Source organism: Microtus oregoni, unplaced genomic scaffold, assembly GCF_018167655.1.
Source record: "Microtus oregoni isolate MIOR12 unplaced genomic scaffold, Mior012 000007F_ref0000211, whole genome shotgun sequence".
Lineage (NCBI taxonomy): Eukaryota > Metazoa > Chordata > Mammalia > Rodentia > Cricetidae > Microtus > Microtus oregoni.
The window spans coordinates 58,687,585-58,754,939 of NW_024543066.1; the positions used below are offsets into that span (position 1 = coordinate 58,687,585).

At 47.4% G+C, this 67,355-nt stretch overlaps 5 protein-coding genes and 1 non-coding gene across 16 annotated transcripts; 2 read left to right on the forward strand and 4 right to left on the reverse strand.

The window, feature by feature from the left end:
* Positions 1 to 6,021: 6,021 nt before the first annotated feature.
* On the reverse strand, positions 6,022 to 14,764 carry LOC121451003 (28S ribosomal protein S21, mitochondrial). Of its 2 annotated transcripts, none has more exons than XM_041656437.1 (3): positions 14,615 to 14,764; positions 13,528 to 13,649; positions 6,022 to 6,377 (listed from the first exon to the last, which is right to left on the reverse strand). In XM_041656437.1, the coding sequence occupies exons 2-3, from the start codon at positions 13,608 to 13,610 to the stop codon at positions 6,197 to 6,199; spliced, it is 264 nt and encodes an 87-aa protein (XP_041512371.1). In that variant the 5' UTR covers positions 13,611 to 13,649; positions 14,615 to 14,764; the 3' UTR covers positions 6,022 to 6,196. The 2 variants fall into 2 exon arrangements, with proteins under 2 accessions (XP_041512371.1, XP_041512372.1); XM_041656438.1 differs by lacking the exon at positions 14,615 to 14,764 and adding an exon at positions 14,510 to 14,600.
* On the forward strand, positions 6,848 to 6,953 carry LOC121451187. The gene has a single exon (XR_005974710.1). It is a non-coding gene; the product is annotated as a U6 spliceosomal RNA (small nuclear RNA).
* Positions 14,765 to 20,277: 5,513 nt separating the features above from the next.
* Positions 20,278 to 24,230, reverse strand: LOC121451119 (circadian-associated transcriptional repressor-like). Of its 4 annotated transcripts, none has more exons than XM_041656639.1 (6): positions 23,872 to 24,230; positions 22,775 to 23,207; positions 22,565 to 22,640; positions 22,184 to 22,262; positions 21,963 to 22,074; positions 20,278 to 20,928 (listed from the first exon to the last, which is right to left on the reverse strand). In XM_041656639.1, exons 1-6 carry the CDS (start codon positions 23,934 to 23,936, stop codon positions 20,419 to 20,421), a joined length of 1,275 nt encoding a protein of 424 aa, XP_041512573.1. In that variant the 5' UTR covers positions 23,937 to 24,230; the 3' UTR covers positions 20,278 to 20,418. The 4 variants fall into 4 exon arrangements, with proteins under 4 accessions (XP_041512573.1, XP_041512575.1, XP_041512574.1 ...); XM_041656641.1 differs by lacking the exon at positions 23,872 to 24,230 and adding an exon at positions 23,709 to 23,813 and having other exon boundaries at positions 22,775 to 23,185; XM_041656640.1 differs by lacking the exon at positions 23,872 to 24,230 and adding an exon at positions 23,709 to 23,813.
* Positions 24,231 to 24,723: 493 nt separating this feature from the next.
* Positions 24,724 to 33,510, reverse strand: LOC121451120 (uncharacterized protein C1orf54 homolog). Of its 5 annotated transcripts, none has more exons than XM_041656646.1 (6): positions 33,374 to 33,510; positions 31,660 to 31,746; positions 30,378 to 30,436; positions 29,690 to 29,818; positions 26,496 to 26,594; positions 24,724 to 25,155 (listed from the first exon to the last, which is right to left on the reverse strand). In XM_041656646.1, the coding sequence occupies exons 1-5, from the start codon at positions 33,492 to 33,494 to the stop codon at positions 26,499 to 26,501; spliced, it is 492 nt and encodes a 163-aa protein (XP_041512580.1). In that variant the 5' UTR covers positions 33,495 to 33,510; the 3' UTR covers positions 24,724 to 25,155; positions 26,496 to 26,498. The 5 variants fall into 5 exon arrangements, with proteins under 5 accessions (XP_041512580.1, XP_041512578.1, XP_041512582.1 ...); XM_041656644.1 differs by having other exon boundaries at positions 26,496 to 26,597; XM_041656648.1 differs by lacking the exon at positions 24,724 to 25,155 and adding an exon at positions 25,432 to 25,636 and having other exon boundaries at positions 26,496 to 26,597; positions 33,449 to 33,502.
* Positions 33,511 to 37,483: 3,973 nt separating this feature from the next.
* On the forward strand, positions 37,484 to 41,323 carry LOC121450680 (gamma-secretase subunit APH-1A). Its single transcript, XM_041655899.1, has 7 exons — positions 37,484 to 37,839; positions 38,379 to 38,549; positions 38,712 to 38,785; positions 39,004 to 39,126; positions 39,271 to 39,398; positions 39,766 to 39,889; positions 40,220 to 41,323. Exons 1-7 carry the CDS (start codon positions 37,727 to 37,729, stop codon positions 40,282 to 40,284), a joined length of 798 nt encoding a protein of 265 aa, XP_041511833.1. The 5' UTR covers positions 37,484 to 37,726; the 3' UTR covers positions 40,285 to 41,323.
* Positions 41,299 to 48,746, reverse strand: LOC121450679 (carbonic anhydrase 14). 3 transcript variants are annotated; one of them, XM_041655897.1, is made up of 12 exons: positions 48,545 to 48,746; positions 48,224 to 48,394; positions 45,774 to 45,794; positions 44,663 to 44,842; positions 44,023 to 44,165; positions 43,731 to 43,826; positions 43,546 to 43,612; positions 42,966 to 43,123; positions 42,764 to 42,884; positions 42,521 to 42,541; positions 42,351 to 42,435; positions 41,299 to 41,705 (listed from the first exon to the last, which is right to left on the reverse strand). In XM_041655897.1, exons 2-12 carry the CDS (start codon positions 48,276 to 48,278, stop codon positions 41,639 to 41,641), a joined length of 1,014 nt encoding a protein of 337 aa, XP_041511831.1. In that variant the 5' UTR covers positions 48,279 to 48,394; positions 48,545 to 48,746; the 3' UTR covers positions 41,299 to 41,638. The 3 variants fall into 3 exon arrangements, with proteins under 3 accessions (XP_041511831.1, XP_041511830.1, XP_041511832.1); XM_041655896.1 differs by lacking the exon at positions 48,545 to 48,746 and having other exon boundaries at positions 48,224 to 48,488; XM_041655898.1 differs by lacking the exons at positions 43,731 to 43,826; positions 48,545 to 48,746 and having other exon boundaries at positions 43,546 to 43,684; positions 48,224 to 48,494.
* Between the last annotated feature and the right edge of the window lie 18,609 nt (positions 48,747 to 67,355).

Genomic DNA, 67,355 nt, shown 5'->3' on the forward strand with positions numbered 1-67,355 from the left:
CATGCCCAGCTTCAAGTTCAGTTTTATTCCTATGAATACCCAGTTTTCCAAATACTATTATTTGTCTTGTTTTGAGATGGTCTCCTGTCACCCAGGCTGACTCCAAACTCCACCTCCAGTGGAGGATGACCTTGAACTCCTTATGTTCTTACCTCCATTTCTTTTCTCGTTGTTTGTTTCTTTCTTTCTTTGAAACAGGGTTTCTCTGTGTCGCCCTGACTGTCCTGGAACACACTATGTAGATCAGGCTGGCCTCAAACTCAGATCTATTTGCCTTTGCCTCCTAAGTGCTGGAACTAAAAGTGTATACCACCACCACCTGGGCCATCTTCATTTCTTAAAAACTGAGATTACAGGCCTGAACCACCAAACCCAGCTCTCAGGCTGTCCTTTCCCCCTTGGAATAGCTTTGGTAGCCTTGTCAAAAATCAGATGAGGGCAGAGAGGGACAGAAAGAGGTGGGGTTTTTTTTTTGCATACACACATGCACATATGTTCAAGCACGCACATAAATAAAAATAAAATTTTAAAAATATCAGCTGAGGGCCAGCTCTGTGAGCAGCGGTATCTGATAATGGCCTGACTTTCATTCCAGGATCCCAGGAGGCAGGAGAAAACAGACTCCTAGGAGTTGTCTTCACACCGCCACATGCACACATACACAGATTTTATTTTTCTTTCTTTTTTAATATTTATTTATTATTATACAATGTTCTGTCTGTGTGTATGCCTGCAGGCCAGAAGAGGGCACCAGACCTCTTTACAGATGGTTGTGAGCCACCATGTGGTTGCTGGGAATTGAACTCAGGACCTTTGGAAGAGCAGGCAATGCTCTTAACCGCTGAGCCATCTCTCCAGGCCCCCATACACAGATTTTAAAGGAAACATTTAAGTCAGCAAACCAGAACTTGGGGTGCAGCTCAGTGGTCATTACACTTGCCTAGCTTGGCTCAGACCCTGGGTGTGATGCCCACACTACAATGATATCAACAATCTGACCGTGTATGAGCTTATTCTGTACTCCGTTCGACTCATCCACACCTGTTCCTTATACCAGGCCCCAGGCTAATGTGTGTTAATACATTATTTAACCCGCCTGGTACCCTATTGAAGAAGGGATTCCTGTTTCCCCCTTCTCCATTTAAGGGCTGTTTTCTCCAGACTGGTGAGTTCCTGGGTGTAAGTGGTCCTCGTTCTTCAGTTTGAGTAGTTGGGACTATCTGTGTGTGTCACGGCGCCTGACTCCTTTTGTCGTTTCCTAACGGAGGAAACGATTCATAAAAATTATATGGAGGCATCACAGCCCGTAACTGAGAGACAAATATTTATTTTAAACTCATCTGATTAAATACAGAAGATAAAATCAGTTCTACTAAAAACATTCCCCATAGAAAATTGAACCCAGTTTGTTAAAAAGCATTGAAAGAAGGCAGGGCGTGTTGGCTCAGGCTTTTAATCCCAGGCCCTGAGTGGCAGAGGCAGTCAGATCTCTGTGAGGTGAAGACCACACAGTGAGACCTTGTTTCAAAACACTGCAAGAAATTTACAAATAACTGAAAAATTGGAATACATTAATCAGAACACATTTTGGCCGGAAAATCCACTTTATTCTTGAGAAATTTCCAGCACTGTTACCAAGCACTTTTTTTTTTCTTTTTTTGGTTTTTCGAGACAGGGTTTCTCTGTTGCTTTGGAGCCTATCCTGGAACTAGCTCTGTAGAGCAGGCTGGTCTCGAACTCACAGAGATCCGCCTGCCTCTGCCTCCCGAGTGCTGGGATTAAAGGCGTGCGCCACCATTGCCCAGCCCCAAGTACTTTTTTTTTTTTAACTTAAATTAACCCATTTATTTAGTTGGCTGTTGAATAGGCTTGGGTCTCAAATGGTAGCACTTCTGCTGGGCTTTCAGTTCCTTCAGTCTTCTGATGGCAGGCTTCACTGTGACGGCAGAGTGTTGAGGTCCAGGCCCCGCCAGCCACTGTTTTCATGCAGGAACCACAGCGCCAGATGCCGACAGTTGTCTCTTCATTTTGGTCTTGCCACAGAAGGAGCACGTGTAGTTGGAGTGCTGGCTGATTTCAATTTTCTTCACCATTTTCTGGAGGGAGGCACCATAGTGGGTCCCATATTTCCCGACAATCCCGACCTTCTGGATGCGTTTAGCTAGGTCACCGGAACCTCCCAAGGACTTTTTTTTTGTCTGATTCTTGTGAAAACTAAGATTGGAAGCTAGCCAAGAACAGGTGTATTGTCTGAAAACTGCACACTGCAGGCAGCAGCCTCACACTTGAGAACTTGCGCTCGGTCTCCAACTTTACTCACGTGCAGTGAACAACGGGCACAGATGCTGAGCTGAGGCCGAAGTGAGAAGGACCTCACCCACATAGTAAGCGGCTACTTTGGGTTGGGCCGGGTAGGGAGTAGTCTATACAGCTAACCCGTGCCGATCAGCGTTCCCGAATGAAGTTGCTCTATCAACAGCCTGTGTTTTGTGATGTGCTGGAACTAGGAGCTGTAGATGGCAGGCTGTGTGAGCTGTGCGGTGTGATCCTGCTCCCCCCACCATGTCACTCAAACGACAGGTTTCCTTCTGTTCTGTCATGTTACCCTGGCAGGGAAAGTGTGTTTAAGTTTGTATTTTTCAAATGATTGCACCTAGCTTTTAGCTGGGCACGGTGCCCCGTGCCTGTACTAAGGGCTGGGATCTACTACACAGGAGACTGAGGTCGGCATATTACTTGAGCCCAGGAGTCTAGGCCAGCCTGAACAATACAGCAAGAACCTCCCTCTTTAAAGTAAGTCAACAAACTTTCCTTTAAATTTTATTTATATGCATTGGTGTTTTGACTGCATGAGTGTATAGGGTCCCCTGGAACTGGACTTACAGATAGGTGTGGGCTGTTATATGGGTTCTGGGAATTGAACCTGGGTTCTCTGGAAGAGCAGCTCATGCTCTAATTGCTGAACCAACTCTCCGGCCCCTAATAAACTTTTATATCGCGGAGGGGGTAGGAACTCCAAAAACACCTCATGCTACTAGAAAATTCTAATTCCCATCTTTCTAGGAAATCACTGCATTTTCTGATGAGTTTACCACCAAGAAGATAACTTGTAATTTTAGTTCATGTTGGAGTTGGTAGGATCACCACCAATTCTGGCAACCTGCATTTGATCCTCAGGACCCATAAGGTGGAAGGAGAGAACCAAGTCCTGAACCCTGTCCTTCCGACTGTATGCTGTACCATGATCACACAGAGTAAATAAATAAATGTCATTTTTAAGTTAATTTTGGGGCAGGCGGTGGTGATATATGCCTTCAGTCTCAGCACTTACAGAAGCAGGCAGATTTCCAGGTTCCAGGCCAGTATGTTCTACAAAGTATGTTCCAGGGACAGCCAAGGCTGTACAGTGAGGCCCTGTCTCAATTTTTTTTTTTAAGTTTTTGTTTGCAAACATGGAATTAGATGCAGGAAGATTAGGTATGTAAAACCAATCTCAATTACATATTGGGATTGAGGTCAGTCTGGGCTACAAGGGATATTGAAACCCAACACCCCACTAACGTAGTTAAATTCTCATTCATTTGAATGGCTCAAGGACCTACATTTTAAAAACTACACTAAAATTAAGAGCAGAAATTTATAAAACTCTTAGAAGACAGCAGAGTTAATCTTCATTACACTGGACTTGGCAATGAATTCTTGGCTATGACATCAAAGGCAATGAAGCAAACTGTACTTCATGGATATGGAAAACTGTGCATTTGTCTGGGCATGGTAGCAGATGCCAGTAATCCCTGTCCTTGGGAGGCTGGGACAGGAGGATGGCAAGTTCCAAGCCAGTGGAGGCCATGTCACAACAAACATACAAACATCAAAGGAAATGATCAACAGAATAAAAAGGCAGCCCACAGAGTGGGTGGCAACATCCGCATGCCAGGCATCTGATGAGAGACCTTGTCAAGAGAATGAAAGAAACTCCAACTCGGAGGCCAAAAATTACTTTTAGAGGTGGCTAAGGATTTGAACGCTTCAAGGGAGGAATAAACTCATGAAAGGGCTCAGCAGCATCAGCCACTAGAGAAGGGACAAACCTGTAGCATCAGCTGGAGAGGAAAAGGCAGGTAGACTGCAAGTCTGGGGCCAGCTTGGGTTACCCTAAAACCCTAACTCAAAAATAAAGTGAAGGCTAGAAGTCTGAAACAATGACTTTCACCACAAGGGAGCAATGTCTACACACTAGTCCTGAATTCTATCCCTTAAGTCCATGCCGAGAAGGCAGTGTCCCGGGGGAGAGGCAGCTAGACTTCCCGCCTCTTCTTTGCCTTCTTCCAGAGGCTGGGGTCAACTCCCAGACCACTGAAGGTGCTCCAGTCAGGAGACAGCAGCAGAGAAGGAACAGAAGGCTTGCTGTGGGAAGGTGCTGACAGTGGGACCCTCCAACCAGAGGCCCAGTGCACACAGGACAAAGGTTTAGCTCAAGCAGGAATTAGAATTATCCACAAGCCCAGTAACAGTTTGCTGGACTTGACCTTCCAGTTCGGCCCTACATGCACCGCACACTCCGGTCCTGCCGCTGCACCTCTCACTGAGCACGTCTACTCTTTCCTTACTGTGCATTACTTTACTGTCACCCACTAGTGTGCGCGCACACACGCGCCTGCGCGCGCGCACGCACACGCGCACACACACTCACACTTCAGGAAAGCTCAAGGACAGAATCAGGAGTTAGCCTTCTTAGGTTTGTTCTTGGGATTCCTTCGCACTAGTTTAGTAGTTCTGTATTCTAGAATTTAGTGAGAATATCTACATACTTCTCTACTCAAAGGTGAAGGGTAGCTTACTAGGTAGTCTCTTCTGCATTCCCAGTGAGACTTGCTTTGGGCTCTTAAAAATTGGGTAGGAAATGCAGTATATATATATATATATATATATATATATATATATATTTTTTTTTTTTTTGGTTTTTTGAGACAGGGTTTCTCTGTGGTTTTGGAGCCTGTCCTGGAACTAGCTCTTGTAGACCAGGCTGGTCTCGAACTCACAGAGATCCGCCTGCCTCTGCCTCCCAAGTGCTGGGATTAAAGGCGTGCGCCACCACCGCCCGGCCTGCAGTATATTTTTTATAGCTGGAACTTTTCCTTGCCTCCTCTAGATGCTGAAAAGGGGCTTTAAAATTCTAAAAGCATACAAATGTAGCTGGGTGTGGTGATGCACATCATCAATCCCAGCACTGAAGAGGCAGAGGCAGATGGATCTGTGAGTCTGAGGTCACTCTGGTCTACACAGTAAAATTCTGTGTCAAAAAGTCAAAAAACAACCAAACCAAAACCACAATTTAACCAAGTGTACCACTCAGTAATATTAAGTACATTCACTTACTTAATCTGAAGAGTATTTGGCTTATGTATCTATCTATGTACTGTGGGGGTCAGAAAAGAAACTCCCCAGACTTTGTTGACTCCCCATGGGAGCCCTATGGTGGGTGGGAGGAGAGATGGGAGGGATAACTGTGGTTGGAATGTAAAATGAAATTTAAAAGAAAAAGAAACTCCCTTGGAACTGGCGTTACAGTTGTGAGCCATTAGGCAGGTGTCAGGCACTGAAGCCAGGGCCTCTGAAAGAGCAGCCAGTACTCTTAAAGAGCCAAGCCAGCTCTCCAGCCCCACAGTCACTAAAATTTTATTTATATTCCCTGTGTATAAAGTCTTTTACACACAGAGAAACCCCTGCCTTGAAAGACCAAAAAAAAAAAAAAAAAAGGTTCCAAGTATGTGTACTACATCCACATGGCCAGAACGTGGCGAGAGAGCCCCTGGAACTGGAGGTGCAGTGAGAAGCACCCAGGTGTTGGAACCAAAACAAGGTCCTCTTTGAAAAAACGCAGCAAACTCTAAACTGCTGAGTCATCTTTCCAACCCTAATATACATTTTTTAAAACAAATCTTTATAAACAGAAACTGTACCCATTACCTTTAACTCCTGATCGGCCCCTCTCCTAGACTAGCAACCAACATTACTGCACCTATTCCATTTTTTTATTAGCTTTTTTTCCTTTCAATAAAAGGGTCCATTGTGGACTAGTGAGATAGCTTCTATATGTTCGCCTTCTTGTTCACCTGTGATTGAGTTTATTGTAGAGAAAGGTAACAGAGATTGTGGTTGTGTAAGAACAGTCAGACACAGAACTAACGTGGGCTTAGCAGCCCAGCCATGGGTCTGCCCGGTTCTTCCGCATCAAGAAGTTAATCTTTCGAGCCATTTCCATGTTGTAGATCCTCCGGCATGTTTCATAGCTCTCCCGCTGGCGGCGGCGGCAGGGCTTCTCATAGAAACGCCGCTGCTTTATGACCTCAGTAAGCCCATCGGTAGTGAGGATTCTGTACAAAGACAGCAATGAAGTTAGTTACATCTGAGGCTCATCACTGTCCTTTGCCAGTACACAGCCCAACAGAAGTCAACAGACAAGAAAAACTTGTGTGTGAAAAATTACAGTGGGAAGTGGTAACAACATAGTCCCGACGTCTTGCCAGAGGCTACAGTAAGCACATGCGAGATCAATTTAAAAAGTTCTTCCTCTTGGGAGCTTATAGTCCGTCATGCTCTCGAACTTTTGACTAGCACAACACACCTGAGCTACCTGGCAGCTTCCCACGGGAACAGTGGCCCCCTATGCACTGCTTTTTAACCACAGGGCCTTTCAGAAACTACACACAAAGCCGTGTATATGGAAGCAGAAGCAGGCAGATCTCTGTGAGCTGGAGGCCAACTAGGGCTACACAGGAAGGCCTGTCTCAAAAACCAAAACCAAAACATACCACAAATAGGTAAGTCATTCGTAATTAAAAAAGTATTTGCTTTGGCAGGACATATACTATAACTGGAATGATACAGAGAAGATCAGCATGGCCCGGCGCAAGGATGACCCACAAAGTCGTGAGGCGTTCTAGATTAAAACAAAACAACAAAGTAACTCCTATCCATTATGTGAGAAATGCGGCTCCTTCCTCTCTGTATTAAGAATGTGGTGGTGGTGCATCTGTCAGCCCAGGACTTGGGAAGCTCATGCAAGAGGACCTCAAGTTTCATCAGCCTGGTCTACTTAGATCCTGCTTTAAAGTAAAAATCAGTAAATAAATAAAAGGCACATAGCTCAGTAGTTTAGAGCACTTGCTAAACAAGTATGAAATAAACCCAGGCAAAAAAAATTTTTTTTTTGGTTTTTCGAGACAGGGTTTCTCTGTGGCTTTGGAGCCTGTCCTGGAACTAGCTCTGTAGACCAGGCTGGTCTCGAACTCACAGAGATCCGCCTGCCTCTGCCTCCCGAGTGCTGGGATTAAAGGCGTGCGCCACCACCGCCCGGCTCAGGCAAAAATTTTTTGACACAACTGAAGTCTGAGGGTCTCCCTAAATATAGGCCCTCACCGTATTAGTGATACAAAGGGGAGCCCCACTTGCCATCTCCCCGTGTAGCAGGTGCTCCAGTCACATGACTTTGTGTGGACACGAGTGTGAAAGTGCTTGCGGAAGCTAGGGATCAACCCAGTTCTTTCTCAGGTCCATCCACCTTACTTCTGTGGAGTGTGTGTGTCCGAGTCCTAAATGTGCTTTGGAGACAGGATCTCTCATTGGCCTGGCGGGGGCCTAATGATTGGGCCAGATTTACTTAGACAATTGGGGGAGGGGGATGGATCTGGGTGAGGCTTCTTAACCAGGGGAAAGAGAAAATGGAAGCCAAGAAGATGAGGTGCACAGAAGAAAGGAATCATCTCAGTATCCAGGCATTTCTCTTTGCCTTAGTGCTGGAGTCGAAACCAAGAGTATGGTAGAATGGTGGCGCACACCTTAATCCTGCACAGCACTGGGAGGCAAAGCAAGTGGATCGCTCTGAGTTCAAGGCCAGGCTGACTTATGTAGTGAGCTGAAAAGTAGCCAGGACTACACAGTGAGACCTTGTCTCAAACAACCAAACAAAAAAGAAAAAAATTTAAAAGCACAGATTAGGCAGGGAAGATAGCTGAGTTGACACAGGACCTGAGTTCCATTCCCAGAATCCATGTAAAAAGAATGGGCACGGTGGTAACCACTTATAGGTACCCACTTGTAATCCCCGCACTGAAGGAGGCAGACAGCTCAGCCTACTGAGACAGACCCAATTTCAAACGAGCAACAAGAGGTGAATGGGGCTGGAGGAAGGTCTCCGATCTGTCTTCTAGCCTCCAAACACACCTGCATGAGACTCACGGGAACACACACATACACATGCACGCACGCTATAGAAGCACTTATTCAACTTTTCTAATAGGCAAGGACGTAGGCCAAGCTTTGTAGTAGAACTCAAGAAGTATGGGGCTTGCGATGTAGCTAGGTGGGTAGAATGCCTGCCTAGTGTGAAAGGAGCCCTGGGTTTGATCCCCAGTACCATGTAGCCCAGAGTGGTGTTGCACACCTGAAGGGCAGGTGTTCAAAGATACACACAGCCAGCCTAGGATACATGAGACCTTGTCTCAAAAAACCCTAAAACCAACCACATAAAACAAAAACCCAAAGAATTCAAGTAATAGCAATAGGGCTGTTGGTGTAGTTTAGTGGTAGAGGGCCCCTGGCTCTAGTTCCCAGTTCAGAGGGCGAGGATGTAGCTCCATGGTAGCACTCTGGGGAAGGTGTTACTAGTGCCGTTTCTGTTTGCAAAGGTAGTTCAAGGGCTACCACACCAAGAGCTTAGTGTAAACAGATCAGCTTGGAGTTCTGGTGCCTGGCAACCTTACATGAAAGGGAAACCAGCTGCCAGTTTTAGTAAAATTCAACTGATTATGTAAAGGAGCTGTGCTGCTCACAAGGGGAAGCTGGGGGTGGCGGATTCACATGTCAGTGTAGCCAGCCTACGTCAACTGGCGTGTAGACAGGAGCCCAGAAGCGGGCCCATCAGGAGGAAAAGGGGTCAACCGGGCACGCTTCCAGTGTGCTTGTCTTTCCTGGATTGGGGGCCAGCCAATCACACAAGGCTTCCTAGCAACCCCCACTCTCCATAGCCTCATCTCAGGGCTCTGATGAGCCCATTATATAACAGGCATTTTGCAGCAGTCTCCCAGGCCAGCCACGCTTTTCCTTTGTAAGGCTGGCTCCCTGTGCTCCCAACACAGCCTCTCTCCTCACTGGCGACTACTGTAATCAGATCACAAAATGAGTGACTTATTTTTAAACCACAACCGTCAGAAAGCTGAGGAGAAGACTGGAGTGAGACAGGTGTACAGAACGGTGACCCAAAGGGAAGACAGCAGAGAAGAGCCGAGGAGAGGTAAAGAAGCGTGAAGGTAGCTGAGTCAGGAAACTGCACTGGGCTGGCAGGGAGGACCGGGCCCTCCAGGACTCCACTCGCACGTGTGAGCTCACAAGTTCTTGCCTAGAAAAGTTCACTAAGACCAAAGTATTTGCCCACTTTGCCCCCCAGACTAAAATACAACTTATAAGACATTTCTGTAACATTCCAAGACTTTAAAAAAAAAAGATAGAAACGCAGCTTTCTTCCACTTTGAAAATATATTTTTATACTGAAAGTGCAGCTTTTTTGTTGTTTTTGAGACAGCGTCTTAAATACCTCAGGCTGGCCTCTGAGGTAACACACAGCCAAGGACAACCTTGAACTCCTTACCGTCCTGCCTGGCTCTCTAGTGCTGGCTGGGATTACAAACAAGCACCACCCTAACCAGTCTTCAAACAGTCCCGGCTGGCCGAGAGCTCACTCTGTAGACCAAGCTGGCCTGAAACTCTGCCTCCCGAGTGCTGGGATTAAAGTCCTGTGTCACTTTGCCGGGCACCAGTGCAGCTTTCTGAAGTGACGGTGAACTGCCAATCCGTCCCTGCACTGTTTCCCAAGTCACAGTTTCAAGTTTGTAAGGAAGCCTAAAGAGCTCAAACCGCAGGTTCTGAGTCCAGGGCCTGTATCTATTCTTCTGAACACCTCTAACTCAAGTCTTCCTCCTTCCCTCAACTCTCTCCTTCTCTCCCTCCTTCCTTGGAGCCCAGCTTGGCCTCAGGCTTGCTGTGTCACCAAGGATAACCTGATCCTCCTGTTTCCACTCTGAATGCCAGGGTCACAGACACAGGCCACCATGCGGCATTTTCTACGTTATTGCTAGCCAAATGCCTTCGTACCAAGTAAGCTATATCCCTAGATACTTTATTTCTCTTCTTAGGTAATATAAATTGTCCCCCACCAACTTATAACTTCCTTTGGTTTTTAATAATTGAAGCAAAAAAACAGTATTTCATGTCCTTTTTATTTTATGAGACAGGGTTTGTGCAGCTCTCGCTTAAGATCCTCCTGCCTCCCGCTCTTCAGAGCTGGAACTGAGAGTATAAGTCCCACTCCCAACTGCTCTGTACTTACTTATTTTCTAAAGGAAACAGGTTTTTAGGCTGGGAAAGTGGCTTAAAACTGGCAGCATGCTTTCCTGGCATGTATGGATGGAGCCCCGGGTTCCATTCCCAGAGCTGTAGAGAAGGGAGTTGTGCAGAAGGGGGAGAGCACACAGCTGTAATCCCAGACTTAGGAGACGGTGGCAAGAGGATCAGGAACTTAAGGTTATTCTTGGTTAAATGATAAATTTGGAAGCCAACCTGGGCTACATAAGAGTGCCCCCCAAAAAGAAAGAAAACAGAGTTCTCAGAACAAGATCTGAAATAACACCAGGCCAGATGGTAGAAGGTATCTACACATATATTTTATGTATGAGGGCTTTGCATGTACACCTGCAGGCCAGTGCTCTTAACCACTGAGCCATCTCTCCAGCCCCCACAGCATCTACTTTAAGATTTTTATTTTATTATTTTATGTGTGTAAGGGTTTGCCTTCATTTATGTGTATGCAAGTGGTGTGTGCCCGGCACTGACAGAGGCAAGATGGTGTCAGATCCCTAGGAGCCAGAGTCACAGTTGTGAACCAGTAGATGGGTGCTGAGAATTGAACCTGGGTTCTCTAGGAGAGTACCCAGAACCAGGAAGGATGGCATTTTATCATATTTATTTAGTGTGTGTTATGCACATGCTAGAGGATTAGTGGAGATCAGAAGGTAATTTCCAAGATTCAGTTCTCCCGTTCCATTATCCACATAGTGGGGATCAAATTCAGGTTCAGGTCATCCCAGGAAGGCCTCAAATTTGCAATACAGTAAGGCCAACCTTGAACTTCTGAGCCTTTCTAACTGCTGGAATTCTAAGGGTGTGTCAACACACCCAGTTTAGAGAGTACCGAGGAGGAAACCTGGAGCCGCCAGCGTGCCAGGCAAGCGTCGTGCCAACTCAGTAGTCCCAAGATTATAATCCAGCTCCCGGGGAGTCCACACCTCCTCTGGGGGCACCCGAACACACATGGCATAGGTATACATACACCTGAATAAAAATAAAATAAAATTGGTTTTTGTTTTATTTTTTGAGACACAGCCCTGGTTGTCCTGGAACTCACCACGCTGGTCTTGAACTCAGAGATCAAGTGCCGGGATTAAAGAAAAATCTTAAACAAGCAACCCCCTAGTAATGATTAAATAAGACTGTGACCTGACGCCAATGAAGAGATCATCACCTTCAGGCAGGGGATGATAAGAATTTTATTTCTCATGTTTGCTTTATAATTTGAAAGTAGAAACGAGGAACACACTCCATTACACAGAATGGACAGAGGCAGCAAATGCTGCTGGAAATGAGCAGCAGGTGAAACGGAGCAGGACTTGGTCGCAGGGTACTGCCAGCTACACCAAACTCTCTTCAAAGCCATCTTCATGTTAAAACGAAGACAAGCACGGCGGCACCCACCCAGCACTGGAGGCAGAGTGGGTGGGTCTCGGGGAGCTCAAGGCCAGCCTGATCTACTTGGCAGTTCCAGACCAGGCAGAGACACAAAAAAAACCCCAACATTCCATTCACCCCCCCAAAATCAAACTATAACACAACAAAGAAACAGCTGGAAAGATGGCTCACTGGCACTTTTGTCAGTGCTCACAACTTCCTGATCTCTAGCTTCAGGGGGCACTAATGCTTCTGGCCTCCAACAGTGCTGCACTCAAGTGCACATACCCACACACATACACATAATTAAAAATAAATAAAAACTGTAAATAAGGCATGCAGATGAGGGAAGCCTAAAAGAATAGAGCAGTATGGCACCATTAGGTGGCACATGACTTAATCCCAGCATCAGGGAGGCAGAGGCAGGTAGATCTCTGTTTGAGGCTAGCCTGGTCTACAGAGTAAGTTCCAGGACAGTCAGAGATACATAGAGAAACCCTGTCTCAAAAAACCAAAACAACGAAACTATCTATCCAACAGTCTAGTGTTCAAATACATTTCCAGGGAGCCCTTCCTCTCCAGGTATGACTTTTTTTTTTTTTTAAAAAGATTGATTTATTTATTATATATAGTGTTGTCTGCATGTACGCCCGCGGGCCAGAAGAGGGCACCAGATCTTGTTATAGATGGTTATGTGCCACCATGTGGTTGCTGGGAGTTGAACTCAGGACTTCTGGAAGAGTAGTCAATGCTCTTAACCTCTGAGTCATCTCTCCAGTCCCAGGAATGACATTTTTTTAGTAAAGGTATGTATATATTTTTGTTTATGTAATCTGTGTGGGTACCTGCAGAAGGCAGAAGAGAGTATCAGATCTCTGACATCAGTTGTGGGTGCTAGGAACTGAACTTGGGCCCTCTCAAAGAACAACAAACACTCTCTGCCATGAGGCCATCTCCCAGCCCCTAGCAAGCACTCTCCGCCATGGAACCATCTCCCCAACCCCTAGCAAGCACTCCCTGCCATGGGGCCATCTCCCCAGCCCCTACCTATGGATTTTCGCTTATGCTGTAACTCTCCCTTGAACCTGTGATGCCTTCTCATCTTGACTGGTTTCTCCAAGAACAAAACCAGAATTCACCTTTTCTAGCCGGGTACATAAGTGGTATGGACAAGTCTCAGGACTTGGAAGATAAAGGCAGGAGGATCAGGAGTCAAGGTTTTCCTTAGCTATACTGCCTATTCTAGGCCAGCCTGAGCTACATGAGATGAACAAAATCACAAAGGAATTTATCTTTCCCAATAGCCATATTCCACAGAAACTGTCTCAGCTAGTTTTCATGCACTCTGCCTCTTCTTGTTCTTCATGTTCCTTCTAGGCTTCTTTTTTTGAGATGGGGAGAGGTCAGCTAAGACAGAGTCTAGTCGATGTAGCCAAAATTCTTCCTGCCTTCATCTCCCAGGGGCTAAGATTACAGATGTGCACAAGCAGGCATAGACTTAGGGGCTCTTTCCAAAACCTCGGAGAGAATTCAGGTTCATCAAGGGATGATGACTGCTTGCTGGAAAAGCTCCACCAAGTTTGATTTGGGGAAGATTTTCATTTTTACAATAAGAAATTGCAGAGCTAACAAGCGTCCAAAGCCTCAACACTGGGCTGGGACCAGCCTGGGAACAGTTTATGAGAGGGTAAGCTGGGAAAAGGATAATCCTACATTTCCACAAGCAAAACTCTGATTCTTTTTTACCTGTTCAGGGTCCTGTATGCACCTTCCACATTCCCCTCCTGAACCATCACAGTCCTGGCAATGAACTTCAGGTGTTTAGCCATGGCCTCGCTTTCAAATCTTCATTCTTCAGGACCTACAGGCTGGACAAGGAGCACGGAAACAGGAAAACAGGAAAATCAGTAAGAAAATGAAGCCCAACAGAGTCACATACTGCCATGCCATAGGCAGTTTTATTAGCTCTAGAGATAGAACCTTCGCAGGTACCCATTGGGGAAACAGGTAGGAGGAATTTTTCTCATCTTAGAAATCTGGTGTCCTATTTTGACGCATAGGCATACATGCAGACAGAATACTGTATACATAATAAATAAATAAATCTTAAAAAAAAAACCCAACAACTAAGTATAAGTAGGTCTGGAGAGATGGCTCAGTGGTTAATAAGACCCAGGTTTGATTCCTAGCACCCACATGGTAGCTCACAAACATCTGTAACTCCAGGCCAGAGGATCAAATGTCCTCTTCTGGCTTCTGTGGTGCACACACATACATTCGAGCAAAACATGCATACGCAAAAAGTATTTTTTTTTTAAAAAAAAAGCTTTTTAAAAAAGAAAAAGTACAAGCGAATTGTTATCAATGTCCGTCTTCTCACTGAGCAGCGATACGGCTCAGCAAGTAAAGGCATTTGCAGCCAAGATTGACGATCTGAGTTCGAGCCCTGGACCTATATGGTGGAAGGAAAAGACCAGCTCCTGCAAGTTGTTCTGACTTTCTCACCACCCCCCCCCCGCCCCGCAGCACAAACAAATAAGTAAACAAATAAAGGTAATTTTAAAAGCGGGGAGGGGGTGAGGGTGGAGGTGCACACCTTTAATCCCAGCCTTCGGGAGGCAGAGGCAGGCGGATCTCCGTGAGTTAGAGGACAGTCTTGTCTACATAGTATATGCCAGGACTACATAATGACTTTCTCAAAACTTGAAAAACGAGGTTTTCGCTGCACCTTGGAAAGGAGTCTTGGTCCGTGTCTAGTGACCAGGCCGCCACGCGAAATCCTGCCCTCCCGCCACACCCGCTTTGCTCACAGTCCCCGCCGCGAGCTCCTTACCTGTGGCTGTAGCACTTGGACTCCAGGACGCTCCGAAGCGGAAGCGGAAGCTACGGCATCCTCGCGGCGGGAGGAAGCGGCGCCGAAGAACGCAGTCGGTTGCGGAAACCGTGCTTACGACCTGTCCTTGCAAAGGTTCGCGGCTTCTGAGCGCACGCGCAGGACTCGATATCTGGCAAAGTCAAAAACTGCGTCCTCGCTCTCCTGCGGAGCTGCGGTCCTCGGGTCTGCGAGAAGGTCAGCCCGATCCGTAGCTCTAATCCCGCTAAACCTTTACTAGATCTGAGAGGTTTCGTTTTCCTGGATGGGAAAGGGGATGCGTCCTCAGAATGCTTTCTATTTTAAAAGGACAGATCTGCTCTCCCGGTGAAGAACAGATTCACACCCTTCATATGCCTAAAAGTTAAGACAGAGAAATTACGTACCGTGAGCTTCCAATTTCATCACCTACGTAAGCCACTTCACTAAATCAAGTGAAATCACGAAAGAAAGAAATGTGAAACGCCTGGAGGATTTAAAATCAAACTGTTTTGTTTGTTTGTTTTTTGTTTGCTTGTTTGTTTTTAAATGCCAATGTTGTCATTTGTTGCCTAATAAGACCTGGTAAAAATATCTCATTTCTTTCACACTGTCTTGACAACCTTGTGTGTATGCTCTCCCCACATATTCAGGTACGCTTATTTACATGAGTTCAGAAGTAATGAGTGCAGAAAAACTTCCCTGCAACACACACAGATGCATTCTCACCAGTGATTTGTTTAAAAGATTTGTTTTTATTTTATGTGTATATATGTGTACCTGAGTGTATGTACATGCACCATGTGCCTTAGGAACCTGAAAGATAGGAGCGGTGTTGGATCTCTGGAGCTGGAGTTGTGAGCTGCCATGCGGATGTTGGGAACTGAATTCAGGTCCGCTGCAGGAGAAATAAATTCTCTTAACCCCTGGGCCGTCTATTCAGAGCGTCATCAGTTAGCAGATACTCGCACCAATCTTCAGCCCAGTCCAGGGTACCAAAGCGAAGCTAGACTGGGATACTCTTGAGCTGGTCCACAAACTTCTACTGAAATATCTAGCCTCTGCCAGGCACTGTTGCTGCTATTCCAGTGTCTCTTGCACTACTGAAAGACAGTAAGTAGACACAAATTTAGACTGGGTAGCATATAATAAGGGCAAAATTAATTATATGGACAGCCACATAATACTGTGGACAGAGTTTTAGTTTCTGAGAGCCATCAGAACAAGTTACTCAACTAGGCGTCTGCACTTTTTTAAAAAATATTTATTTATTTATTATGTATACAATATTCTGTCTGTGTGTATGCCTGCAGGCCAGAGAAGGGCATCAGACCCCATTACAGATGGTTGTGAGCCACCATGTGGTTGCTGGAAATTGAACTCAGGACCTTTGGAAGAGCAGGCAATGCTCTTAACCTCTGAGCCATCTCTCCAGCCCTGAACTTTTTTGTATTAATAAAAATATTGGAATATTATCCTGTTTATTTGCTGATTGTGTATGACTAGTTTGGGCTACCGTGGTAGAGCTGGATAGACGAAATGGGGATATGTGACCTACAAATATTTACAATCTGGATCTGTGAGACACGAACTCTCAACCTGGTTCCTTATTTGTAAAACTCACAAAACTTGTCATCTGAATCAAATGGGATAAGATACAAAGGTACTTTGTGATTTTTTGTTTTAAGGTTTATTTTATTATTACATGTGTACAAGTGTTTTGCCTACATGTATGTCTGTGTACTGCGTATGTGTCTGGTGCTCATGGAGGTCAGAGCAGGGCATTGCATCCTTGGGTGTGAGTTACCATGTATGTGCAGGGAATTGAACTTGGATTCCACACAGTAGGAGAGAACCAACTCCCACAAGTTGTTCACTGGTCTCTGAATAAGCACATACCCACCCACGTAGGCACATATGTACACATTACAGGAATATTTTGTTGTTCTTTTTGAACTATTGAGGGCCAGAGCAATGGCTCAGCAATTAAGAGCACTCTTGCAGAAGACCAGTGTTTAGTTTCCAGCACCCACGTGGTGGCTCACAACCCTTTGTAATTCCAGTCGCAGGGCATCTGATGCTCTCTTCTGATCTCCTTTGGCACAAGGCATACCTACGAAGAACATACGTGCAGGCAAAACACAAAGTAAATCTAAAATTTTTTAATTAACTGAAAATTTGTAGCTGTGTGGTGGTAGCAGCAGTGGCACAGGCCTTTAATCCCAGCACTCAGGAGCTAGAGGCACAGGCAGCAGATCTCTGAATCTGAGGCCAGCCTGGTCTACATTATGAGTTTTAGGACAGCCAGGGCTACATAGAGAAACCCTGTCTTGAAAAAAACAAACAAAAGACTTGATTAAAATTTTAGCACTTTATGGCTGGGGAGGTAGCTCTATAAAGTGCTTGCTAAGTATGCACAAAGCCATGGGTACACTCCCTAGCACCCCATAAAACTGGGTATGGTGGCAATGTGAGCTCAGCTCTCGGGAAGATCAAAAGTTGAAGGTCATCCTTAGGTCCACAACTTCTCCCAGACCAGCTTAGACTGTTTTAAAAACAAGTGTGGAACCCTGGAGAGATGGCTAGGCTGCCAAGAGCAGTGGTACCTAACCATTGGTATCCCAGAAACCAGATGATAAGCCAGACACAGCCATCTCACAAATACCTCTACAGCTCTGAGAAATCTAAGGGCCTCCTCTGGAATCACACGCACAGGAACATGCGCCTGTACATACATCTGCACGTTCATTCACACACGGGCATGCAAGCACATGCACACCAGTCTTTAAAATAGAAGGCCTGGTCAGGAAGGGTCTTCTTTTTAGTTTGTTTGTTTATTATGTATACAGTGTTCTGTCTGCATCCAGAAGAGGGCACCAGATCCCACTATAGACAGTTGTGAACCACCATGTAGTTGCTGGAAATTAAACTCAGGACCTCTAGAAGAACAGTCAATGCCCTTAACCTCTGAGCCATCTCTCCAGCCCCTGCCTACAAGGGTCTTTAGATAAAGGCCATGAGCCATGTTACCGGTCCCTTCAGTAATTTTTGTATAAACAGTATATGAATAAAACTCCCCAGCAAAAACACATACCTTCAGTGTGCCTTCTTAGGACAAACATTAGAGCAGGAAATGAAGATTTAGCATTTGTGTGATTTGAGGAAACAATAAAAGCAATAAAAACCACAAAGTTCACATGTCTAGCTGTACGTAGAGAAAAGCCAAGACTGTCACCACAGAGAACACCCACACTCTGGGGTAGGTGGCACTGGAGCCGTTAAGAAACCTGGAAAGAGTGCCAGGTGGGTAAGAGGAGAGTGGGACTGTGTCTAAGATGGAAGGAGGAAGGGCTCAGAGCAGCTCTGTGTCAGGTGGCTGAGTGTGCAGTGTGCAGCCTTTGCCAAGGCGCCTGGGTTTCACTGCTGATCAGGGGAAGGTGAACGTAAAACCCCGGAGAGCTCATTTTGCGGGCTCCTTAGTTACTTTGGAAGTGCAGCAAAATGAAAGTAGCATAAGCTGGACTGCTGGCAGCTAACTGCTGTGGCGAGGAGGAATTGTGGAGTGTACTGGGGGGGGTGGTTCTGTGGTAGAGCACTTGCCTAGCGTGCACAGGGTCCAAAGTTCAGTCCCAAATGCTGACTGGAAGTGGGACTGGGGAAGGACTGGAGAGCAAAGAAGAGGAAGAGGATGGGTAGGCTCAAGCAATCTTTTCAGTAAGGCTAAGGACCCATGACACCAGGAAGTAATTATTATGAATAGCAAATATAAATTACAAAAGTTTCACAAACAAGAGAAAATCCAAGGGGCTGGAAAGAGAGATGGCTCCACAGTAAGAACACTTGCAGAGAACCTGCGATCAGTCCTTAGCAACTGCATGGTGACCCACAAACATCTAATTCCAGTTCTAGGGGATCCAATGCCTTCTTCTGACCTTCTTGGGCACCAGGCATGCACATGTATACATCATACATGCAGGCAAATAATCATACACATTAAATAAAAATAAATCTTAAAAAAATCAAGCAAGGAGCCGTAATGCTGGCTCAACATTGAGAACACTGACTGCTCTTCCAGAGGACCCGAGTTCAATTCCCACACCCTCTTGACAGCTCAAAACTGTCTGTGGCTCTAGTTCTGGGGATCCAACACCCTCACATAAATATACATGCAGGAAAAACACCAATGCACATAAAATAAAAATAAGTAAATTTAAAATAAATAAAATGAGTCAGGCATGGTGGCTCATGCCTCCTTTTACCCCAGCACTCAGGAGGCAGAGGGAGAGGCAGGCCTGGTCTATGTAGCAAGTTTTAGGCCAATCAGGGCTACATAGTAAGACCCTGTCTCAAAATATATATATATATAAAGCTAGGCAGTGGTGGCACATACCTTTAATCCCAGCACTCAGGAGGCAGAGGCAGGCGGATCTCTGTGAGTTCGAGGCCAGCCTGCTCTACAAGAGCTAATTCTAGGACAGGCTCCAAAGCCACAGAGAAACCCTGTCTCGAAAAACATATATATTTCTCATATATATAATATATATTTTTAATATATAATATAAGCATATATATATAATGGCTCCATCAAAGTCACAAATGGAGCTAAGAGTGGTATTTCACATCTCTACTTCCTGGGACACCAGGGTAACTTTGATTTCTAGGCCAACCTGAGCTACACAAATAAGGTTTTGCTTAGAAGGAGGTCATATTTTCTGAAATAAAGGGAGGCGATTTATTTACCAGCAATGGGAAAAGCTGTGTGACTAGTGAGAAGCATGCTGAACAGCTGAGAAGCAGTGACTAAGATGACAGAATTATCCGATGCACTGGAAAGGCTGAGGATGAGCGAGGAAATGGTTTTGGTAGAAACTGGGACAAATCAGAACGAAAGAAAGACACGAGAAGGCTACCGCACCATCCATACATGGGCTTCACTCAGCAACACTGAGTAGCTTTCCTCGGCCTAGCATGCCTTTGGCAGATACAACTGTTTGAGTCTGCTATGTCTGACCCAGTCTGAGTTCCCCTATCCTGACCTCAACAATTCTAGGGCACTATGCCCTCTTCAAAATCGCAGTGGCTGGGGGGCTGAAGAGATGGCTCAGTGGTTAAGAGCACTGACTGCTCCTCCAGAGAACCCGGGTTCAATTCCCAGCACCCACATGGCAGCTCACAGCTGTCAATGTGCATGAAATGAAGTTAAATAAAGTTTTTTTTTTTTAAAAAAAATCCTAGTGGCTGTTTTGCAGGCAGCAGGTTATATACATGCATTTACCCCCAAGCATCAACAGCTCCCATCAAAGCAGAGCTGCCCCAAAGCAGAAGAACCTGCTTGTCTAGCCAGCTGGAAGGTTCCACAGGGAGAGACAAAGAGAAAGGTACTAGCTCCTGAGTGTGAACAGAAAAAAATAACAACAAACCCACCTCAGCTCTGAACCTCTAAGTGTGCCAAGGGTGTTCCCGAGGGAAGCAGCAGCCACAGTGTCCCTCACAGGTTTGGTATTATCCCACCCAGACTCTACCTTTGGAGCTTGTATTCACAAACACTTCTATCTGCTTTTCAGAAGCCCAGTGGGTGAGATTTAAGGTATTCAAGGTTGAAAGTTTTCAATTTACCACAGTCAGCAAAGTGTTTAGGTAAAAAAATGTCTTTAATCAGAAAGGATTTATTTTTTTCCTCACCACAAATACATTAAAAGTAAAAAAAAAAAAAAAAAGAAATACACATAAACATAATATTTACACAAATGGGAACTCAGAGGACGTTGTAAAGCCTGAGCCAGGGGCTAAGGACCAGGGCCACCGGCAGGATGGCTGGTCAGCTGTGGCTCCAGGTGTCCTGCAGCCGTCTCTCTGACTGTGGCAGGGAGAGCAGGGGCAGAGAGGGTGCAGCTCCGGTCTGAAGGCAGCGTTACTGGCAAACTGTGGCAACAAGGCCCCTCTCCAGATGGTTTCTTCAGATCACCAGGGCTGACAGGAGACAGTGCAGCTGGTGGGATCGGAGTGCCGGGGGCAGAGTGGGTGAAGGGTGTTCCTGTCTTCTGGAGCACAAGGATGACACCAATGCTGGCTGCAGTGCCTTGGGAACTGTGGCTGGAGGTGGAGCCTTGGGGACTGAGGGGAGGGCTACAAATGGGAGGGCTGTGACTCCAGGTGAGGTTCATAGCTGGCCACTCTGCCAGATGCCAAGGCTGCTTTGGTTTCAACACTACATGTCCTAGCTGTGCTTGGCCCAGCTTCTCCATGAGAGGTGCAGGAGAGGAGGCAGCTGAGTCACTGTGGGGGCTTGGAAAGTCCTGGAGAGTAGGGACAGAAGAGAAACAACCAATGGTTAAGAAAGCTTACAGATTAGCTCCACTTAGCCTGGACCTTTGCTGTCCGTGAGAACGCATTGTGCAGTGCAAACACACATTGTTTTGTGCAACAGATGTGTTCTTGCCAGGTGATGATTAAGTAAAAATTTTAGCAATCACGTAATGCTTCCATTTCTCCAACCAACAGCTGATAGGCGACTGTGTAACACGAGAAACAGACAAGCTAAAACAATCCTACAGTTCTCACTATCTACACAGTGATTCCTGTTTAGTTTCTTTAAAGTCTTTTTTTCCCCCTGTGGTGTTAAGAGAATCAAACCCAGGCCTGTTATGGCTGGAGAACACTCTAATAAATCACACCCCAGCCAGAGAAGAGTAAGTGAATTAACGTCCTGATTTCTGAGTTGAAGATCCTCATTTTCCATGTTTTAGTTCTCCATGAGGCATATCCTGTTACTTTTCAGTCAATTATTTTCACATCATTAAAAATTATAGTTGACTTAGTTGAACATGTTGGCAATTGCTTTTAATCCAAGCACGAGGGAGGTAAAGGCAAGTGGATTTCTGTGAGATCCAGGACAGCCAGAGCTACACAGAGAAACCTTGTCTTGAAAAAAACAAAAGCAAATTAAAAAAAAAAAACCCACAATTATAGACGCCTAAGGTTTGACCTAGAATATTTTGACAGGAGTCAAAAGGTGGAGAGGGTAAGGGTTTGGAGAGCCGCAGGAAGGATTTGTAGAGGAAAACTGAGACGTCTTCCTGTGAGAGTCATCTGTATCTTCAGAAAGCAGATAAGCTGCAACAGGAGATCCCAACAAAATAGAAACAACATCTAAGCTAAATATAAAAAGTACAGGAATGCACAAAGTTGGGCATTCCTTTCCCTGAAAAAAACAAAAAAATACCACCACCAACAAAAACCTTAAGGGAAATGGGAAGAGGAACACATTTCTCCATACACAGTCCAGTTCTTGATTTTTCTCCCATCTCTTCCTTAGTTTTGAGGTTCTTACCTTGTTTATCTGATGCCTGCTCCCTCCTAACGATGACTTCTGGACAGCTATATGAGGAAACCAAGTCTTTAACATCCCTTCCACTTGCAGCAACGTTCCTAGGTAACGTTCTCTGTGGAAAAGGTAAAAGTCACTAAGTATGAAAAAAGAGACATGGAGAATTGTACAGGCCTCCCCCAATGAGATACTGAGGAGAGGAAGAGAGACACAGGGAGACTTACCCCATCTGAGGCTTCCGTAAAATACCCACTATCCGCTGGATCCGGTCCATGGCCACACTCTGCTGGAAGCTACTCAATCCTAAGGTGAAGGAGAAGGTGGTCAGAGGGGTGGAATGTAGCTCGGTGGCAGAGGGCTTGTCTAGTGCACACAGGGCAATTGGTTCATGCCCCAGCAGGAGAGAAAGCAGAGGTGAGGATTGAGGTAGGTGTAAAGACAGAGAAAGATGGGGGTTAAAATCGATTCACCCAAAGAAATCAAGTTGCAGATGCAAACAGGGAATAGCCCAGATCCCAAAGAAGAAGATTTAATAATCGTACATTTCACACAGAGAAGGGCATACTATCCCCCGAGCCCAGAAACATAATCAATCAGCTTATTACCTCTGTCGAAGCGGCCCATTTTCAGTCCGTTCAGTAGATCTGTGAGGGGCCGTATGAACCCTTGGAGTTCTTTACACTGTAGGAAAACAGCAAAAAGACAGCAGGGATTTTTCTGCTGTCACATATCTGGCAGCCAGTACCATCCATCCCCTCAGGGTCCTTACCAATTAGGTGCTTGACGCTGCACTACTGTCTCCTGCTTTCTCTTACCTTTTGAGCAAACAGCAGGTCTCCCTCTGTGATGATACATCCCTGGGTGTGTAGACTGGTCTCCAGTTCCCCGTCTCTTGATCTTTTGACCCTAGATCCTCGCTGTTCCAGATGAGATGCTGTATGCTGGTTACCAGAAACCCTGGGTCGATGTCTGCAGCGGATAGGACCTGGACTGGGCTGGGCACCTCCCCTTTGCCCAACAGCTTCTGGCCTGAGCCCATGGGCGCTCTTGCCTTCCCTCTCATTATCAGAGGAGAAGCTAAAGTCACTGTTCACAGGGGATGTGGAAAATGACGAGGAGAGTGAGGAGGAGGAACAAGAAGAAACGCTAGATGGAGATTCCATAGGTCCAGGAGCAGAGGCTGAAGAGCGAGCGGCTCCTGTAGTACCAGAGCTCAGAGCCCGCAACTGAAAAGCAAAGCGAGAGACTCTGAAATCAGAGTCAAAAGGATTAGGAAAGGGCCTGGGAGACTGGGGCGTTCTCAACAGAAACCTTAAAAAAAAAAAAAAAAAAAACTTGCTTTTTCACCCCCATTCAAAATCCAGACCGCCGGCCCACGGCTCTTGACCCCACACAGCCTTTCTTCCTTTGGGTTCAGAGTGAATACCTGACTTTACACCTTGCCCTCCGTCTGCTGTTCTGGGCTGTTCCCTTCCGGACCTCATAGTGAGCTTATCGACCTAAAAAGCCACCCGCTAGTGGCTCGTCTGCGCACCAAAACCCACCTAAGGTCCCTATGGGGGCCGTCCCCATGGACACCCGTCTCTGTAGCTTTCGCATCCCTCACCGTCAGGTGCCCTGCGGCCGGTCAGCCTATGGTCGCACCTTTCAGGTAATGCAATTCCTCCCAAAACCCAGATCTGTGGTCTCACAAGCCCATTCCCTCCGTCCGGGTCAGTCTTCCGGAGCGCTCCGCTCTGGTCCGCTCACCTGGGTCAGCCGGCTCAGCCCCGCTCGGGCTCAGTACCCCGCTCCTTCTTCCACCATCTGCGCCGGTCTAGCCGACCCACCTCCGCCTCACTCTGTGGGTCCCGCCCCTTCCCCCTCCCAGACACGTGCGGCTCTGCACGTGCCTCCCCCTGCGTACACAGACCTCGTGCTCCCATTGGACAGCTTGCCGGCAACATGTGACTCTAGATACAGACACTCACAGCCCATTTGCTACCGCACGCGGGGGCTCGGCCAATAGAGAAGCAGCCAAGTGGTGATTGGCTGGAAGGGAAGCAGTCGATGCTCCACCCGTACATGCGGCTCCTCCGGTGATAAAAAGGAGGATGGAAAAAAGTGAAAATGAAGCAAGGGGCGGAAAAGGGTGGAGCTCATAGCCTTAAATAGGACGGTGCTGCGCGGGAGACTGCGCGGCTGGAGTGTGCAGAGCGAGACCATGCTACGGAGGCGGTGCCTCGGGACGTGGGCCCCTCCGAGCGCCTCCGCGCACGGGCGCAGCACGTGGGAGCTCTCAGCAACTCGTGTCCGCAACGTGTGTGACAACGGACGTGTGACGCCGGGCATCCGTTCCCGTGTCGGCGGCTCGCCCTCGTGACTCCCCACTCTTTCATCCTCCCCTCCTCGGCTGATAGTTGGGTGCCTCCTGCCCTGCTGGGCGAGGAGGGTGGGGACTGCAGCCGGAACAGCGCGTTCTCTCCCGGGGCTCCCGCCGAGCGGCTTCTCCAGCCGGTTCTTACATAACCCGCCACGCACGTTACCATCTCAGATGCCAGCCCGCCAAGACTCTGGGGTCAAAGCCGAACTCGTCCCTGACTTTTCTGCCCCGGGCCCTTGGGACCCTTCAACTCAATTCTCTGATTCTCAGCACAGGGAACAGAGTAGAGTAGTAGGTCCTTGATCCTCAAGGTTATGGCTTTATTTGGCGCCAGCTTATTTGTTCCTTTGAGAAGACTGGAAAGACATTGAGGAAGGAAAAGAGCAAGTCCAGAGTCACCCATAGACGCTAACAGCCGTTTTATCAAGTCAGAGTTAAAGCAAACAATGAAGAACAAGACCCTGTAATTTGAAGACAACAGAGAGATCGCAAGGGGGCACTCTAGTTCTGACTAGGGTCGGGAGGACAGAGACTCTAATTTTTTTAAAATGCATATTCTTACCAAAAGAAAAAATTGAACAGGAATAAAGTCGGGGTTTGGAGAGTGCATTATTATTTTAAATATATTTGAATACTCTTTACTTATATTTAGCAATGTGGTTATTTTAGAAAAAGGAAAAGAGTTTCTAAATTAAACCTCAGCACTGTTTCCCCAAAGTTTCAAGACAATGTCATATAAAATATAATTAAGCTGGGTGTGATGTCTTATTCCTGCTGTAATCCTAGAGGTTGGATGTAGGAGATGGGTTCAAGACCAGCCTGAGCCACGGGAGACTGTTAGAAAAAAGAAAGATTAGAAGAAGAAAAAATTAGAATTACAGGCTCAGAATAAACCTGTTATCTGTGAGTATTCTCTTTTCTACCCCAAACTAGGTTTATTTATGGGGTATGATTCCTCCTAATTAATTGACATCTAATTCAAGGGTTTTTTGTTTGTTGTTTTGGTTTGTGTCCCCCCCCCCACACACACACACAGGGTTTCTCTGTGTAGTCCTGGCTACCCTGGAGGAACTCTCTTTGCAGACCAGGCTGGCTTCGAACTCAAGAGATGTGCCTGCCTCTGCCTCCTGAATTCTAGGCATGCACCACTACACTCGTTTCTAATTCTCTTTCTATTCTGCCCTTCATGCTCCCCCAAGTTTTGCTGTAATTGTTGACTTTAGAACCGTCATTAAGAAGTAGACAAAACTATTTTATTTTTCAACCAGCTTCTTGCCAAACTCTAGTCCAAAGAGTCATAGCAGCCTTCTCTCACCTGGAGGGAGGGGAATAAAAACAGAATCAGGTGGCTGACTTGATGTTTAAGAGGACACACTTGGTTTTGTTTTGTTTTTCAAGACAGGATTTTTCTGTGTAGTCTTGGCTGTCCTGGAACTCGCTCTGTAAACCAGGCTGGCTTTGGATTCTCAGAGATCTGCCCACCTCTGCCTCTCGAGTGCTGGGTTTAAAGCCTGTGCCACCACCGCCCATTATTGACAACTGGCTGACTAAGTTCAGTTCCCAACACAAATGCCCGGCGGTTCCCAAGCCCCAGCAAACTCCCATTCCTAGAACTCTGGGGGCTCCGGCCTCCTAAGCTCCACACTCTCTATACATACACAGGAAAGCAGTAGATCCAAGAAACCAGAACAGGAGGCCAAGGGAGTCTCCCCTTGCTCCCATTGCTTATGCAGACCCCACAGATTTCATGTTCTAAGATGGATTCTCCATTCGTTGTTGAGAAAGATGTGTCCCTTTCATGCCTCCTTCCTCCTGCTGAACTTTGCCTCTTGGCTCTACAGGGTTGTAGGACACACCCATTTTGACCTCTGGCACCTGCCATAACTTCAAACCTGGGCAGACTCAGCCCTGATTTTCCCAGGCTTGTTGAAAGCTTGGAAAAAGGCTTCTCCATTCAGCCTGCCTATCTTCTAGGAGGTCTTGAAAGTCCTCCCAGACCAGAATAAACGAATGGCATTACAAGTCTTTGTTTCAACTCATTCCAAATTTTAAGATTAGATAATTAGATATTTTCTAAATGGGATCCTGCTTCTTTCCTTAAGCATAGGAGAACTGAGCAGGTTGGTAAGAATTGTTTCATAGCACCCCACCAAAGCCTGTGGCTGCCCTCTTACCTTCTACATAAAGTGCAGCGCTCCTTGAAGGAGGGTCCATAAGAGAAGACAGGACACAGAACTCTGCAGACTGGACATGGCATCATTCTGATCTGGAATCTGCTAAAACATCCCCCCCCACACACACACACAAGAGGTCATTGTCACCCTTCCTAACAATTCCCATTCCCCCTCCAGGAAGATAGCCACCTCCTTACACTAACCCCCTTTTCCCTTACCTCTGATCTCAAAGGAGATTCAGCCCTCCTCCCCATCGCTGTAAAGAATTCTTCCTACTTAGGAGGCCATGACTCTCAATGACATTCGATGTTTTATCTTTTGTGTGCATGACTTTGTGCTAGACACTGTGGTAGGCGCTTTGGGGGTTATAAATGAGACATTATTACGTTCGTGCATGTACGAGGGGCTTACCACCTACAGAGAACCTACTGTGCATTTAAAACCTTTGGGAGATTTAGTGTCAGGCTTTGCTGTCAGTCCTGCAGGTTCCTCTCATTTGTATTCAACTGCTTGTTTTCAGTCCTGTTGCGTTGCCCTTAATAGTCATTGGTGTTTTGTTTTATGTTTTTATTTTTTTTTGTTTTTTTTTACGTTTATTTTTTTAATTTGTTTTATGTTTTTAATTTCATATTTTTCAGATGGGTCTATATTTTCTACATTTCCTCATAATGTTCATCATCACAATACCCCCATAGGGATGAAAACCAGAGTTTTACAAATGCTGTACCAGAGCGCTACCGCTGAGCTACCCCCAATCTCTTCTCTCCCTGCTCTCCTCTTTCTTTTATTGTTTTGTTTTTTCAGACAGGGCCTCTCTACATCGCTCTAGTTTTACTAGTACTCACTGTGTAGGACAGGCTAGACTCGAACTCAGATCTTCCTGCCTCTGCCTCCTGAATGCTGAGATTAAAAGCATGTACATGAGCCTTCCTTAGTTTGAGGTAGGTTTTGGGCTCTTGGTAGCTTTTGACTGATTATATCAAGTTTTCTCTAAAGTTGGCTGTCTGCCTGCCTCTTCCTTTTCTTTGATTGATTTCTCTTCCTCCACTGACTGAGTCACTGGCCTTCCTACTTTCACAACTGTAACTTTGCCCTTAGGTCTCTACTCCTGATCTAGTTTGCTGCCTTCAGAACACCCACACAGGCTGTCAAAATTATCACTTCCAACCTAAGCCACACTGGCCTCCAAGAGTTCCCATCTTGGTCAACCATTTCCCAAACATGTTTATTAGATCCTATTTCTATTTCATATGTACATGTGTGTTTTGGTGTATGTATGTGTGTATATGTGGAGAGGTCAGAGGACAACGTGAAGGTTCGTTCTTTCCTTCCATCACACGGGTCCTGGGGATCGAATTCAGATCATCCTGTGGCAGACATCTGTACCGTCTGAGCCATCTCTCTGGTCCTCCCAAACATAGTTAAAGTCTGCAAGTTATTTTAACTCCCCTCCCTTTTTTCTTTTATAAGATTACTACTAAAGAGAAGCATTTTCTTCTAACTTTATTCTTCTGCTCTCAATTTACATGCCATTCCCCTAGTCCAGCCCTTTATCGGGTATTTCTTGGACAGCATCAACTTTTCCACTATGCATCTTGCATTTAGTCAGATGAAGAGTTTTCCTAACTTTTGATTCCATTGTCTTCACCCCACTTGGAGGGTTTACCCCATTGTGTATCAACCCAAAGTCCAGCCTGACACTTCAGACCATCTATTTGTCCCTAACTTTAAGCATATTTACATTTATTTATTTAGGTAGGAGGGCATGGGATGTTACATGTGTGGAGGTCAAAGGACAACTCTTGGAATCTCTCCTATCCTACCAAGCAGGTCTCAAGGGAGCAAACTTGACCCAGGTCCTCATGCTTCTTAGCAAGTGCCTTTATTTAATGAGCCATTGCACTGCCAAAAACAGTCTTCTGACTCGGGCAGTGGAGGCGCACGCCTTTAATCCCAGCACTCCGGAGCAGAGGCAGGTGAATCCCTGTGAGTTTGAGGCCAGCCTGGTCTATAAGAGCTAGTTCCAGGACAGCTAGGACTGTCACACAGGGAAACCCTGTCTCAAAAAAAAAAAAAAAGTTTTCTAAGACAAGACAAAGTCTATTATTTATCTCTCTCTGCCCTGGAACTTGCTCTGCAGACCAAACTGACCTGGAACTCACAGAGATACCCCTGCCTCTGGCTCTGAATGCTGGAATTAAAAGCATGTGTCACCACGCCTGACCATTTTCCCCCAATAGAGTCTTGCTATGTCACTCAGGCTGGTCTTGCTTCCATCCAGTACCCCCCCACAAATGGCCTGTTTAGAGTTTTTCTCTGCATCACCCTGTCCTGCAAGGAAGACTCCTGTCCCCAACCCCACATGGCAAAAACTTAATTCTTGAATTTCCTTTGCAGCCCAACCCTTGTGCGTATGTTTTGATTCATACTGTCCTGCTCTGTAAACTTTCCTTCTATCATACCCTCGTCACCAAACCCAGCTATTCACTCTGCTTCTCTTCCCTCTACAGCTTTCTCTCTCCTAATAACTAGTCTTCCTTTTTTTTTTTCTTCCTTTCAGAACACCTAACAAGCAAAAGCTATCTTAGTCTTAAGTTGTATCTAAAACAAAATCTGGGCCGGCTCAGCAGGTAAAAGCATGTGCCACTCAATCCTGACACACTGACTCCCCAAAGTCCTCCGGCCTCCGCGCACGCACGTGTGGTGTGGCCCAAGTGTGATACCGGTTCTGCTGGTTAGTTGACACAACAGAGTCGCCTGGGAAGATGGAACCGCATCTGAGGAGTTGACCCCATCAGATTGGATTGTGGGGATGTCTTTGGGGGACTTTTCCTGATTAATGATTGATACGGAAAGGGCCAGCCCACTGTGGGCCAATGATATAAAAGAGCAAGCTGAGAGAGTCATGGAAGCAAGCCAGTAAGCAGTGTGCCTCCCAAGTCTGTGCTGCAGCTCCTGGCTTGAGTTCCTGCCCTGGGTGTGTGACCTGGGCGTTGTAATAACCTTTTCCTCCCCAAGTCAGTGTTTCAGCACAGCGCAGGGAAACCAAATTGGAATACCTACGTGGAAGTATTAACCATTGGTTCTCTCCTCTACCAGAACCCACCCTCTGTTTATTCAAGGTCTCAGGCCTGGGATCTGTCAGGGTGAGAGTCAGCCACACTGCCCTCCTCCTTAATCCCCATTTGACTCACTGGCTCTGTAGTCACTGGCTTCGTCGTCACTGGTCTCGTTGTCACAGGATTCTGAGGGTCCGCGAGTTCTGTGTGGAGACTAATGGTGGTCTCCACTGCCTCTGTGGTCGCCTCCTTCTCCAACCCGTTCTGACCTCGGTAGGGTTGGGAAATAGTCATCATCTCTTCCTTCCATCTAACATCCCCCACAGACGTTCTCTTCCTTCCAGTAAGCCTCCTACCTCACCCCCAACCCCACATGACCAAAACTTAAGGTCAGGGATTGTCTGGGTCCAGTGCCAGCATGGATTATCTATGTATTCCATTCCACAAGTCCCTCGACTGCCCCTCTTTCACGTGTCCTTAAGCCACTGGGTTCTGGCTCCCTTCCAGCCACAGTTAAGTGGTTGTGTGGGACCCACTTCCTAGTTTCTATCTACCAGGTTTTCTTTTCTTACTTGTTTTCTGTTCTTGCTGAGACAGTCTTACTAAACAGTCCTGGCTGGCCTGGAACTTGCTACGTAGACCAGGCTGACCTTCTACCCATGGCAATCCTCCTGTCTCTGCCACCCAAGTGCTGGGATTATAGGAGTGGACAACCATACTCAGCCTTGATGTTCATTCTTGTCACCTAGCCACATTTCAGCTCTTCCCAGTTTCTGTTTGACTGTTATTTGTCCTGACCCTCTTAGACAGAGAAGTCACTCACCAACCTATCCTCCAACTCAAACACGGAGTAATCGACAGTGAAGTTTGGACTAAAGTCATCTGGAGAAGAGAAAAAAAGAAAAAAAAAACAGAAATAAAAGGGGAAGAAACTGCTCAGAATACTCCACCTTTCCTAAGTTATAAGATGTGTAGGTACTGCCTACTTCTAGTTATTTTTAGTGTTAAAAATGTTTATGAGCCGGGCGGTGGTGGCGCACGCCTTTAATCCCAGCACTCGGGAGGCAGAGGCAGGCAGATCTCTGTGAGTTCGAGGCCAGCCTTGTCTACAAGAGCTAGTTCCAGGATAGGATACAAAGCTTCAGAGAAACCCTGTCTTGAAAAACCAAAAAAAAAAAAAAAGTTTATGAATTGGAGCTGGCAAGATGGCTTAGCAGTTAAGAACACGTATTTCTCTTTCAGAGGGCCTGAGTCTAGTTTCCAGAATCCACCTTGAACAGCTGTCAATCTCTCCTAACTCCAGCATCAGTGGGATTTCACATCACTGATCTCCATGGCAACTTCACTCATGTATAAGCACACACCCCTCCAATATACCAATTTTCTGGTTTTTTTTTTTTTTTTGAGGCAGGGTTTCTCTGTTTAACAGCCTTAGCTGTCCTGAAAGTCACTCTGTAGACCAGGCTGGCCTAGAACTCAAAGAGATCCGCCTGCCCCTGCTTCCCGAGTGCTGGGATTAAAGGTGCATCACCATGCCTGGCTAAATCTTTTTTTGTTTCTTTTGTTTGTCTGTTTTTTGTTTTTTTTTTGTTTTTTTTTTTTTGGTTTTTCGAGACAGGGTTTCTCTGTGGTTTTGGAGCCTGTCCTGGAACTAGCTCTTGTAGACCAGGCTGGTCTCGAACTCACAAAGATCCGCCTGCCTCTGCCTCCTGAGTGCTGGGATTAAAGGCGTGCGCCACCACCGCCCGGCTGTTTGTTTGTTTTTTGTCTTTGCTTTTTGAGACAAGGTTTCTCTGTAGCTTTGGAGCCTATCCTGGAACTCACTCTGTAGACCAGGCTGGCCTCAAACTCACAGAGATCCACCTGTTTCTACTTCTCAAGTGCTGGGATTAAAGTCGTGCCCTACCACTGCCCAGCTATAATAATTCTTAATTTTAAAAAAATCATAAACTTGAGAAATATCAAGAATCTTGATAAGTTTTTCTTACAGCCAAAATTTTGTCTGATCCTCTTGTTCTGTTGCAACGTGAAGGGCAATCTTTGAATTAAGTATTCCCCAAATCTCTTCCGACCCCATCCTGAGCCAGAGCCTCTCATATACGCACCATAATTAGGGGTAATTGTGTAATAATAATATGCCACTTGATAGTATTCACTCTCGTCCAGCTCTTCTTCGTCCTCGTATTCCTGTCCTGCAGGGACAAGAGCTACAGGTCAAAAGCTTCTGGAGCTCCTTAGCAACAGCACACATGGAGTTGATTCCATCTCTCCCGGTTCTCCTTCCTTCTGCCTCCTCTCCAGAGGTCTCTTCTCCCTGCCTCTGTACCTCCAAACCCGCCCAGGTGGGGGAGGCCAGCAGTCTGTTTTCCGTTCAGAACTCCCAGGACAGAAAGCAGATCCCTTCACATGCACTAAGTCCCATAGGAGCTGTAAACCCTTTGTGAGTGGAAGACAGAGACCAGAAATTCAGAAAATCATATAGATTCCATATGCTCCCAAATTTCTTATACATCTCTCACAAAACCACTAACATCTCAGGCTTTTAGATTTGGGTTTACTTCCAACTTCACTGCTAACTAAGCAGCTGTGTGAACAGTCCGTTCATTCCCCTCCCCCACACTTTTTTTTTTTTGAGCCTACATACAGGGTTCCCTACATAGCCTTGGCTGTCCTAAAACTCACCGTATAGACCAGTTCAGCTTTGAAATCACAGAGATCTGCCTACTTCTGCCTCTGCTTCCTAAATGCTAGGACTAAAAGCGTGCACCACCACAGCAGGCCTCACAACCCTTTCCTTAAAACGAGTCAGCTGGACCAAATGACCCATCATAGCTCCTCTTCCCTTCCAAAACTAAAAATGGTGGTGTTGATAATTGAATCCCGAATTCTAGGCCTTCTGCTAAATACATCCCTTCAACCCCAAACTAAGGACATGACACGGGAAAGGAAAACAATGAGACACACCTGGCAGACTGGAGAACAAAGAAGGGAAGGAGCCAAGCTCCTCCTGGGACCTGTCCCTAAAGACAGCCAGTTTTCTACTGTCCTATAGGCCAATCCATATTTATGTCTTTTTTTTTTTAAGACAGAGTTCACTATGTATCCCCAACCAACCTAGAACTCAGAGATCCTCCTGTCTCCGCCTCTAGAGGGCTGAAATTAAAGAAGTGAGCTACCACACCCAACTTGGTTTTGTTTTTTGAAATAGGGGTTATTTATTTATTTGAGACAGGGTTTCTCCGTGTAGCCCTGGCTGTTCTGGAACTTGTTTTGTAGAGAAGGCTGGCCCCAAACTCAGAGATTTGCCTGCCTCCGCCGCCCGAGTGCTGGGACTAAAGGCATGCACCACCAGGACTTGCTGGGTGGGAGGTGGGGTTATGCATGGGGCTAGTCTGGAACTCACTGTGTAGTCAAAGTTGCCCTTAAATTTCTGCCCCTTTTCCCAGAGCTGGGGCATGTGTCATGAAACTTGGCTCCCATTCCTATGTCTTTGCTAATAGAAGTGGGGGGTTTTGTTTTTTGTTTTCCTTCTACTTTGTAGGAAGGAGTTACTCTGGCCTCACTAGCTTCACCCCTGGCTTCCGAGCACCCACCTCCTTCCTGTCCGGCTCCTCACTCTTTTGTTCAGTTTAACAGAAATCTGAGCTCAGTCTAGCTGAAGGAACTCTCTTTGGGGCTCCATCCGCTACCAGCCTTCTCTTCTTTGACAGGACTTAACTTGGCTTTTCTGTTGATTTTTCTGGCTCCACTTTCCAGGTCTCTACTCAGCCCCCAACCCTGGAGAAAGCACCATCACCTCCTGCTGACATGCCCACTTACCTTGTCCTTCTAGCTCTTCTCTCATCCCGTTTATAAGAAAAGGACTGGCAGGCTCGGGCTCAGGAGTGGACTTACCCAGGATAAGTGGCACAGCAAGGGCGGCTAAGAAGAGGACATCCATTCTGGATTCTGCACTACCACTGTGAAAGTAAAGAGGAAATTGCTCTGTTTCCCACCACACTTACCCCGCCTCCCACCCCCCCCCTGCTGTGAAGCTGGGAGGGAGCAGTGATTCTTCTCCCAGGGGACAGAAATCCCCGCCTACTTTCTCAGCAGATCTGTTACACTGCTGCTGGACTGAGGGGCAAGCCTCTTAGATGGATGGAAACTTGTTACTCCTGCAGAGTCCCTAGCTCTAGATTAGGTCCACTCGGGGACTCCCTCTGCTGGGACCAAAGTTTATACTCTGCCCTCCTTCCCGAGGCTCACAGGTGTTCGCCTGCCTGGCAACCCTTAACTTACCTTTGGCGTGCAGAGTTGCTCTTTACCTGTAATCTCTCCTCACAGGACGTTTTCTAGACAGTAAGTAAATAGTGCCTCTTCTCTGACTGCCTTGGCTATGGGGATGGAAGTGATGTTTTTTTGTTTTGTTTTTAAATTTTATTTACTTATTATGTATACAACATTCTACCTCCTTGTATGCCCACAGGCCAGAGGAGGGCACCAGATCTTATTACAGATGGTTGTGAGCCACCATGTGGTTGCTGGGAATTGAACTCAGGACCTCTGGAAGAGCAGCCAGTGCTCTTACCCTCTGAGCCATCTCTCCAGCCCCCGGAAGTGATGTTTATGAACCATTGTTTGACTCCCAAATCTCCTTAGCACTGCTGCTGATAAACATCTCATAGCTGTCAGGGCCAAAGGAAACTCCAATTTCCCAGCCTCCAAAAGGCTGTTCATATATCCAGAAGTGAGCTAGCTCATCCTGGACTATTGGAGTATTTCTGGAAGTTAGATAAAAGCCAGCATTCCACAGGAACTCGTGAAACTGGTTCCCATCTGACAAACGGAGTCATTTCCCTTTCCTCTGGCAGAAGGGATGTATGGATACCGGTGACACCTACCAGTTAACCAAATCCTATGCTGGCCCCCATGGTACCTCAGTATCAGAAGTACCTGTTACACATTTCAGAGTCCATACTAACATCCTAGCCTTTCTCACCTCCTTCTCTCCCCTATACCCCTCCAGTTCATGGGCTCCCCACTCCCACAGCTGCTCGTTTTTTTTATAACCCAACCCTTCTCACTATGCTTGGCTTTTGCTATTCTCATTATTCTTGCTCCATTCTCTACCTCCCATGAGTCTCCCTCATCTTGCAGAGAGCCCTGTCCATGTCCAGTCTACTTTCTCTCTCTTCTCTGAACTCTTCCAGATGCCTCCGGCTGTTCCTCTTTCCAATAAAAACCTTAACCGCTGGCAGTTTCTGTACTGTATGCATGCATACTCTATGCATACAATAGCCAAGGCCAGTTATTTCTTGCCATTTTGTGTTGACTTCACCCCTTTCCCCCAACTTTTTGGACACAGGATGGAAGAAGAGAGGAAGCAAACACCATCTTCTCCTCTGCTCCCACTTTCAGACACACGGCACCTTCCTCATCATTCTGTCTGCTCCTGTATTTCCTATTTTCATTCCGTTCAATTCAGAAGCAGTAGCGTATTTATTTGGCACAATGAACTATTAGTCTGTTAGGCAATTGAGACTTCACGGACAAGACACTGCCGGGCGTGGTGTCGTGGCCCTATGATACCAGCATTTGGGAGGCAGAGCTCTGTGAGTTCGAGGCCAGCCTGGAATACAGAGTGAGTTCCTGGACAGTCAGGGCTGCATAGAGAGATCCTGTTTCAAGAAACCCAAACCATGCCGGGCGGTGGTGGCGCACGCCTTTAATCCCAGCACTCGGGAGGCAGAGGCAGGCGGATCTCTGTGAGTTCGAGACCAGCCTGGTCTACAGAGCTAGTTCCAGGACAGGCTCCAAAGCCACAGAGAAACCCTGTCTCGAAAAACCAAAAAAAAAAAAAAAAAAAAAAAAAAAAAAAAAAAAAAAAGAAACCCAAACCAAACCAAACAAACAAAAGACCACACACACCAAACAACAATAAAATATATAGAGAGAGTAGGAGAAGTAAGATGACATATGACTACAAAAACGTTCCAGATAAATGACTATTTTCCTTACATTTTGGCATAAATCTGTAAACTTTGTAAAACAAGATACAAACCAAATACATAAAGAAAATAAAGTATATTTTAAAATCTCACAAACAGTGGGTGTGGTGATACACATCTTTAATCCCACACTCGGGAGGCGGGGGCTGGTAGATAAGGCTAGCCTGGTCTACAAGTGAGTTTCAGGACAGTCAAGGCTGCACAGAGAAACCCTGTCTGGAAAAACCAAACCAAAGAAAAATCAAACTACTTAAACAAAACTCCACATACATAAGAAATACTTGCTCAGCCTCGAAAGTGAGTCCTTGGAGCACTCTGAGTCCCTGGAGCTCTGTGAGTCCCTGGAGCTCTGTGAGTCCCTGGCGCACTCTGAGTCCCTGGAGCCCTGTGAGTCCCTGGAGCACTCTGAGTCCCTGGAGCACTCTGAGTCCCTGGAGCTCTGTGAGTCCCTGGAGCACTCTGAGTCCCTGGAGCACTCTGTGAGTTCTTGGAGCACTCTGAGTCCGTGGAGCTCTGTGAGCCCCTGGAGCACTCTGAGTCCCTGGAGCACTTTGAGTCCCTGGAGCTCTGTGAGTCCCTGGAGCATGCTGAGTCCCTGGAGCACTCTGAGTCCCTGGAGCACTCTGAGTCCCTGGAGCTCTGTGAGTTCCTGGAGCACTCTGAGTCCCTGGAGCTCTCTGAGTCCCTGGAGCACTATACAAGTGTCTGTGGAATCACCACTCACAAGACAGGTTTTCCAGGCTGCTCTCTACAGCCAGGCCATGTTCCATTGACAGCTCACAGAGAGAAAGAAGGACTATCTTGTCTGTATTTCCCCTAACTCAGCCTGCTGAACTCAGAAGCAGGGCACACTGACCAGGATGTTCCCATCCTCTCAACTATGTGACAAGATGTGCCTGGTGTCTTTTAACAAAAACCTGTTTCTCAGTTTCTTCCTGGAATTTATGAAAAAAAAAAAGTGTAAAACATCCTCCGTATGAGTGGCATACATGTATTAAATAAAAAATCACTTCCAGGAAGCCTGGTTTTCTTCAAACAACCTCTGTAGTTTGCTGCTGCTTTGATTACACTCTCAAAAACAACTCTCCAGATCTGATCTTGTCGTAGGATTCTTTTGCTCACGCATCCTCCTAAGGACAAATCTGTCCTTACACAAATGATGATTCATTCTCGCACGACCCCCGCCCTCCACAAACACTCCCCAGCTTGAGGAAAAGACACCACTCAAGTTTATATTTCAGAATATAAATAGAGGAAGTGTGACATCAAGCGAACAAAGCGGCCCAGGGTGGGGGTGGGGGCTCCCGCCCCCAGCTGCCCAGTCATGGGGGCTGCTGTGTTTTTCCCCTCCGTCTCTGTGCTCTCGGTGCTTTTTGACTCCTGGATTCTTTCTAAACATTTTTCTAATATTTCTAATATTTCTCTCCTGGCTCCTCTTGCTTCTCTGACTCTGTCGTCACAGAATACTTCATTTGAAACAGATTATACCATATAATTCCCTTACGAGGCTGCCCAAAGAGCTCCAATTTCTAAGACCAACTTTGATCCCTTAGTGTGCTTCTCTGGGTCATTTCCTCTAATTCAAGTAAGAACAATGCCCATCCCTATCTTCTTACAATCCCTATCCTGGGCTGTTTTTTTATATTTGTCTCTAGATTCAAACAGGATCTTTCCCCGCCAAAGCTCTTCTAGAAATAGGTATGGTTGTTATTACTCTTCTCCACAGAGTAATGAAAAGAAACCAGGCACAAACGAACCCAGGAATCCTTGCCCTGATTGGGCCCAGTCCCGACCCACTCTTCTGGAGCCACTCCCAGTACCAAGTGGAGGGCTCAGAGGATTGACAGACTACAACTCCCAGAAGGCCGTGCTGCCACGACCCCGCCTCTGCAGTTCCTCCCCATCAAGTATTCATTGGCCTTCCGGGGGTGGGGATTAGATGGGAGGTGGCCATGGGGCAGCGACCGGGGGTTGTTCCCTCTTCGGCTTCCGTAGACGAGGTCGGGCGGACCTTCGTCCGGGGTTTCGGTGCCCCCCCTTCCCCTTCCCCGGGGTCTGGGGGTGACATTGCACCGCGCCCCTCGTGGGGTTGCGTCGCCGCCCCACACGGACTCCCCCCCAGCGCGCTGCTCCCTTTCGCCTCCCTTGGCCGGGGCTCCCTCCCGCCCCCAGCTGCCCAGTCATGGGGGCTGCTGTGTTTTTCGGGTGCACCTTCGTCGCGTTCGGCCCAGCGTTCGCTCTTTTCCTGATCACTGTGGCTGGAGACCCGCTTCGGGTTATCATCCTGGTCGCGGGGTGAGTAGCGAGTGGTGGAGACGGGGCCAACCGTAGAGAAAATGATGCGGAAAGAGCTGGAGGAACTGGGGCGAGCATGGGAGCCTGAGTTGGGGGACAGAAGTAGGAAAAGGTTGGACAGGGTCAAATCGTGGTCTAGGCGATTTTCCGCAGTCGACTTCCGCCTTCCAGGGATTTCATAGATTCCTCCTGTAGTCTTCTCGGCAGCGCCAGAGAAGGCCCAAGGCTGAGAGTAGTGAGGGGGCTGTGCTGACCTCGGCTAGCCAGGACCCAGGAATGGATACCCTGCCCGTCCGCCCGTGCCGGCGTACACTTTCTCTCATCTCACTGAAGACTCTGACCAGATTTTTTCCCCTCTGCTGCTTGCAGATTCCTACAGATGATTCTGTTGGTGGAGACACTTATCCTACCTGGTCCCTGTCTCCCTGACCATCCGGAAGTCTACCTTCCACTTTTCATGCTGCAGCCTTGGCTGGTTCCCTCCTTGATTTTTCTGGCTGCCCCTATACTTGCCTCTCATTGTCCTTGTGTTTCCTCAGAGCCTTTTTCTGGCTGGTCTCCCTGCTCTTGGCCTCTGTGGTCTGGTTCATCTTGGTCCATGTGACAGACCGGTCAGATGCCCGGCTCCAGTATGGCCTCCTGATTTTTGGTGCTGCTGTTTCTGTCCTTCTACAGGAAGTGTTCCGCTTTGCCTACTACAAGCTCCTTAAGTAAGGACCGGGGTGGTCTGGAAGGGAGAGGGGACAGTGGTGTGCATTGTGGGAAGTGGGCCAGCCCTTGGGTGGTAGTTGGAATAAGGGGCGTTCAAGGGAGGATCTTGGAGGGAAAAGAACATCCCTGCCCTCTCTTATATTTCCTCTCTCTTATCCCAGGAAGGCAGATGAGGGCTTAGCATCACTGAGTGAGGACGGAAGATCGCCCATCTCCATCCGTCAGATGGCTTATGGTGAGCCAAGGGAGAGGGACCAGAGGAGGGAGTTGATCACCCCCTCCTCCCCTTCAGGGTAATGTGCTAAGTGTTTCTCTTCATCCTTGACATCCAAGGAGAGGCAGTGTGGAGTCTGGAGGGAGAGTAGGTATGGTGGTTCTCACTGGGCACGGGAGAGGTGCTGGTAGAAGTGCTGTGGTAGCCTTGGACGTTGATGAGCGCCTCCCTCCCCCCAGTTTCTGGTCTGTCCTTCGGTATCATCAGTGGTGTCTTCTCTGTTATCAATATTTTGGCCGATGCCCTTGGGCCAGGTGTGGTTGGGATCCATGGCGACTCACCCTATTACTTCCTGACTTCAGGTAAGGCTCCCCTCTAACCTCGCCTTTATGCCCTGTCCATCCCCAGCCCCATCTGACCTTCCCTGGGAAGCTCCTCTGGCTCAGCATCTCAGGAGACTGGGAGAAGGTCAGGGATGCATCTCCTCCCCATCTCCCTCCTTGCAGCCTTTCTGACAGCAGCCATTATCCTGCTCCATACCTTTTGGGGAGTTGTATTCTTTGATGCCTGTGAGAGGAGACGGTACTGGGCTGTGGGCCTGGTAGTCGGGAGTCACCTGCTGACATCAGGACTGGTGAGTTGGAGCTAGGGGCCTGAGTCAGGGAGAAGCATTTCAGAGTGAATGGGCTGGGTTATGTGTTCTCACTTCACGTCGTTAACTTACAGTTAACTTACGTTGGGTGGAGGCAGAAAGGTGAGCCTTAAAGGTCCTGTCACCTCAGCATCAATTAGGCCACCTGTTCTGGGGAGGAGCCTGCATGCTGAGTCAGACCAATGCAGATGACCTGAGGTGGCTAGGAGGAGCTGAAACCTTTGAGGAATCTAAAATCAAAAGCTCCCTTAGCTCCAGAATGTCTGGGGGAGGTTCGGTCAGAGGCACAAAATGAATGTTGGGGTTAGGTGCGGGGAGAATCTAATCTCTTTTCTATCCTCGTTCCCAGACATTCCTGAACCCCTGGTATGAGGCCAGCCTGCTGCCCATCTACGCAGTCACTGTTTCCATGGGGCTCTGGGCGTTCATCACAGCTGGAGGCTCCCTCCGAAGTATCCAGCGCAGCCTTTCGTGTAAGGACTGACTACCTGGACTGATCGCCTGACAGCTCCCATCTGCCTGTCCACTGCCCATGACTGAACCCAGCCCCAGCCCGGGTCCATTGCCCACATCCTCCGTCTCCTCGCTGATGTGTCCCGCTACCTTCCGGGTTTGGTGTTGTCCATTCGTGACCTGTAGTCTCTAAGCTTTCTCAGGAGCAGCCTGGGTGCAGCCCGTCAGGGACTGGTGGGTTTGAATCTGCATTACTCCCCACCACCTGGGGAGCCCCTTGTCCAGGTCTCCCCATGTGTCAGTGCTCTGCTCTCACCCTGCCCATGACTCACCCCGCTTCCCCTCTGCAGGCCGACGGCAGGAGGACAGTCGGGTGATGGTGTATTCTGCCCTGCGCATCCCACCCGAGGACTGAGGGAACATGGGGGGGACCCCTGGGCCTGGGGTACCCTCCCGATCTCCTCGTCCTGTATTTCTCCATCTCCAGTTCTGGACAGTGCAGGTTGCCAAGAAAAGGGACCTAGGTTAGCTGTGGCCCGGGTGATGAAGTTACTAGAGGCTCAAGGGAGATGAGTTTAGGTCTCCAGTATCTACTGCCCAGACTGGACATCTTGGTCTTTTTCTCAGGTCTGAAAAGAACCATTTTTGGTATGATAAAGACCCCAGAAATGCCTTTTTTTTTTAAAGTCGGGGGAGTGAGGAGGTCTATTGGGAGCCTCCTAACCTCCTTGGGCTGTATTTTTGCTCCTGAAACTGCTGATCATGGCTCATTTCTATCCCATTTCCCCCTTGGTCCCAGGCCCTGGGGAAAAGGAAGGAAGTGCATGTTTGGGAACTGGTACCACTGGAACTCATGTTTTAACGTCCGTGACCATCAGCACCCCTCCTCTCCCCAAGGTGAAGTGGAGGGTATTGTGGGGTTGGCCCACTCCATGGCAGTGCCCCTGGAGGAGTCAGGCTACCATGGCATCGCAGGCCAAGCGGGCAGACATTTTTCTAGTTTTTAACTGGGCTGTGGGAGGGCTGGGAGGGTTTCTACCACTGTACCATTTTTCTGCCGAGGGTGGGATGTCCCATCCTTTTAATCAAGGTGATTGTGATTTTGACTAATAAAAAGGACTTTATAATTGTGGGGGAACTTGGCTTTTAAGAGAGGGGATAATGGATTGAGATTTCCAGCCCTTGGTGGCTTCTGTCCATCCTCCTGTCTAGCCTGACAACAGTGTTCACTGATGGCAGCTTAGGTGTGATATCAGAGGCACCGGTGGAACTGAGTTGGCTTTCCCAGAAGTAGAGTGCCCCTGTCCAGGAAGAGGGTACAAGGAGTTAATCCCCCAGTTTTCTTTTTCTCTATGTCTGTCTCGGCCACCCAGAGGACAGAGGAACTCTCCCACCCTTGAAAGGCACAAAAGACAACCAGAAGTAAGGTTTTCAAACATATATTGAGCAAAAAAAAAAATAACTAAACTCACAGCAGCAGCTTTTTCCTAGACATGTATCTAGGTGTGTCTAGGGGAGGGGCCATGAAGGTGTGAGGTGAGGGACATCAGGGCACATTTCAGCTTCTTCATAGCTGCCTGTTAAAGCAGGGATCTCCTGACCTACGTGCTTTGGAAGGCCAGAGACTCCGCTCTTCCTTGAAGCCCTGGGTCCTTGCTTCTCTGGCGTATGTGTGCAGAGTTGGTATGGAGAAGGACACGTGTCTGCCTGCTACTTCTAGTCCAGCCCCTGCATGCCCTTAGAGAGACCCTTGATGGGTATGAGGGGGTTTATGCCTCTGTGGTAGCCCGTGCCGAAGTGAAGGCCACACTCTTCCTGTTTCCTAGCCTCTTCTTCCTGGAAGGGGAAGCAGTGGTTCATGGAAGTGACTAGTGTTGTAAGTGAAGGTTAGAGTAGGACAGGAAACACTTTTTAAAAACAACTCAATAAGTATCTGAATATGACCTTAAACTTTCTCCACCTCCTGAGTATTGGGATTACAAGTGTGTGCCAGCATGCCAGGTTTATGTGGTGCTAGGGATCAAACCCAGGACTGTGCATGCCAGGCAAGCACTCCACCAGCTGAGCTGCCTCCCCAGAGAATTTTTTTGAGGGGGGGTATCTCTATGAGGCTCTGGCTGTCTTGAATCTCACTCTGTGTAGACCAGGTTGGCCTTGAACTCAGAGATCTTCCTGCTTCTGCCTCCCAAGTGTTGGGATTAAAGGTGTATACCACCGTGCCTGGCTGAGAATGCATTTTTTGTTTGTTTTCGTTTTTTTTTTTTTTTTTTTGGTTTGTTTTTTCGAGACGGGGTTTCTCTGTGTATTTCAGGCTTTCCTGGAACTCATTCTGTAGACCATGCTGGCTTCAAACTCAGAGATCGGCCTGCCTCTGCCTCCCGAAATGCTGGGATTAAAGGTGTGCACCACCACTGCCCAGTCTCTGAGAATACTCTTTTAATAGAAAATAAACTACTTCAGGGATAGAAAGTAGGATCTTACCTAATTTTTTGAGCAATGAAATAAACAGCCAGCAGAAGGCAGAGACATCCAGCCAAGATTCCCACACCTAGGCCCAGCATCTCACCTGGGGGGGACACAAAGTTGTTAGTCTAGTCTAACAGGTGCTGGAATCCACACCCCCTTCACGGTTCCCTACAGGGCCATCTTACCTGTGGTATACAATGGTCCCGCTGTAGAGGAAGAAAACTTGGTTAGGGGAGTTTCAGAACATCTTCCTGTTTGGGAGCCCTGCTCCCACACCTGGAAAATGACCTCTGGGCATCCATGGCTAGGAGTGGTTCCCAGTCTAAGGAAGTGGGAATCCACCCTTGGCCTTTTCCTGCCTAGGGCTTGACTATTCCATGCCTCTTGAGTTCCTCAGTTTCCCCTCTCTTCCGAGCCCTGCCAGTCACCTTGGACGAAGGAAGCAAAGATGGTCCGCTGGTTGAGAGGCTGGGGGATTCTGTAGTTCTGTATGAGGGGCGCAAGTGGCTCCTCTTCCGTAGAGAACAGCGTCCCCTGAAGCTTATCTAACTGAGGAGCAGGAGTAGAAGTCACTCTGGGGCCTGGGCAAGGGTCTGAGTTAAAGCCGCTCTTAGCTTCTCCAGCACTCACCTGTTCCACTGAAATCTGGGCCCTTCTGTGGAAGACTGTCCAGAGGACACTCTGGTAGCAGGGTGGGGTCGTGAGTGAGCCGTTGTACCGGAAGAACTGCTCCAGCTGTTGGGGGAGCAGCTCTCTCACATTGAAGGGGGGCACTGAGGTTATCTGGTCTACGGAGAGCAGAGCAAGTGTTAGCCGCTCTGCACAGGGTTCCTCTGGGCAGAGTGCACAACTCCCTGCTCCTCCCCAAGCTTCTCTGCGGTTGAATTGTTTTGTTTATGTTTTTTTGAGACAGGGTTTCTCTGTGTAACAGTCCTATCTGTCCTAGAACTAGCTCTCATAGACCAGGTTGTTCTCGAACTCACAGAGAGCTGCCTGCCTCTGCCTCCTGAGTGCTGGGATTTAAAGCATGTGCTACCACTCTCTGTCTGACAAGGCTTCTCTGTGAAACAGTCCTGGCTGTCCTGTAGACCAGGCTGGCCTCTAACTCACAGAGATATGCCCACCTCTGCCTCTGGAGTGCTGGGATTGAAGGTGTGCACCACCAGCGCCCGGCTGCAGTTAAATTCTTACTAAGAGTTTTCGGGCTCACCTTTATGCCTTATTTCGTGCAGATGACTCAGAATGTGACGGTAAGCTGGGTTCTCAGCCTCGCCCACCTGTGGAGGAGTGTACGCTAGAGATGCAGCAGAATCATGTGTTTGGAGTAAGAGTGCACCAACAGAACAGGCCTGAGGAATGTGAGCAGAGAGCTGAGAGGAGTTAGGGGTTACTGACCTCAATTAAGATGCCTAGGACAGCCAGGCCCTGAGGCTTCTGAGCAGCCTCTCTCAGACTGCCATAGGACTCCGAGTCATAATGGACCACGTGGAGCTGTGGGGAGGGAGACGGGCATGAGTTCCTTCACATGTCTTCATTCTGTCCAGGGCTTTGACCTTGGTCACTACCTCAGTCCCCCAGTCTGAGTCTCTGCCCCCAAAGCTTTGCCTTGTCCCTTCAATACAACTTTTCAAGGGTTCACATCCATCCGTTCTCCAAGATCAACTGCATCCTGTATTCTAGTCGGTACCTCTGCCACCGTGGCTTCGCTGTTGATCTGGTGCTCAGAGCCCTCTTGGGATCCTTTCTGACCCCAGTGCAGGTGGAGCTGGGCTGCTGTGTATTTCCGGGGCAGTCCGCCCAGGTGCAGGGTAGAGGGCAGGGAGAGCTGCACTGTGAGGAAAGAGGTAGGGATTGTGGGGGAAAGGGGGCAGTTCCCACCCCGACTGGCCACCACCTGGGACACTTGGCTCTCCTCTTCCTTCTCCCTTCCAGAATCTCTCCTAGGTTGTGGCTTTTCTACCACAGTGGCCTCTCAGTGCTGTGACACTAACCTACACATTGAACTTGACCATAGACATTCAATCCCACCTTAGCTGCAAGAGCCCGAATCTCTGTTTGAGACAGGGTTTCTCTGTGTAGCCTTAGCTGTCCTGGAACTCGCTAGGTAGATCAGGCTGGCCTTGAACTCAGAGAGATCCATCTGCCTCTGTCTTTACCTCCCAAGTGCTGGGATTAAAGGCCTGCACCACCATCGCCCGGCTCTGAACCTCATTTGTCCACATTTATTAATGGAGTACTCTGAGATCTTGTGTGTTAGTTGTTTGTTTCCTCTGGCTCTTTTAAGGTCTGAACTGGAAGCTGCAGTTACTTGGAGTAGAGTCTTTTACCTGTATGGCCATTATTGTGTAGATCCAAAGGCTCAGTACCAGGCTGGTCATATCCATGGGGCTGTACAGCAGGCAGATCAGGATCAAATATCACACTGTCTGTTTGAATGTTGATGGGGGACTGGGCATCGCCTCCACACTCAGGGTAAGAGGTTGGCCAGTGGTCCTGACCATGTGGGCCTGGGGGAGGGGTAAGTTACCATGGGTCCATGTCCAGCCCCACAGCCCCAACCTCCCTTTAGTAACCCCTGACCCCATACACATTACAGTGGAAGCAGAAATCCACTTCTCGCCACCCAGTTGGCTGGGGCAGGGTGAGGTGGGAGTGCCCACAGCCCTCTAGGCTGCAGCGCCCCTCTCCGCCCCAGAGGCAGGGGGTGATTCTCCAGCTACCCTAATCAGTGTGTGTGTGTGTGTGTGTGTGTGTGTGTGCGCTCGCGCGCGTGTGCAGGGGTAGCTTTCACTTACCTGTAGTTTGAGAACAGTGAAGCACAGTGAGGGGAAATAGACAGAAAGCCTGAACACCCAGTGAAGCAGAATCGGAGGGGACCACTGACCCTAAACAGATGAAGTATCTCTGGGGCTCCCTATCAAGTAGTCTTGGGGTTCAGATATCCTTTCTGTCCTTCACTCCTTACTCTCACATGGACCTTGCCTTGACTCCAGCTAGAGAAGTTCAAAGGGATTGAGTTCCCCTGTCAGCAGTGTCACAGGATCCTGCCAGCTCTTCCTCCTGACCTCGGGTTTCAGAGACGGTTGGGGGTAGGACTGCTGGGGAGGAAGAGCCAGAAGAATGGCCGCTGAGCGCATCATGCCTCTCCCCACCCACTCTTCTTCATTTCCACACAGATTTGCGGAGGACTCGTGGGCTTTTCTGCTGAATCAGCAGACGTGGGATTTTTTTTTTTTTTTTTTAAATGCCTAGTGCAGGGTCTAGCAGCCACATGTATAAACCCAGGGCGTGTGTCTGTGTGTGCAATGCAGAAGAAGAGGGGCTAGCGTCTGAAGCTCAAGGAAAGCTCTTCCTCCCCAGGAAGTCTTCATGTCAGGTGAGGGGGGGGGGTGTCCCAGGGCGAAAGGAGTGCCAGGCGGCCGGGAGTTCTGCTCTCACCTTCATACGTCCAGTGGTGACCTGTAAGACAGTGATTTGGGCTGCGGCCAGAGCAGCCTGGAGCAGTGTCCTCTCCCTCCTGCGCCCCCCCTCTTCTGCTGCTTCCCCACACCCCCACTCCAGCAATTCCCAAGGGAAGTCATGAAACTGCGCATGTTGGTGGAAAGGTCGGGGGTCCTGTTTAAAATAACTGGCCAGGCTGTGCCCGTGGTTAATGAGTAGAGAGGGAGGAGCCATGGAAAGAGATAAAGCCAGGAGACTAAAATTAACCTGGATCCAAACGTGCAGGCGGCCCAACCCTTAGCTTTTCTCCAGCTGGAGCCAAGTTAGTGTAACTCTTAGAAGATCGGGGTGGAGTAGGGTAAGGGTGTGGGCAGAGGGCTGGAAGGGTAGAGAACAAAAGAGGACAGACGGAACAACGTCCAGCAGCGCTGCTGACGACAGGAGGGCTATCAGTCCTTTGCCTGGGTGCGCCACTGCATGAGCAAAAGCATATAACTTTCTATGAAAATTTTAATTCTTCCTTTCTGGTCTGACTGGCTCTGCAGGAGAGTTGCCCACGGCCTTGCCCCTCAGCTCCTGCACTCTCAGATGGCACAGAGAGGCAGGAGTCAGGGAAGGCTCTATTCTAGGTTGAGGGTGGTGGGTGGGCAAAGGCAGTCAGGCTGGCAAGGACAGGAAGAAAGTGAAGCATTGTGTGTAGAGAGGAGAGCTGCCAGGCTGGTCACATGTCGGGCTCATGCCGTTCAGCCTCTAGCCAAGAAGCTGGGGGAGTCTGGATCTAACTACCCCCATGGCTAACCTGCTTTGAGGAGGAAAGGGAGTCTAATTGTAGATTGGCTTGTACTACTTAAATCTAGAAACTGGGGGGGGAAATCCTAAATTCCTTTTTATCCTTATTAGTTCTTTATTTATCTTGTTTGTTTGGGGCAGGGTTTTGCTATGTGGTCCATACTGGCCCAGTATTCTTTCTGTGGTTCAGGCTGACCCCAAATTTGTGGCAACCCTGCCGCAGCCTCCTGAGCGCTAGGATCACAAGCATGTGGTCCAATGCCCAACGTTTCTATTATTCTTTCAACTGCTCAGACTCGGAAGAGGCTTTGGCTCTCACCCTTGGTCTTTCCATCTGGCCCATTCCTCAGCTCAAGGGCCTCTGCAAAATAGCTCAAGGTGCATGCACGCCTTTAATCCCAGCACTTGGAAGCAGAGACAGGTGGATCTCTGGGAATTCCAGGCCAGCCTGGTCTACCAAGTGAGTTCCAGGACAGTCAGGTCTACACAGAGAAACCCTGTCTTAAAAACAACACAAAAACAAAAATACCGCCCCCCATAAGCCCAAGTGGGGTTGGAGGCTTTCTCTCATTTTCCATCTCTGTGGGATACTACAAAGCTAGAGTTCTTGGTTTAGTGAAGATGTCCTGCTCTCCCTGTTAAAGGCTCTGGGCTGATTCTAATATCTGTTTCTCCTCTTCCCCTGTTTCTTCTCAGAAGGGATCTTTAGCTCTCCTTTTTCATTTGGTTCCCTTGGTCTCATCTGCTTCCTGCCTCCTCTTGCTTTCTAGATACTCTTCCCGCTTAGTTCTTCCAGCAAACCTTAATCCCTCTCCTACTATGTGCTGGATACTCAATGAGGCATGGGAAGCGGAGAAGCTGGTAGCGGCCACGCACAATGCTGCAGACTGGAGGTAGAAGCGAGACTAACTCAGCTGCATAGTGAGTTGGAGACACGTCTGGCTGCATGAGACCTTGTCTCAAAAACAAAACAAACAAACAACAACATCAACACAAAAAGGTGTGGGAATCCCCGAGGCATCCCTTGACTCTAGGAACACCATTTCCAGTCTTTCCCTCTCTCTCCCACTCCTGAAAGTACACTGTAGAGGGCTAGTGACTAACTCGATCATTGTGTTTGAATGGACCAATTGGTTAGTTTCTCTGTACACTTTGGCAGGTGGTGGGATTATCATCTGATCAGCGGGGAATCAGACACCCTTGCGTGTGTGTGTGTGTGTGTGTGTGTGTGCGCGTGAGTGTGTGTGTGTGCGCGTGTGTGTGTGTGTGTGTGTGCGCGCGCGCGCGTGTGTGTTCCCAGCCCTGCTCTCCCTAACCAGCAGAGTGCACGAACAAAGAGGGCAGGAGGGCTGCCTGAGACTAGGGCAGTAGGGAAAGAACTTCAGAGAGCTAGCTGTAGCGGCCTGGCACGGAGAGAGAGGTGCCCACACGTGTGAGCATTCACACACTGGCCCCGGCTAGTTCTTTCCTGCCACAGCAATAGCAGTCATAGCTGGGCTTGAGAGGAAAAGGCAAAGAATGGGAGGGATCTCCTCCACACTCTTACACTACGCTCCCCAACCATCCTGCCTTTTGTCCCCAGCCCCCAAGTGTCCCTTTACACCTCTCCTCCCCCACTTAAGTACACATGGCATGGACATTAGCACAGTCGTACCTACCCCCGTCTGCAGCCAGGATCCAAGTCACCTTTAACAGGAGAGCGAAGAACAACATATTATCTCCACAAGGCCACACAGGGGACCAGGAATTTGGGAGCAAGGAGATTTAGGTGGTGAGGGAGAGAGAGAGGAGTTTCTGGCGTCTGTATCTTTTCCTCTTGTCTCTGCGGGCTTCCAGGGATTTGACTTTCCTCAGGTTAGAACGAACTTGTGGATCAATTTCCTCTCTCTCTCTCTCTCTCTCTCCCTCCCTCCCTCCCTCCCTCTCTGTTTCTCTCTCTGCTGTCTCTGTATGTCCTCCGTAGTCTCTACACCACTTACTGGCCAGCAACTTCACAGTAGCCTCCCGCTTTTAAGGTGGCTCTAAACCGGTGTACGTGAGGAGGGGGGTGGCTCCCGGGCTGCAGGCGAGCAGCTCCTTAAATAGCGGATTAGGCGAGCAGGATGGTCCTGCGGAGCCCGGCGTCCTGGCCTTGGCTCAGGAACCCAGCTGAAGTGAGCTCTTCCTTGGCCATTTGCTCTGCCGAGATGGGTGTCCCCAGGAACTCTCGGGCAGAGAAGGGGGGTTTCGCACCTCTCTCTCCCCCGGGACACTGTGTTCTCTCTCATTCGCCTGCCTGAGGCGCACACCCCTGGGTGGTGTGGACCAGCTGGTGGGGAACCTGTTTCCAACCAGAAAGGATTCATACTTGGGAGCTAGAAGAACAGAAGTTGGGGGCTCAGGACGCAGGTGGGAACTGGGAAGTCAAAGTTTAAAAAATCTGGATTGCGGAGATGAAGAAGTGGGGCGAGCGAGAAGAACCTTAGTCTTCCGTGCTGTCTTTCTCCGGTGCCTGTCGCCACCTCCCCCCCCCCCCTTGGTGAGGCTTAGGTCCACGTGCCTGTGTAGCCTGGGGTGGGGGTGCAGTTTTGTTTGCCGTATAAAGCCCATTTGTGTGCACAGCGGGGGAGGGGTTGTCACAGCACCAGGGAGAGACAGCATTCTAAGTACCAGACCCAGCCACCTCTCTCCCCGGGGAGCCCAGATCTAGGGCGCCTTTTGTCACTGAAGAGGACACTGACCCCTAACAGAGAGGCCTGGGCAGGAGGGGCGACGGGTGACTGGGGAAACAATTACTGTCACCATGAGAAAAAGGCGGACTCCAGAGAAAGAGAGGGGAGGGGCCAGAGAGGCCATGTGACCAGCGGGGTGAGAGTCCAGGGGCTTCCCGCCCACCCAACAAAGGGTCGCCGTAGGCCCAAAGGGACAAGTGAAACCTGCCACCGTGGAGTTAGCCAGTGGAGCACAGAGGCTGCGTGGCGTCTCAGGAATGTGCGCTGTTGCGCGCTCCCCCACGGGACTAGAAATCCCGATCGGAATGTACATCCTAAGTCCCTCATTAGAGAGTGTAAAAAACACAGATAGTTTGAAGCTGGGTGGTGAAATCTCTCCTCCGTACCTTTCACTCACTAGCCTAGGGCATGCACCTACTGAGGTCTTTCTGCCCTCCTTGCTCCCAACAAGTAGCAATAAATAGCCAAAACAAAGGGAGCAGAAGCCAAACAAGGGCACAGGATAAAAGCCAAGCGAACAGAATAATGCATGTGCTGGGTCATCACTCTTGCGGAGACAGGAGCTTCGAGCGCTTTTCTGTCCCGTGACTGAGCTTCAGAGCAAGGTTATGTTTTCTTTTGTTTTGGATGTAATTCTTTTTTTTTTTTAATACTTCTACCGCTTTACAAATTCTTCACCCCCTGCAGAAAAGTTTCCGTCTTGAAGTACCTCCAAAGCTTCATCCATCCCATCTAGGAGGAATAAGAGATGTAAAATGTAAGTTAAGACTTCTTTGGAATCAGGGAAATTAATAGGAGGCACGGGAGGTGGGGTGGGGGAGGGAGAACGGATGCATGTTTCACAAGGTAGGAAAGAAGAGCTTGGGATAGAATGACCCGGTCCGGCCAAAACTCCCCTGGAGCATCTGCGACTGAGATTTAGCGTCGCCGGCAGGAAGTGAGTCTCGCCTGGCGCCACCTCCTGGCTTCTCTATGAAATTTTAATTTTTAAAACGTGGGGTTCCTTCTGGAGAGCAGTAGGTGCTGGGCATTTGGGGACTTTGCCTACACGACTGAACATTGCTTCACGAAAGAAATCTCAGCCCCTAGTCAACACTTCGACTCCCCGAACAAGCAGCCTCTCCTGGAGTTCCGATTCCCCCAGATGAACAAAGGCTGGTTTCTAGGAGAGGGAGAAAGAACTGCCCTCCGCCGGCTTGACTTTTTGTTTGGGTCTCCGCCGTTGCTCTGAACACGTTGCTTTCTACCTGTGTTGATTCGAAGTAAGGTGCAAAGGGACTGATATGTGAGAAGGGACAGGAAAAGAGAAGAAAGAAGAAAAGGTGGCTGAGTTGTACGACCTCCTCCGGGTGGTTTCTTCTCAAACTCCCGAGTCTTTGTTTAGGTTTTGCCCTTCTGGCTCCCAAGCCCTGTTCTCGCCCTGCACCTGGCCCAAAGCCCTCCAAGCCCGAGACATTCCACTGCCCTACGGCGCCATCTCCCGTCCTTGCAAAGCAGCGAAATGTGAATGTCAGATCAAAAGTGTTCCAACGTGGGGACTTTTTGTTTGTCCTTTCTTAAATATCTAAACTCACTGCTTTAGAAAGCTCCTATAGCAAACCCACTCTAGGCCCTAAGTTTGCCTGGTAGGGGGACAAGGAAGTTCAATAAAGGAAGGCGTTAAGACAATAATAGTCAAGGAGATGGATTAAATGGAATTAGATTTTCTAGAAAAGCTCAGAACAGAAACAAACAAAAAGAAACGCTAATAACGTTGGTGAGATGATGTAATGGAGGTACAAGCATTCTAATTTGATAGTCGTCACTTTAGTATTACACACTTGTCTTCTGACTGCTCAGGCCTGAAGCCCCTTCAGCAAGCACAAAAGTGTTCATAAATAAAAGTCACTGAGGAACAGGTGATCGGAGTCCTCTGGGCCATTCTCACAGTTTTCCAATCCAATAGATGTCCGATGAGAGAGTCTTGTGGACAGAGAGCTGGTCAGTTTGTCATCAGAAATATTGCAGGTTTATATGTGTGTGTATTATATGTATATATATATATATATCAGCCAGGCGGTGGTGGCGCACACCTTTAGTCCCAGCACTTGGGAGGCAGAGGCAGGCAGATCTCTGTGAGTTCGAGGCCAGCCTGGTCTACAAGAGCTAGTTCCAGGACAGGCTCCAAAAGCTACAGAGAAACCCTGTCTCGAAAAACCATATATATGTGTGTGTGTGTACATATATGTATAAATAATTTATTTGTATTTTATGTACATTGGTGTTTTGCCTGCATATATGTCTGTGTGAGGGTGTAGAATTTTCTGGAACAGGAGTTACAGACAGTTGTGAGCTGCCATGTGGTTGCTGGAAATTGAACCCCAGGTCCTCTGGAAGAACAGCCAAGTGCTCTTAACCACGGAGCCACCTCTCCAAACCTGCAGGGTTTTGTTGTTGTTATTATTATTGTTAAAAAGTAATTTTCTGTCATGAACTGATTGCATGCACAGAACACTGTATATGAACACTTGTGGATTAAGTGAATGGATCTAGTCAGTGGAACAAATTACTCGCTTTCGTTCTGCCTCTGGTATTTCATAGACTTTAGACCAGCAGGGCCCTTAGGCATCCGTCCAAATGCCTTGTTATACTCAGTGGAGAATGAATTTTGAGGGATTTAGGGATTCTGCTGTGGTTGGTGAGAAAGCTGCTGGGCTCCAGCAGAAAGAGAACTCAGGCCTCGTGAGCATTTCTCTACAACACTGGCTCTCAAGCTCTGCTGAGCATTGGAGGCCCTGGGAAAGCTTGTTAACACAGATTTCCAGCCTGTGACCTCACAGCTAAAGTTTTGCCTTCTCTTTTCTGTTCCTTTTACCTTTTTACCCCCCCCCCCCCCCGAGACAGAATATCTCTACATAGCTCTGGCTGTCCTGAAACTCGCTGACTATGTAGACTTGAACCCACAGAGATCCACCTGCTTCTGCCTCCCGAGTGCTGGGATTAAGGTGTGTGCCACCACACCTGGCCTACCATATCAGTTCTGTAAATTCGGAGGTTTGCATTTCTTTTCATTTTATTTGTTTGTGTGAGTGTGTGGGTGTGCAGGCTCATGCCATAGTATATGTCTGGAGATATACTGCTATTTATTTATATTTATTTATTTATTTTTGTGTACATATGCCTGTGGGCACACAGGTAGAGGTCGTGGGAATTGGTTCTCTCCTTCCAACATGTGCATTGCGGGGTTCGCGCATAGGTCTTTAGGCTTAACAGCCTTTGCCGCTGAGCGGTTTGCTGGTCCCCAGAGGTTTGCATCTGTAGCAGGTTGCATGTGCGATCAGGTTGATGCTGGTCATCTGCAGGACTCCCCTGAGAGCACCTGCTCCACACCTACTTCAGGAGCAGATGTGTGAGTTTGCTATGTTTGTGTGTTTTGTAGAGATTAAAACCACCAGTTCACTCTGTGGTCACCATGTTCTCTGAGCTTAGCAACAGAATTAAGTACTTCTAGGTCCCGGGTACCAGTCATGACTTAGAAATGAACAAATGAGTAAGACATGATCTTTGCCCTGAAACGCTCCCAAACCTCACAAGGAAGAGGATTTTATCCAGTGTCTGGACTAGACAGTGTGAGTGTCCCTACAGCAGCGGGTGGAAGTGAGAGGGAGCTGTGACCCTGGAGGAATGATTAGCATCCCGACTTCTACCCTTACCAGTCTTTCTGTGGACGGCGATGTAAACATTGTGATTACCCAGGTCTGATCATCCATAATAACACAGCAGCGGCCACTCCATCCTCTAGGAGAAGGACACCAAAGCATGGGCTGTCAAAGGAGGACCTTCCCTGATAGATGTAGCGAACTGCTTCCTGTGGGAAAAGGCTCTCAAGGGACCCTGGAGTGTAATGATTTCTCCCAGCTGTTCTGGTGGCTGCCTCATGCTGCCTGTCTTTTCTACTTCCTTCTTACTCTTTGCCTTCCGTCTAAGTCAAGCTTGTGCACCAACCCTAACAAAGTTCTTCTGACAAGGAGAAATCCAACCCCCTCCCTTCATGTGTCCTAGGCTAGACACCAACTCCCTGTGTAGTTGATGCTAACCTTGGAGTCTTGTTCCTTCTGCTTGAGTTCCTAAATACCATCGGTGTGTAATCTGTGCCTGTTGAAAGCTTTTTAAGTTTGTTATTATTATTATTATTTTAATATTTATTTATTTATTATGTATATAGAGCATTCCTTCCATGTATGCCTGCAGGCCAGAAGAGGGCACCAGCCCCCATTACAGATGGTTGTGAGCCACCATATGGTTGCTGGGAATTGAATTCAGGACCTTTGGAAGAGCAGGCAATGCTCTTAACCTCTGAGCCATCTCTCCAGCCCCTGTTTTTATTATTTTAAACATTAATTTATGTTATGCTTCTGAGTATTTCCCCTGTAGGCACCTAAGTGGACGATGGTTTAGGGTGTCTGTGGAGGCCAGAAGACGGTATGGATCCTCTGGAACTGAAGTTAGAGGTGGCAGGAACTGAACCCTCGTCCTCTGCAGGAGCAGCCAGAACTCGTCCTCTTAACCACCAAGCATCTCTCCAGCTTAGTGTCTATCTATCTATCTATCTATCTATCTATCTACCTATCTATCTTTGAGACAGGGTTTCTCTGTGCTGTCCTACCTGCCCTGGAATTCCCTTTGTAGACCAGGTAGGCCGCAAACTCACAGAGATCTACCTGCTGCCTCCTGAGGATGAAAGGGGTGCACCACCACTGCCCAGCTATTTTTTTTTTTTTTAAAGACTGGATCTCACTAAGTAACCCAAGTAGGCCTGGAACTTGAAGTAATCTTCTGGTCTCAGCCCTTGAGTGTTGTGATCACAAGCATAAGAAGGGGGAGCTGACAAAGTCTCTGGAGTGAATGCATATTGTTGACACAAACTCGGCTGGATGCCTCAGGCCCCTGGGAATGGCAATGCCTCCCCCTGCTTCAGAGGGGTGGCAAGGTTTCTTTTGGGCAAGAGTTCAGATGTTGACAGTGTTTGCAGAAAGTATCAACAGCTCCCTTCAGACTTCTGCTCCCCTGCAGAGACCCCTCAGAGATGAGCCAAAGCCCGGCTTTCTCCTTTGTGGTGTGTGTCGCCTCTCCATCAAATGACACCTGTCTGTCATTGGTTGCCCCAGGCAGCTCAAACTTATGCATGAGAGACCCACGACCTCCACTAGAATTTGGGCTGGATTAATGCTGGCCTTTAATTCTGGTCCTTCTGCTTCTACCTCTCAAGTGCTGGGGTCACCAATGTGCACTGCCATATTTGCTGAGAGACTTTTCCTTTCCTTTCCTTCTTTTTCTAAGACAGTGTCTCTCTGGATCTAGCCCTGGCTGTCCTGGAACTAGTTCTTGTAGACCAGTCTGGCCAAGAACTCACAGAGATCCGCCTGCCTCTGCCTCCCGGGTGCTGGGATTAAAGGCATGCGCACCACTGCCCGGCTTATTATTTCATTTGTCCACCTATCTGCATCTTGTATTGAATGCTGAAAGGAAGCGCATTAGAAAGAGTAACGTTTCACTCCTTATTTCTCTCCCCCTCTGCTGCACCTGCAACCTCAGTGCCAGGAACAGAAGTCAGGACCTTGTACATGCTGGGCAAACACTCTGGCACTGAGCACACGCCACGCATCGACCCTAGCACTGAGCACACGCACGCGTCGACCCTAGCTCTGAGCACACGCCACGCAGTGACCCTAGCACTGAGCACATGCTATGCAGCGACCCTGGCACTGAGCGCACGCCAGGCATCGACCCTAGCACTGAGCACACGCACACATCGACCCTAGCTCTGAGCACACGACACGCATCGACCCTAGCACTGAGCACACGCCACGCAGCGACCCTAGCACTGAGCACACGCTATGCAGCGACCCTGGCACTGAGCACATGCCTCGCATCGATCCCAAGTCCTCCTCTCACGGTTTGTTGTTGTGGCTGCTGTTTGTGTATATTATCCCCCTTTCTCAGATGAGGGTCTCGCAGCATAGCTCAGATTGGCCTTGCACTCCAGATTCTTCTGTCCTCGCTTCTTGAGCGCTGAGGGTACGGCTGTGTTTCAGCATGCCTGGCCCAAATGATTCCTTTTTCATTGAACCCAGGGCCTTGTGTGCGATAACCAAGGGCTTAAATACCGAGTTTCAGCCTCAGCTCTCTTGTTCCTTCTTGTTTTGAGACAGAGTCTCACCAGATTGCCCGGGTTAGCCTTGAATTTATGCTCTTCCTCTCAATCTCTCCAGTGGCGGGAATAAGGGCTTTTTCAAAGACCAAAAAGAGAGTTTGGAGGATAGCTCAGCGGAGAAAGAGCTTCCTTTGTGAGCATGAGAAGGGCTCAGATCTCTGCAGCCTATGTAAATATGGACAGGTTTGGTGGCTGGGAGAGGCCAAGGAAGACCTCGTAAACCTATGGACACACACACACACACACACACACGCGCGCACACACACACACACACACACACACGCAAACATACACACCACACCACACCCCCCCATAGAAAAAAGAAAACATAGTACTCGTAGTTGGCCTCAGGATAGTGGGGAACAACAGATTTCAGCAAAGGATAATTAGTTTTCCCCATCCTTTGTTATTCAAATTTTAAAAGGAAAAATAGTCTCACTATAAAATATTGTTTAATAATTATTAACAATATTATAAAATATATTTAAAACCTGGTTGGGACCAGGCGGTGGTGGTGCATGCCTTTAATCCCAGCACTTGGGAAGCAGAGGCAAGTGGATCTCTGTGAGTTCAAGGCCAGCCTGGTCTACAGAGTGAGTTCCAGGACAGCCAGGACTATTTCACAGAGAAACCCTGTCTCGAAAAAAATAAAAACAAACAAAAAATTTGGTTGAAATAAAATTTATTTTATCTTTTTAAAAAAAATATTTATTTATACCGGGCGGTGGTGGTGCATGCCTTTAATCCCAGCACTCAGGAGGCAGAGGCAGGCAGATCTCTGTGAGTTCGAGGCCAGCCTGGTCTACAAGAGCTAGTTCCAGGACAGGAACCAAAAAAGCTACGGAGAAACCCTGTCTCGAAAATATATATATATTATGTATACAATTTCTATGTGTATGCCTGCAGGCCAGAAGAGGGCACCAGACCTCATTACAGATGGTTGTGAGCCACCATGTGGTTGCTGGAAATTGAACTCAGGACCTTTGGAAGAGCAGGCAATGCTCTTAACCTCTGAGCCATCTCTCTAGCCCCCAATTTATTTTATCTTTATGTGAATAAGATATTTAATAGTTTTGTTGTTGTTGTTTTTAAGGTGAGGTCTTACCACATAGCCCTGGCCTGGACCTCACTATGTAGATCAGGCTGACCTGGAATTCACTAAGATCCAAGTGCCGTGATTAAAGGCATGCAGCCCCATGCCCGGCTGATTATGGCATTTTGAAAATGCACGTCAAATCAGGGGCTGACTAGATGGCTCAGGCCTTAAGAGCACTTGCTGCTCTTTCAGAGTCGAATTCACTTCTCAGCACCTATGCTGGGCTGCTCACAGCCACCTCTAACCTAACTCCTGCTTCAGGGACTCTGACCCCTTCTTCTGCCTCCACTGGCCCTACACAGATATGCATCCACACACAGACACATAATACAGTTCTCTTTTCTTTTTGTTTTATTTTTTGTTTTTGGCTTTAGTTTCTTGAGACAGGGTTTCTCTGTGTATCTCTGGCTATCCTGGAACCTGCTCTATAGACCAGGCTGACCTCAAACATGGTGATCCCTCTGCCTCTGCTCCCAAATCCTGGGATTAAAGGCATGCAGCACCACCACCTGGCCACGAATATATTGTTTAAAATGTGTTTCTCAGATGCAGAAATGTGCAGAGGAAGAAATGGACTAATTAGTAACAATCTTTGTTTTTTAAGATTTTTTGCATTATGTACAATATTCAAACAACAGAAGAAGCAAATACTAGAATGTCCCTAAAATAAAGCAATTCAAAAGGAAAAAAAATCAATGGCTAAGAGTGGTGATATAGCCCTTTCATCCTAGGACCCAGGAGGCAGGAGGTTCCCTGGGTTTGAGGCCAGCCTTGTCTACATAGGGAGTTCTAGGATAGCCAGGGCTATGCAATAGAAAAACTCTGTCTGAAAAGAAAGAGAGAGGAAGGGAGAGAGAGAGAGAGAGAGAGACAGAGTCGTAGGGAGGTAGTTCCCTGTTAAGAGCATTTCCTGCTCTTGGAGAGGGCTAACTTTCGATTCTCAACTCCCATGACTGCTGACTGGCGCACCTACACTCACACACATCCCCTCACACAGACACAATCAAATAAATCTTAAAAACTAAACCTTTGTAGGCTCCAAATCTGCAGAGAAACCCTGTCTTGAAAAATCAAAAGAGGGGGCTGGAGAGATGGCTCAGTGGTTAAGAGCATTGCCTGCTCTTCCAAAGGTCCTGAGTTCAATTTCCGGCAACCACATGGTGGCTCACAACCATCTGTAATGAGGTCTGGCGCCCTCTTCTGGCCTGCAGGCATACAGACAGAACATTGTATAAATAAATAAATAAATATTAAAAAAAAGAAAGAAAAATCAAAAGAAAAAATAAAAAACAACAATAAAAAACAAAACAAAACAAAAAACAAAACCTCATAAACCCTAAGCTGCAGCCAAAGGTTGGTTCTGTGCAGAATAAACTGGACATATTCCAGATGCTTTGGGGGGCAGTTCTCCCATTTACAGTTTTATTAGGGTACAGCTGGAGAGCAAAGAGAAGGATGGGGGATTCTGTAGTAATAGGGGTGGCGGGGCTGCATCCCCAGGACCCCGGCCGCCTGCTAGTTTATGCCTCAAAATAATTACATGGACACTGTATTCTTTTAAACACTGCTTGGCCCATTAACTCTAGCCCTTACTGGCTAATTCTGATATCCCAATCAACCCATCTCTAATAATCTGTGTAGCATCAGTCTTACCGGGAAAGATTCTAGCCAACGTCCATCCTGGGTCGGAGCTTCATTGCCTGTGCCTCAGAGAGCAGAGCTCTCGCGTCAGCCCGGGAGAGGGGAGCATGATGTCTCTCTGAGCTCACTTCCTCTTCCTCCCAGCATTCTGTTGTTTACTCCTCTCACCTATGTTTTAACCTATCAAGGTCAAGCAGTTTCTTTATTGCTTAACCAATGAAATCAACAGATTGATATATGACACTCCCACATCACTTCCCCTTTTTCTGTTTAAACAAAAAAAAAAAAGGGAAGGCTTTAGCTTTTTAAAATGCCGGCTTTCTGGGCCGTCCTGCCAGGGCAAACTCTGACTGTTTGAGGCAGGAGGGCCAACTACAGAGAGAGGACTTGAGTGTTGTCTGTTGCAGCTTGTTTGATGGCAAGGACCTTGAAACACTGTAGACTTGTGGCACTGAATGCGGCTCTGGCCGGTACCTCAGCCACAAGGTTGGAATGGCAGAAAGCTAAGGAATGGGCTACATCTAGCCGGCAAAGCCACGGCTTTAGTCCTACTGATATTGCTTGGTACATTAAAGACTCATGTGGTCAGAAAAAGAGAGATATACAGTAAAGAGAAATTCAAGGACAAAGAAAATTTCTAAATGATTTACAGTGTGTTAAAAATATATGCAAGCTAAAAGTTAAAGTTCTTTTTTTTTTTTTTTTTGGTTTTTTTCGAGACAGGGTTTCTCTGTGGCTTTGGAGCCTGTCCTGGAACTAGCTCTGTAGACCAGGCTGGCCTCGAACTCACAGAGATCCGCCTGCCTCTGCCTCCCCGAGTGCTGGGATTAAAGGCGTGCGCCACCACCGCCCAGCCAAAGTTAAAGTTCTTAAAAGTAAAAAAGGGAAGAAAGAGTAGTTGGGTGTGGTAGGACACACCTTTAATCCCAACACTTGGGAGGCAGAGGGAGATTGACCTTTGTGACTTCAAGGTGTGCTAGCACATGCCTTTAATCCCAGTGCCTAGAAGGCAGAGACAAACAGATCTCTGTGAGTTCAAGGTGTAGTAGGGTACACCTTTAATCCCAATGCCTGAGAGGCAGAGACTGGCAGATCTCTGAGAGTTCAAGGACAGCCTGGTCCACAGAGTTATTCTAGGTCAAAGGTATACAGAGAAGGTGTCTCAAAAAGCAAAAAGATAAAAGTAAAAATAAACAAAATCGAGGTTAAAATAAAGCACACAAAGATGGAAAATACACAGATAATTTTGATACTGTATGCTATTATGCTCTGTTTGAATTGTTTGAATGCTGAAGAAGGAGCAATAGCTGCTAAAAGATATTTGTTTATAAATGCTGCTGAATTAATCCAACATAGATATTTTGAAAATGCCTTGACTTTGAAATTTGGATCTAAGGACATGATGCTTTGGAAAGGAGTTTCTTGTTTTGTTTTCACAGAGGATGAGACCCTGTTCATTTCTTCTATTCTGATATGGTATGATGGACCATGCCCTCCTGAAGGGTTGCTGTGAACATCTTCAGAAAATTGCTTCGCTCAACTGCCAACTGAGATGAAACTGGCACACAGGTTATACCATGATAGACCTAATTAACGATGCCCCCATTCAGCAGGAAGCAGTTTGGAGAGAAAAAACTGCGTCCATATTCCCAAATATGGTTTATAAACGTTCTTTAACATTTAAAGGGGGATATGATATAGATATGAATAATTTGTATTAGTATAGATTTTGCTTTATTGATAGAGATTTAAGGTCAATTTTGTTATATGTATATGCATATTTCTGCTATTGATTAAGATATTGTGATTGTGTAGTTCATTAAAAAATGTAATGTATAATTAAGAAATATAGGTTAATGGATAATCATCAGTAATAGTCAAGCTTGTAGTCATGCTAGTTAGATTTTCTAGATATATAGAGATACATTTCAGTTAGATAGACATTCTTCATATCTTTTAAAGACTGCAGAATATGGCATTTAATGTTTTAATAACTTAGGACTTTTCATGACAATGAGACACTCTGCTCCTGGCAGCACCAATCTACTTCAAGAAGAAGATGGGCATTGAAGAGGATCCTTATGGAGTTTGATAGCCATTTGGGCAAGAAACTGTTCTTTTTTTTTTTTTAAATATTTATTTTTTTATTATGTATACAATATTCTGTCCGTGTATATGCCTGCAGGCCAGAAGAGGGCACCAGACCTCATTACAGATGGTTGTGAGCCACCATGTGGTTGCTAGGAATTGAACTCAGGACCTTTGGAAGAGCAGGCAATGCTCTTAACCTCTGAGCCATCTCTCCAGCCCCCAAGAAACTGTTCTTGCCTGAACTATTGCATTAAACTGGACACAGAGAACCCGCAGAGAGAGGACTGCTAAACTTGCCTAAAGGTGAGATGGTCTTTCGGGGTTCCTGATTCATGAAAGAGTCTGCAAGACATTCTTCAGGACAAGCAGATAGTGACTGCCTTTGAAATTTCCTGCTTTGTGGAAATGTCTGCTGGAAACTATGGGCCTGTAGGCCAAAGATGGATGCCCCAATGGTACAGAGGAACTTTGGGTGACTGTACAGGCAGCGAGATGTCTCTGTCATTTCTAGAGTTTTAAAAGTTGCTTACTTTTTGTTTGCTTAGGTAATATTGTATTCTTCTGGAGTCTTTGACAGAGTTGGAGAATAGATAGATAGTTATAGTTATAGTTTTCCATTGTTATGATAACAGATAAAATAGATATAAATATTGTAACTGTATTTCTTGCTTGATAACTGTTTTGTTATATGTAATTTTGCTCTGTTAAAGTTAAAGCCTTCCTTTTTTTGTTTAAACAGAAAAAGGGGAAGTGATGTGGGCGTGTCATACATCAATCTGTTGATTTCATTGGTTAAGCAACAAAGAAACTGCTTGGCCCTCATAGGTTAAAACATAGGTGGGTGGAGTAAACAAAACAGAATGGTGGGAGGAAGAGGAAGTGAGCTCAGAGACGCCATGCTCCTCTCTCCCTGTCAGACGCACGCGATGAAGCTCCGACCCAGGATGGACGTAGGCTAGAATCTTTCCCAGTAGGAATGATGCTACACAGATTATTAGAGATGGGTTGATCGGGATATGAGAATTAGCCTGTAAGGGCTAGATATAATGGGCCAAGCAGTGTTTAAATGAATACAATTTGTGTGTTGTTATTTTGGGGCATAAGCTAGCCAGGCGACTGGGGTGCTGGGGATGCTGCCCCGCTGCTCCTATTACAACAGGATTCCGCGCTGCTGTGTTCCTAGAGACCCATCTCATGGTCATGGCCACCGTGAGGCCATGGGAGGAAGTGCTGTTACAGTTGCTTTTTCCATGTCCTGGAGACCCAAGAAAGGGTCTGCCCAAGGGCAGCCACTGAAGCCCCTAATAGCTCATTGACAGGAGGGAAATTAATCATGTTAAATAAGCCAGGCAGTAAAGTGAGTGGATGTAAACCAGACTCCTCACGTGCAAAGGGAGGGATGAGAAGGGAGGACAGTGAGTGTCCATGCCCTGTAAAGGGAGGTATGAGAAGAGAGGGCAGTGAGGGCCCATGCCCTGCAAAGGGAGGGCTGTGAGCACCCAAGCCCGTGTAAAGGGAGGGATGAGAAGGGAGGGCAGTGAGTGTCCATGCCCTGCAAAGGGAGGGATGAGAAGGGAGGGCAGTGAGTGTCCATGCACTTGCAAAGGGAGGGCCATGAGCACCCATGCCCTTTTCCCTCCAGGTTGTGCCCGAAAAAGGAGTACGAGCCAAGCAAGTGCTCACAGGGCTGAAAAGGCATGAATCACATTGGAGATCGTACAACTCCTACCTTGCCTAATATGACTTATTTTTGCAATCAATATCCCCTCAATTGCTAAGAAAAAGTGAAGCTGCAATCTTCTCCCAGATTCAGTGTCATGTGACTCACAACTGGGTTGTGATAGGATGCCAGATAAAGGCTGGTTATGTGCAGTGGGTAGCATACAGTGACCTTTTGGGCAAATAGGAATCCTGACACTAGAAAACAGGTAAGAGAGTTAGCTTCCGTCTATATAGTCTGGTGGCATCTTGATTGTTGTTGGTGGTGAAGACGCTAGCTGGGTAATGGGGAAGGCTGCTCACTCATGAGACCTTGTCACTCATGAAGGGAGTGACATGCTTTCTTGTTGAGTGTGCCTTCGTGGACACTTTCCTTTCCCGTGGTCAGAGCTGAGCTGGCCCACAAGGAGAGGAAAGTGAACACGGTTATCTAAGGGGGGAGCTGGACAGCTCTCCTTACTGACACAGGTGTACAGACACAGATTCGTAACTCACCACCAGGCATTGCTCAAAAATTTCCAGGTTCAGTCTGGCGTAGTGGCACACGCCTTTAATCCCAGCACTCAGGAGGCAGAGGCAGATGGATCTCTGAATTCGAGGCCAGCCTGGTTTAAAAAGTGAGTTCCCAGAAAGCCAGGACTGTTACACAAAGACACCTTGTCTGAAAAATGCAACCCCCTCCCAAAAAGAATCCAGATTCAAGACTTAAGCTCATGATTGGTAAAGTTTAAGAACATTTACCCATGTTTGGAGAGATGACTCAGTGGTTAAGAGCATAGGCTACTCAAGTCCCAGCACCCTCATGGCAGCTCACAGTCTGTAACTCCAGTTCCAGAGGATCTGACACACTCACACAGACATACAAGTAGGCAAAATACCAATGCACATAAAATATAAATAAATAAATCTAAAAAAGAAAAGTTAAAAAAAAAACCCAACAGTTTACCCCTAATGTCTAACTGTTGGCCTGGCAGCTGGAATCCAGACTCTCTTGAGTCTTGAGTACTTTGACATTGGGTATGTCTTCTTCCTTCTTTCCTTTCTCTCTGCTTTTCTTTCTGTCCTTCTTTCTTTTTTAAAGAATTTGGTTCTTTTATTTATTTATTTTTGAGACAGGGTCTCACTATGTAGCTCTGGCTGTCCTGGAACTCACTACTCTGTAGCCCAGGCTGGCCTTGAACTCACAGAACCCCACCTCCTGCGTGCTGGGGTTAAAGTAATACACCACTGCATCTGGACCAGTATGCTTTCTTTTTCAGTCCATCTCTTCTGACCCAATTTTTCTGGGCCCAATTCCCTCCAGAGACCAAAACTCAACACGGGTGGTAGAATATGACTTTTAATCCTGGCACTCTCAGCAGAGGCAGGTGGATATCTGCGGCTTTCAGGACAGCTGGAGCTCCATGGTAAAATCCTATCTCATTTCTGAGCCAAGTTTTGTTTTTTTTGTTTTTTTTTTTTTATTTTTTTATTTTTATTTTTTTTTTGGTTTTTTGAGACAGGGTTTCTCTGTAGCTTTGGAGCCTGTCCCGGAACTAGCTCTTGTAGACCAGGCTGGCCTCAAACTCACAGAGATCCACCTGCCTCTGCCTCCCCGAGTGCTGGGATTAAAGGCGTGCGCGCGCAGCTCTTTTTTTCAATTTTTAACATAGAGCGAGCTGTTCTCGAACTCAGGCCCTGGGGAACAAGGGGTTGGCACTCTTAGCCTCTGCACCACCTGTGCGGCTGCTTCGAGCCAGAGTTTCTCTGTAGCTTTGGAGCCTGTCCTGGAACTAGCTCTTGTAGATCAGGCTGGCCTCAAACTCACAGAGATCCGCCCGCCTCTGCCTCTGCCTCCCGAGTGCTGGGATTAAAGGTGTTCGTCACCATTGCCCGATTTTGTTTTTGTTTTTTGAGACTGGGCTTCCCTGTGTAACAGTCCTGGCTATCCTGGAACTTGCTCTGTTGACTAGGCTGGCGTTGAACTCACGGAGATCTGACTCTGTCTCCCGGGTGCTGGGATTAGAAGTGTACACCACCACTGCCTGGCATGAATAAGTAAATTCTTTAAAAATAAAATAAGCTCCAAAGCCACAGAGAAACCCTGTATTGAAAAACCAAAAAATAAATAAATAAAATAAAATAAAAATTTCAAGTAACACCCAATTAGGAAAAGTTGAAGACTTTAAGAATGAAAACTCAGGCATTGGGGTCCAGGTTTGGATTCCCAGCACTTGGGAGTTTGCAGCAAGAGGATCATGAGTTCAGGACCACCCTGGACTACCTTAGCAAGACTACCAAATAGATAAGGAAGTAAGTAAACGAATAAATCAAACTTAAAAAGAAGCATTAACAGAAATAAAGATAACATCTCCCAAAATTCAAAATTCTCCTGGTAGAAACAACCACTGTTCACATTCTGTTATTTGTTAATTTGAGACAAAGCCTCACTGTGCAGCCCAGGTTAGCATGTAACCCTGGATTCTTCTCGCCCCAGGTACTGGGGTGGATGACTATGCCACCAAGCCTGCTAACCTCTAATTTACGATCTTCCTGCCTCTGCTTTGGAATTTATGTGCTCTCGGAGATCAAATCCAGGGCTTTTCCCAGACTACAGATACATGTTCACAGACACATTCTGATGTCTCTGGAACTGTTTTCTGTGATGCCACATATAAATGCATATGTTTTGGGTACATATACATTTTAGACTTTATAAAAACAGGACCTCCAAAGCTACAGGGAAACCCTGTATCGAAAAACCAAAATAAATAAATAAATAAATAAATAATAAAATAAAATAAAATAAAAAGGGACCATATCATATGCATAATTTGTGAAAGTTATTCTGTATCAATAAATATAAGTCCTTGCCACAAGGATGTCATAGTATGGAAATAGCATTATTTTGCCAGGCAGGCATGCTCTGGCAGGTTTGGACTTAGCTGTGTTCTGGGTGGGTGATGCAGGAGGATCGAAAGTTTAAGACCTGCCTGGGCAACTGTGCTCCTTACTTTTATGTCAGCTTGACTGACACAAGCTAAAGTCATTTTAGAGGGAACCTCAATTAAGAAAATGCTTCCATAAGATTGGGCTATAGGCTCTGGGCAGTGGTGATGCACACCTCTAATCCCAGCACTCGGGAGGCAGAGGCAGGCGGATCTCTATGAGTCTGAGGCCAGCCTGGTCTACAAGAGCTAGTTCCAGGACAGGCTCCAAAGCTACAGAGAAACCCTGTCTTAAAACTTTTTTTTTTTAATTTATTTATTTATTAAGGATTTCTGCCTCCTCCCCGCCACCGCCTCCCATTTCCCTCCCCCTCCCCCCATCAAGTCCCCCTCCCTCATCAGCTCGAAGAGCAATCAGGGTTCCCTGACTTGTGGGAAGTCCAAGGACTGCCCACCTCCATCCAGTTAAACCAAAACAAGCTGGGCGGTGGTGGCACACGCCTTTAATCCCAGCACTCGGGAGGTACAGGCAGGCGAATCTCTGTGAGTTCGAGGCCAGCCTGGTCTAGAAGGGCTAGTTCTAGGACAGGAACCAAAAGCTATGGAGAAACACTGTCTCGAAAATCAAAATAAATAAATAAATAAATAAATACAAACCAAAAACAAAACAAAGCAAAAAAGGGGGGGGGGGCGCTACAGGCAAGCCTGTAGGGCATTTTCTTAATTAGTGGTTGACTGGGAGAGCCCAGCCCATTGTGGGTGGTCTTTCTCTGAGCAGGAGTTCTGTAAGAAAGCAGGTTGGGCAAGCTGGGAAGACCAAGCCAGTAAACAGCACTCCTCTGGGGCCTCTGCCTCAGCTCCCGCCTGAGGCTCTTGCCTCCTGTGAGGTCGGTTGCAGCTGTAGAAACCCTGACTAAGACAGCAACTTTGAGAGACCCTGTAAAGTGTGGGTTTGAGGACAGAGTTCAGTGCTAGAGTGTTGCTTATCACGTGAGAGGCTAAGGAAGAAAAAAAGGTAACAACATGGGCCTATTGAGGTTTGGCGCTATGGATTGAATTCCAGGGCACGCTAAGTACATGCTCTCCCACCTAACTGCACCACCAGCCCCAGGCTGCTATCTCACCCCTCCTTTGTGTTAGGACTAAGGCATTTTCAGTTTGTACCCCGGACCAGCAACAGTTAGATACTCTCACGCATATATAGTTATATACGTGTCCAGTTGTTGCCTGGAAGTGGACTCTCAGTGGGTACTGCAGTTTTCCCTTTAACATTGCACAGTGAAAAAAAGTTACCTCAGGCTTAAGGAGGTATAATTTATATGCCGTAAAAATCACTCTTTTTTTGAGTACACGTCCGTGAGTTTTGACAAATCCATTGGGCAACTACCCCATAATCAAGATAGAGAACAGGCTTGTCACCACCGCCCCCGCAATAAGTCCCCTGTGCCCTTTGTGGCTAACTCCTCTTCCCACACGCATCCCTTGGTAACGACTGCTTTCTGACCCGGTAATTTTGGCTTTCTCAGCACATCTTATGGATCAAATTATACATCCTTTGGATGTGGCTTCTTATACTTAGTGTTCATTCATGTTGCTGGGCACCGGGAATTTGCTCTACTTTATCACTGAATGACTGACTATCAGGTCTGCCATCCCCACCCGCTGTGTATGAGAGCTTTCGTGGCTCATTCTTTTTTTTTTTTTAATAAAAAATAATCTCCCAGGGCTCCTTCTTGCCGGCAGGTTGAAGGCATTGTCTGCACCCGTCCACCCTTTCTTCTCCTCCACCTCTTCTTCTTCTTGAGGCAGGGTCTATGCAACCCTGGCTGGCCTGGAACTGTGCAGGCCAGGCCGACCTCAAGGTCACAGAGCTGCCTCTGCTTTCTCTTCTGTCTCTTGTTCAACTCCCACATACCACTCCTTTTGTTTCCCTTCCTGTTCCTTTAGTAGACAACTCCTTCCTCCCTGTCCCTCTCCTCCCTCAATCATGTTTTTCTCTCCTTTAAGGCATGTCCTCTTGGGCTGCTACCCTCCCCCATGCTCAGCTCTCGGTGGGATCAGAATTCAAAATTCAGGATATAGTCCCAGGTTGGTGCCAAAATGTGTTCTCTCTCTCTCTCTCTCTCTCTCTTTTCTTTCTCTCTCTCTCTCTCTCTCTCTCTCTCTCTCTCTTTTTTTTGTGAGATACGGGCTCCCTCTAGCTTTGGCAGCTTTGGCTGACTTGGAAGTCCCTATGTAACCAGACTAGCCTTAAACTCATAAAGCCCTGCCTTCCCCTGCCTCCGGAGTGCTGGGATTAAAGGTGTGCGCCACCAGGCCGCCACTCTTCCCTTGCTGTGTATTTTGGTTGTTTTCTTAGTCGGCTTCCTTTAGCATTGTTGGCATTGAAATCTAACTAACTTTGGATGTCCT

What these genes read in the sequence shown, in the direction of transcription:
- LOC121451003 (XM_041656437.1), bottom strand. Translation starts at nt 13,610, where the DNA reads ATGGCTAAACACCTGAAGTTCATTGCCAGGACTGTGATGGTTCAGGAG. An exon ending in GCATACAGGACCCTGAACAG is followed by an intron (nt 6,378 to 13,527) that starts GTAAAAAAGAAT and finishes GTCTTTGTACAG; the next exon opens with AATCCTCACTACCGATGGGC.
- LOC121451119 (XM_041656639.1), bottom strand. Translation starts at nt 23,936, where the DNA reads ATGGGCTGTGAGTGTCTGTATCTAGAGTCACATGTTGCCGGCAAGCTG. An exon ending in CTGTCCAATGGGAGCACGAG is followed by an intron (nt 23,208 to 23,871) that starts GTCTGTGTACGC and finishes CTCTGATTTCAG; the next exon opens with AGTCTCTCGCTTTGCTTTTC. An exon ending in GCAGGCATCAGATAAACAAG is followed by an intron (nt 20,929 to 21,962) that starts GTAAGAACCTCA and finishes CCTACTCTCCAG; the next exon opens with GACTTTCCAAGCCCCCACAG.
- LOC121451120 (XM_041656644.1), bottom strand. Translation starts at nt 33,494, where the DNA reads ATGGATGTCCTCTTCTTAGCCGCCCTTGCTGTGCCACTTATCCTGGGT. An exon ending in CACAATTACCCCTAATTATG is followed by an intron (nt 30,437 to 31,659) that starts GTGCGTATATGA and finishes TCTCTTCTCCAG; the next exon opens with ATGACTTTAGTCCAAACTTC. An exon ending in TTGAGTTGGAGGATAGGTTG is followed by an intron (nt 29,819 to 30,377) that starts GTGAGTGACTTC and finishes TACCGAGGTCAG; the next exon opens with AACGGGTTGGAGAAGGAGGC.
- LOC121450680 (XM_041655899.1), top strand. Translation starts at nt 37,727, where the DNA reads ATGGGGGCTGCTGTGTTTTTCGGGTGCACCTTCGTCGCGTTCGGCCCA. An exon ending in GCCTACTACAAGCTCCTTAA is followed by an intron (nt 38,550 to 38,711) that starts GTAAGGACCGGG and finishes CTCTTATCCCAG; the next exon opens with GAAGGCAGATGAGGGCTTAG. An exon ending in CTATTACTTCCTGACTTCAG is followed by an intron (nt 39,127 to 39,270) that starts GTAAGGCTCCCC and finishes CCCTCCTTGCAG; the next exon opens with CCTTTCTGACAGCAGCCATT.
- LOC121450679 (XM_041655897.1), bottom strand. Translation starts at nt 48,278, where the DNA reads ATGTTGTTCTTCGCTCTCCTGTTAAAGGTGACTTGGATCCTGGCTGCA. An exon ending in GCGAAGCCACGGTGGCAGAG is followed by an intron (nt 43,827 to 44,022) that starts GTACCGACTAGA and finishes CCCTCCCCACAG; the next exon opens with CTCCACGTGGTCCATTATGA. An exon ending in GCACGAAATAAGGCATAAAG is followed by an intron (nt 43,124 to 43,545) that starts GTGAGCCCGAAA and finishes TGCTCTCCGTAG; the next exon opens with ACCAGATAACCTCAGTGCCC.